The sequence below is a fragment of the Ceratotherium simum genome, chromosome 36, assembly GCF_057802395.1.
Source record: "Ceratotherium simum simum isolate JZ-2026a chromosome 36, ASM5780239v1, whole genome shotgun sequence".
NCBI lineage: Eukaryota > Metazoa > Chordata > Mammalia > Perissodactyla > Rhinocerotidae > Ceratotherium > Ceratotherium simum.
Genome location: NC_141935.1, coordinates 23,813,988 through 23,874,935, shown reverse-complemented (window position 1 = coordinate 23,874,935; position 60,948 = coordinate 23,813,988). Strand labels below are relative to the sequence as shown.

At 51.3% G+C, this 60,948-nt stretch overlaps 1 protein-coding gene and 2 long non-coding RNA genes across 3 annotated transcripts in view; all 3 read right to left on the bottom strand.

The window, feature by feature from the left end:
* Window positions 1-2,837: 2,837 nt before the first annotated feature.
* LOC147912367 (uncharacterized) lies at window positions 2,838-11,444 on the bottom strand. Its single transcript, XR_015550026.1, has 6 exons — window positions 11,292-11,444; window positions 10,994-11,117; window positions 10,541-10,712; window positions 9,431-9,590; window positions 8,722-8,895; window positions 2,838-8,312 (listed from the first exon to the last, which is right to left on the bottom strand). It is a non-coding gene; the product is annotated as an uncharacterized LOC147912367 (long non-coding RNA).
* Window positions 11,445-18,917: 7,473 nt separating this feature from the next.
* LOC147912366 (uncharacterized) lies at window positions 18,918-21,293 on the bottom strand. The gene is made up of 2 exons (XR_015550025.1): window positions 21,150-21,293; window positions 18,918-20,861 (listed from the first exon to the last, which is right to left on the bottom strand). It is a non-coding gene; the product is annotated as an uncharacterized LOC147912366 (long non-coding RNA).
* A 34,320-nt stretch (window positions 21,294-55,613) lies between these two features.
* Window positions 55,614-60,948, bottom strand: part of H3-3A (H3.3 histone A) — an 8,361-nt gene continuing 3,026 nt past the window's right edge. The window contains exons 3-4 of the mRNA XM_004439555.3: window positions 60,769-60,922; window positions 55,614-56,270 (exon numbers count right to left, since the gene is read on the bottom strand). Of these exons, the coding sequence (XP_004439612.1) occupies window positions 56,142-56,270; window positions 60,769-60,922 (283 nt within the window). The 3' untranslated portion in view covers window positions 55,614-56,141. The remainder of the gene's footprint in view (window positions 56,271-60,768; window positions 60,923-60,948) is intronic.

The following is a 60,948-nucleotide window of genomic DNA, read 5'->3' as shown; positions in this document are numbered from 1 at the left end:
CCTCTTTTCATTTGTTTGCCAGTTTCTTATTGGCTTTTATGGAACAGTTTTCTTCTGTGATCCACGTGTTTTATTAAAACTGGGTCTCATGGAGCCACTCTACTAACAAAGTGGGGACGAGACCGCTGCTTCCAGAAAGGAAGGTTTGCGGGACGAGGGGAAAAACAGAACCCTCGAGTCTGTCTGTACACTTAGGCTGGCAAGTGCTGCTGGAGAGGAAGTCCCCGCTCTCTCCCGGGGGTACTGGCCAGGTCATGTGGCCATAGGCTACTCGGCGTCCTTCTGCAGCCTTGCACGCCCCTCGCTGCCCTACAGCTGCCATCACAGGCCTGTCTCTTGTCCCCAGCTCCCACAAGTGAGAAGGCCCTTACCTCCACCCTGCATCCTGCTCCCCTCGGCTGGCCTTGCGTCCCCCACTCCCATCCCACCCCCTGTCCCTAAGTCGTCCACACATCATTTAGGTCCTCTTCCCGGCCTGGTCCTCTGCCTTCAGCGTGTGAGCATGCTCAAGCTTCATCTTAAAAGGGAGAAGCTGGGCCGGCCCCGTGGCTTGGCGGTTAAGTGTGCCTGCTCTGCTACTGGCGGCCTGGGTTCGGATCCCGGGCGCGCACCGATGCACCGCTTCTCCGGCCATGCTGAGGCCTCGTCCCACATACAGCAACTAGAAGGATGTGCAACTATGACATACAACTATCTACTGGGGCTTTGGGGAAACAAATAAATAAAAGGGGAGAAGCTCCTGTCTCCTGAGCCCGGCCTCCGTTAGCTTTTGCCCCATCTCCTTTCCATTACACACGCCAGCTGCTCAGCAAGAAGTCCTAGGCTGCTTGTCTCTACTGTCCCAACACTAGGCTGGCTCCTCTTCCCTCCAAAGGTCGCCAGCAATCTCTGGTTGACACCTTTGCATCCTGGGCTGCTTTGCAATATTTGACACTGCTATTTCCTTCTTGAAATTCTTTACTCCACTGGCCTCCAGCGCCCTCTCCTGATTTCCTGCTGCACCTCTGGGCACTCCTCCACCCTCTCTGTCTGCTTCCTAAAGGCCGGTGTTCCTAGGATTCTCCCCACACCCCCGGTGCCAGGGAGGCATGCATGCTGGTTGACGGGCTTCCTCTTGCAGTCCAGGAAACGGGAGACCCTCCCCCGCCCGGGGCACTCTTAGGGGGTGAACAAGGTCTTGTGTGTAGAACGCCTTCAGCAACCAGTGATGGCAAACGGTGCGGGCAGTTTAGAGCATCCAGGGGAGGGGGAGGCTCCTGGCTTGGTCTTTGGAGCCCGTGGACAGGCTATGGTGGCACAGGGACCCCCTGCAAACGTGTATGCGAGATTGAGACACACGGGCCTTTTGCTCAGCTTTCAGCCCCTTCTCAGAGGACTGACGGAGGAAGTGAGTGCTCGCTGCTCTGCTCCGGATGACCTCACCCCTCCTCCAGCTCCTGTCTTCACCGCCCGCCCAGCTCCAGACTGCAGTCAGGAGTGCGTGCTTCCCTAAAAGGAGCGTCGTGTCCCCGGAGCAGGAAGCGGAGTGGACTTCAGCCCTGGGGGAGGAGAGAGGGGCTGGAGAAAGGCTGGCCCTAGGGTGGACTGACCCGGCCACCGACTGCGGGAGCAGATTGGCGGTGTGTGCACAGGGGTCAGTGTCGGGAGCCAGTCCATCGCCGAGGGTGACACGGGGTCATCTCTCTCCCCCTCAGCCTGACGCTTGTCACTAGGTGCTATCTTCAGGGACGGGTGTCACCAGACGCCTGGGTCAGGAAGCAGCTTGAGCCAGGGGCTCTACAGCCCTCAGCGCACCTGCTCTCCCAGTGCCCGGCGCTGGTGGTCGTGGGACATCGAGGCCAGTAGGGCCCTGCTGTCTGTCAGGCCAAGTAAACAAGGGAAAGAAATGTCAGGTAATGAAGGAGCCATGAAGAAAGTCAAAGAAGGTGATGCAGTACTGCGCTGGGGCCACTAACTTAGCTTGAGAGCCCCAGAGAGCTGCTCAGAGCGGATGTTGTGTCTGCGGCCTGAATGACCTTAGCCCCGTGCAGATCTGGGGGCAGAGCCTTCCAGGGAGGGAACAGCAAGTGCAAAGGCCCTGCCGTAGGAGCAGATTTTGTGTGTGTGAAGAAAGATGGCCAGTGCAGCGGGAAGTGCGAGTCAGGGAGAGTGGTGGGCATGTGGGCATGAGATCAGAGAAGGCAGGGACAAATGTCATAGGGCTTTGTGGGCCGGGCAATGGTTTAGGTTCTATTCCAGGTGCAGTGGGGAGTCATGGCCCAGAGGGTGTTAACGGGGGAGAGGGACACGACCTGGTTTATCCTTTTGAAGAGATTTCTCTGGTTGCATCGACAGTGGGGGAGAAGAGCAGAAGCAGACCAGTTAGGAGGCCCAGCCGTGGTCCAGGTGAGGCCGTGGGGCTTGAACTAGGGTGAGGGTTGTGCAGTGAAGATGGGGATTGAACTCAGGATCAGTTTTGGAGAGAGCGCTGACAGGAGACGGGACCTGTCCTGAGTGCCCGTTTGCAGAGGACTGCTGGGCCACAGTTCACACCGAGGGTCACCCCACCTGACGTGGCGGGGCCCTGAGCGGTGTGAGTCCTTTGGGGTTCTCCACTGGAGACCATGGCGCCCACGCCAACCAGCATCACCTTTTAAACTGAGTATGTTCAGGGGGTCTTAGTCACATGGGAGGAGACACCCATGGGAGCAGGAGGGGAAGGTAAGTCGCCCCACCGATGTTGGGGAAGAGGGTTGAGTGATGTACTTACTGACATAATGGGGCTGCCGCTCCTGCTCACAGTGGTCGAGAGAAGCCCCAGCCACACGTCCTATCCTGGTACCTACTGGATTCTGCTGTGGAGTCCCCCTGGCACCTCCATGGCGTGTCCAAAACTTCCCCAAACCTGCCCACCTGAATCCCGCCCGTCAGTGAATGGCGTCCCCTTGAGACTCTCCTCATCGGCCCTCAAGTCCTGTCGACCCTCACCTCCCAGCTATCTCCCACAGCGGCTGCTCTCCCTCCGCCAGGCCATCACCAGTTCTCCATCGCCAGTTCTCTGCTGCCCGGCCTCCCACCATCCATCCATTCTCTGCAGCGTAGCCAGGGAGCTTTGCGAAAGGCAGATCTAATCGTGTCCCTCCTCGGCTTAAAACCCTTTGGATCCTCAGAGGATTCAAGACAAAAGGCACAATGTGAAAGCAGGGCTAATTACAAAGCTCACCAACATCCTCCCCACTCTCTCTCACTGCTCCCCACTTGCCTCCAGAATTCCTCAGAGTTACCCTCAGGGCCCTTCATCCGGGGAACGCCTCTACTTCCCCCGGCTAACTCTTCTTGACCTTCAGGACTCTGTCCTCCCTCCACGAAGGTTCTGGGAACCCCTCTGCTGCCCCTGTCCCTCCATGGCCTCCTACCGTAGCCCAGACATTGGAACCAAATTGGGTCTTACCTGTGCCTGTCCACCGCAGACTGGACCCAAGAATCCAGTGAGGCCTGGGGCGCAGGGCTGTCTACATGTGCGTGTCTCTGCAGTTTATGTCACAGCATGGGGAGATTCACAATGGGACGAGGGCTGTCCCCTTCCCAGGAAGGGAGGCGGCAGAAGGCCAAGAAGAGAAGAGAGCCAGTCTTTTCAGAAGACTTGGCAGACGCTTGGGAAGCCGTGAGGGGTCTGCTGGATGGTCTGGCTGAGGGGCAGTAGCGCCCGACGGGAGCCGCGCTCCCCGCCGCCTGCACACCAGTGCACACACCTGGGTGGGCCTCAGCCTGTGCCCACGGAGCTGCTGTATGAGCATGAATTTGGGGAGGCGACGGGGAAGAAAGGGCAGAGGTGGTTCCTCTGTCCCCTCAAGTCAGTATCCCATGCAGGTCCCGGCCTGCCCTGTTCTTGGTCTTCATTTCCACCCAGAGGCCTCTGGGGTCAGCCGGGGTGGCCACCTGGGGGGTGAGGCAAGAAGACCCAGGGGTCGCTCTGCGCTCACCCATATCTGCTCTGGAAGGTGGCCTTGTGAGTCAGGGCTGGAGCCATGGGTTAGCTTGCTTGAGGCTCTTAGGGGACCCCAGCCCAGGGGGAACGCCCTCTCCGGGCCTGGCTCACTTCCCTGTCCCTCTTCCCCAACCCTGCCCCAGTTTCTCCCCAGCGTCTCCTGGATTTTGTGAGCTTGATTGTGTGAGGGCTGGAGAGTAGGTACAACCCCATGAGAGGCCAAGGGAACCCTGCGGAGTGAGGGAGGGTGGTTATCCAAGCCAGTAAGAGGAGGACGACGATAAGGGAGTCTGTCCGTGAGCGGAAGCCACCACCTTGAGTTCATTTCCACCGGAGAGAAGAAGAAGAATGGCTAATGCTGGGCCTTTATTTACTTTGTACCGACTATGGTGCTAAGTGCTTTAAACAGGCTCTCATTTATTATCCCCACTTTACAGAGGTGAACACAGCCTCAGAGAGGTCAAGCGATTTACCCAGTACAGACAGCAAACGCTTGGCAGGGCGGAGATTCACACTGGCGGCTGGCTGACTCCAGACCCCAAATGTAATTACGATGGTGGTTTCGAAACCTGAGTCAAATCCCGACTCACCACTCACTCTCTGAAAACTTGGGCAAGCTACCCTCTGTACTTTCGTTTCCTCGTCTGTAAAATTGTGAAAATATCAGAACCTGTTTCAGGAGGTGTTCTGGGGAGTGTTTCTGAAGAGCACCTGGCAGAGGGTCTGGCCCATGATAAGCATTCCACAGTGGGGTTATGATTATTCAGTATCGTCATCAGCCCAGAGACCCGGAACTGGCCTGCTCCGGTTCTGCTGGAAGGAGCTGGGCTGCGTGGACACGCCAGCTCGGCCACCCTTGTCCTGATAGAGGGTAAGGCACTGCTAGCCTGCCTTCTTCCTGGAGCCAGAAGATGACACATGCATTCTTTTTCCTATCCGGTCACTTGTGAGGGGCATGAGTGTCACTAGATCTTTAGCCCTGGGACAGCAACCTCCCGCACGCCTGGCGGGCTCCTGTACCTGCACTCAGTTTTACCGAATTTTCCTTTTGCTTCAGGCTCCAGTATGGTTCAGCATGGTACTGTTACTGAGCCTGTCTTTATTTAAAATTTTGATGTTTTTTTCATCATGGATTTTTTTTTTGCATGAATTTTTATTTTTTAAATATTGCATTAAAATATCTAGATGACTGACTCTTGGGGCATTCCCTTAAATTTTGCACAGGAGGCAAATGCTTCACCTCACCCTCATCCTAGCCCTGCTCCATAGGGCTGATTGAGTGTCCTCACAACATGGCTTCTGGCTTCCCCCAGAGCCAGGGACGCAAGAGTGAGTAAGGAAGAAGCTGCAATGTTTCTTATGGCCTCACCTAGAAGACCCTCCATCACTTCTGCAATATCTTATTGGTTACACAGGTCAACCTTGTTCAGTGTGGAAGGGACTATGTAGAGACATGAATACCAAGAGACAAGAATCATGGGGCCATCTTGGACGCTGGTTCCCACACCACGTCTCCTGCGCAGAGCCTCAGTGGTTGGGAGCAGCCTCCACAGATAGAATTAAGAATCTGTGTGGCCTTCCTCCCTCAGACCCTGAGTAGTACTGACCCAGGACTGGGCTACTGGGGCCCATGTAGGCCCCACCCACCTGATCGAAGTTCATTAGTCCAGGGAGAAGCACCTGACCCAGGCAGCCCTCCCCCAGAATTTCTTAATTTGGGAGACAGTGAGTCAATTCTTTGATGGAAGATGTAGCCTGTGGGTGACTGCTTCCAGCTGGCTGGAGAAATTAGCCACCCGAGACAAGAGAACACATTCCAGGCCTCGGCTCCCTCTGTCCTCGAGGCCCGGTAATACCCGTGCTCTGCTTTGTCCACAGCTGGCTTTCAGAACCAATACATTCCCCCTTCCTCCCACGCCCATTTGAGTTGGGTTTCTGTCACTTCATCACCTCGTCCTGCGTAGCTTCTGTGGAAGATGGCACCAGGCAGGTTTTTCTTAGAGTGTGGCCAATGCTGCATGCAGCCAAATCACCAGGGCTCTTGTTGAAAATGTCAGGGCCTGGGCCCATCTCAGACCTATGGAATCAGACTCTCGGGGGTGCGGCCAGGAATCTGCAGTTCTAACACGGAAGTTGGGGTACGACTGGGCTTGGTGTCGCACAGTAAGGCAGACGCCATCTCTATCTTTGCTCAGGCCTGCAGGTCGCAGTGGCTAGCACTGATGTGGACCGAGACACCCAAGATGTGGAGGGCCCGTGGGGGCTGAGGGCTCACAGCTGCGGGACAAAGTGGAGTTAGGAGCATGAGGAGAGCGGTGGCATTCCAGGCTGAGCTGGGGGGACACAGTCTGAGGGAGGAGGCAGGACCCAGGAAGGTGGCTGGAAGGGGAGGACATTCTCACTGTGCCTCATTCTCGATGGGTGGTCTTGGCAAGTCATGTCAACTCACAGACCCTTCCTCCCCTGTTAAAAGAGGAGGAAAAGGCCCGATGATTGCAAAGGTCCCCCCAGCTCGGAAGCCAGGGGCCCTGGGAGGTGAGTGATTTCCTTTCCCAGAAGGCTTGGTCCTGAGGTTGCTCTGGGTTGCTCCTGAGGGGTGGGGCTACGCAGGTGCCCCTCCCTGGCCAAGGGCTGATCTCTGCTCTCTGAGTGTGTTTATTCACTTCGCTCCTCCCCTGGGGCTGAGGTTCCCTCTGGGAAGCAGGTGCCAGGGAGGCTGGGCACTTCTGGGCTCAGCCTTGTTTCCATAGTGCCCAGCCACCTGCCAGGAAGATGTGGTTTCTCCTGATTGTCAGCCAGAGGACCTTGACCCCTCCACTTCCTGCCACGCTGCTGGGTCAGACATAGAATGAAGCACTGGGACACACAATAAATAGGAATCTGCAGGTCCCCAATTCAGCCCCTCATTCAGGCCAGTCCTTCTGGAAGTTTGAGCTCCAATCAGCAGCAGCAATAGCATCTGGGGACTTGTTAGAAGTGCAAATTATTGGACCACACGCTAGACCCACTCATGGGGACTCGGGGGGTCAGGCCCAGCCATCTGTGTTTCAGTAAGTCCCCAGGTGTTCTGATGCACAGTAAAGTTTAAGAACTGCTGCTTTGACTAACTGTCCCCGTGTGCCCAGGACTCTCCCAGTTTTAGAAGTCTTGAGTCCCAGAAACCTTTCGGTCCCAAGCAAGCCCGGGATGGTTGGTCACCCCTAGCTTCAGGTCTTGTGTTTCATTATCTGATGCTGTGAACCACCACCACCCCCAGAATGGAGTGACCTAGAGCAATACTACTTTGTTAATGAATCTGCAATTTGAGTAGGGCCGGCCCATCTCCGCTCCACTCTGCCTTAGGGGGCAGCTCAGTGATGGGGTGGAGAGTCACCAGAAGGTTCGCTCACTGCTAAGTCCAGCACCAGTGCTGAGACGACTCAACCAGCTGAGACTGGCGGCATCTCTAGCTATATGTGTCCCTCCAGCCTGGCAGCTTCAGGCTCGACGGACTTCTACACGTCCCTCAGGGCTCCCAGGGGACATGTCCCAAGTGAGAATGCCAGGCGGGAACTTGATCATCATGGAACATCACTTCCAAAACAGTCACAGGCTCCCTAGATTCCAGGGGAGGAAACGGACCCCACACTCCGTGGAGGGGTGTTGACCTCACACCCCCTGCTGTGGGAGATGCTCACCCACAAGATGGTGCACCCATCTTTGGGAAATCCACTCGGCCACAGCATGTCTCTTGCCCCAGGACAGATAATTAAGGGATGGGAACTTTAATCAGCCAGAGTCCATTCTTCCTCCTTCTTCCTTCCTCCTCCTCCACAAAGTTCATCCAGCACCTATGGTGTGCTGGGAACTTGGGCTGAGGGCTAATGTTTCTCTGCAAATTCATTAATTTAAGAAAGTCAGGCCTGAGCTCCAGTCCTGGGAGCCTGGGACAGCGTCTGAGGGTGGGAGAGGAACAGGCCTGGGCACTGCTTTGAGTGGGTGGCCGTGGTCTCTGAACTTAGGGACAGTGAGGGGTGGGAGAGACAGAGGGAGGGAGGGAGGGAAATTCTGCTTCTGTTGCTTTGACGCTTTCCTGAAGAAATAGTGATAAGGACCACAACCGTCCCTTAGCCGGATGAGGGCCGTTTCAAAGCACCTCACATCACCCAAGTTGATTCCAAATTGACCATCAGTGCCCAGACTGCAGTTTGTCCAGTGTTTATTTCCACTACCTGACGGCGCGCTCCTTTGGGGAGAGGGACCCTCCCAGAGCCATCATGGAGCCTTCAGTGCCCAGCATGGAGAACTCTGGTCCCATCTTCTCTGATCCTGTATTTTCTGCAGGAGCTGGGTTCCTCTGCAGGTCCTGGCAATATGGAGCGCGGGGCTGTCTCGCTATAGTTTTCCCCCCACCCCAGCCTCTGCAAACACTTTCTGAACTTGTGTGATTAGAAGAAAGCCACCCCTCGCCTGGGCTGTCAGGGCCAGTCCCACAGCCTGAATTTCAGCCCCCACCTTGGCCAGAGGCCTTGGCCAGGGCTCAACCTGTAGAACGATTCGTGGTCGCCCCACCCCCACGGCACAGCCTCCCAGGTGTTGAAGTGAGACAGCCGGCGGCCTAGGAGAATCCTCACCAGACCCTGGGACCACGCCCCCTGCAGCAGCGGGGGCTTCGCAGGCCTGGGCCTCATCTTACTGGCTTTGGCGCCATCTAGTGGACACGTCTGGGCCCGCGTGGACCGCAGCCCTTTCTGTGGCCCAGAAGCAAACCTCACCTGGTCATACTCTGTGCCTCTGGACTTGTGAGTCCCAAATCCACAGTCCAGCCGCTCTCCACCGGCTCAGCGTGCGCTGCCCACGGTCTGCCCCACACCAGGTCCACACACCTTCACCTCAGATCAGCAGGGACTCAAACTGAGACTTCCCCTCGCCTGCCGGCCCCTGGACTTCTATTTGTGCACAAAAGTGGGCATCATTATATCAGAGCAGAATGCAACAACCCAAATGTCCATCAGGATGGTGAACACTGATTCTCTGGAATGTGCTGTAACGGATAAAGGAGTGTGCTGGACTGGAAACGTCTCCAACGAGCATATTAAAGAACAATATATACGGCGTGATTCCAGTTACTAAAAGAAACAAACCCAAACCCGACCTATTGTTTACGCTTAAGTGTGAACACGTGGGGGGCTGCTCAGAACACTGCCCCTGGGGAGGGACGGATGGGGAGGGTGAAGGCGAAGCAGGCCTTTTCTCTGACACGCCCTTACCATAAATCTTCTTAAGTGTTTAAGACAAAAGGTGAATTAAACAAACAGCTCCTGTTGCCGGTATCTGAGTCCCGGCCGCACCCCAGATGCCTCACGGAGCGCAGCCCTGGCCTTCTGATCCACCCGCCCCTTCCTGGGCCCCCGGGCTCCCCAGGGGCTCCGCTCCTCTCCGTCCTGACCCTTCTCAGCCCTCTGCAGCGGCTTCCCCGCGTACCTGAAGCTCAGCTCTGGCTGTGGCTGCCGGCCCTCCCCACGGCATCATTCCGGCAGGGGGCCCTTCGGAAGCCCGTGTGGTCCTGCTGCTCCCGTCGAAGGCCCTTCGCGGCTCCCAGCGCTGAAGACTTGATGGGCCGTCCAGCGTCCACACCGCCTTCCTAGCCGGGGGCAATCCCCATCATGTGAGTCCTCACGGGAGGGAGGGCCTTTCCTCCACTTCAGAGGCTAAAGGGGCCAGCTATCTTCCCTCCTTCTGTGGGCAGCTGGGGTGCAGAGCCCCGACGCCGGCTTGGGCCGTGGGAGCGCCCCCTGGAGCAGGTGAGGCAGAGATGCAGGGACATCAGCCCTCCTTCACCGCTGCCGTGTCCGGCGCTCCGGCAACCCCATCGTTACAGCTGAGTGACAGCGCCAGGGGCCACGTCCTGCCAGGGGCCTGGTAGTGGCGGGGACCCTCCAGACTCCTTTGGTCCCTCTTTGTTTTCTGAGCCCTGTTCCTCCGACTCCAGGCAGCTCCTCGAGCTCCCTAGTACCCTTCCAATAACTCCTTCTCTGCTTAAGGTCACCAGGGTTGGTTTGGATTGGGCCCAGTCCCTTCCAAAGGGTCCCTTTCAAGTGTCCCAGGTAAGTAACTGTGTGAGGGACACCTGATCAGTGCAATGACCTGTGGCCCACGTAGCGAGGGGCTGCTGGCAGAGCCAGAAGTCGTATCAGGACCCAGACGTTGAGTCAGGGCATGTGACGTTCTAAAGGTAGCTCCCACAAGCCCGGGAGGCGATTCTGCTGGCTTTTCCAGGTAGGTAGGGACCTAAGAGTCTTGGGGAGCTTCCACTTGAGCCATTCTGGGCCTGGCAGCGCCTCACCTGGAGGCAGACCACAGTCACCACCAGGGAGCACCTGCAGGGGGAGCTGGGAGAAGAGGGCCGCCGGGGCACACATTTTCCGGCCATGTGTTGTTTGCGCTTCCCGCAGTAAACTGTCACCTTTACAAGCTCAAGGGCTCATTTCCCCTGGTCTCCACCCCACCCTCGGAGAGGCCACTTCACAGGGGCCCTCACTACCCCCTGGTGCCCTCGGCCAGCCCTCAGACCCTCCTCCACCTCATCCGCACCTGGCCAACCATCTCTCCAACCGTCACACAGCCTGGAGCCTCCGCTCCACCAGGTGGTTCCTTGCTGCCCAGTAAAGCCCTGGGCTCCTGCCAGGCTCAAAACAATCCCCTCAGATCTTTTCAGTCCTCTCTGCTCAGCCAGAGCCCACACAGCTTCAGTCCCACCTCCATCCTGCAATAGATAGATATTTCTTTACTGAGCACTGACCATGTGCCCGGTTCTGGAGGCCTGGGCGGGGCTCCCTAACCCGCCCCCCAGCTCCCCTTCCTCTGGGGTCTTCCAGCAGCACTGGCTTCCACTCCTGGACGCACCGCCCCCTGTTGCTCCCCGTGTGCGCCGTGTCTGTGCTGCGTCTGCCCCTGGACTGGAAGGCACGGCTCGCGAGTCCTCCCCTCCCCTCCCCTGCCCTCCCCTCCCCTTCCCTGCCTGGCTCGCAGCCCCCCGACCCTCACAGGAGCGCCTGTCTTCTCAGGTCAGCCCCTAGCAGACGGGAATGAATCTCCAGCAGCAGCAGCAGCAAAACATCCTCCCTCGGTGCTGATGTCACAGTCCAGAAAGCGGCGCTCTCACAGGGCTCTGCAAATGAGGGCGATTTTTCAAAACCAGGAGGTGCTGGGGAGTCATCCAGCCAACCGCCTCCCCCGCAGCGACTGAGGCGGCCCTTCCTCGACCTCCGGGCTCAGCCCCCCGGGAGAGGGGCGCGCGGGTGGCCTGGGGGGGTGCACTTGGGCCCGCGGGGCCCCCGCAGACCTGAGTTCGGGTCCCGGCTGTGCTGTGTGACCTGCAGCCAGACACGTCCCTCCTGGTGAGGGTTTTCTTGGCCGAAGGGACGGCCAGTGACAACCGCCCGCGATGTTGAGGCGCGGGAGGCGGCGGGACCGGCCCTGCGGGCGGCGGCGGGCGGCGAGGACCCGGGGCGGGGCTGCGGCGGCGGACAAAGGGGGCCGGGCCGGGGGACTCCTCCTCTCCCTCCCCCGATCGCCGCCCCCCCGGCCCGGCCGGGCGGGGCCCTGGAGCGGAGCGCGCGCCGTAACAATAGTCGCCCTTTCCGGCCGGTGCCGCCCCCGCGCGCCTCCCGCGGGTCCCGGGGCCCCAGGGCGCCTCCCTCTCCTTTTATAGACCAGGTGGCCTGTCGGTTTTGTTGATTTTACAGAAGTTCGGTTTTACCACAAACGTGCTTCCTTTTTGTAGGCAAGGAAACGCGGCCGCGAGGCCCGGATACCCCCGCGCGCGGGGTCCCCGCCGCTGTCGCCCCCGCCCGGCTGCGCCCGGGGACTCCGGGCTCCCGCTCCGCGCGGCGGCCACCAGAGGGCGCCCGGGCCCGGCCCCTCGTCCTCCCGCGCCCGGGCCGCCGGGACCCGCCGGGACCCGCCGGGACCCCGCCAGCGCGGGACCCAGGCCCGGGCGGGGGGACCGAGGGTCCGCGCCCGGCCGGCCACCCCGGCGCAGGAGCAGGGCGGCCGGGAGCTGCGGGCGGAGGCGCGGCCGGGGCGTGTGCGCGCGCGCGTCTTCTCTGCGGGGACGATCGCGCAGTCCCTGTGGCGGGCCCGAACCTCCAGAGGCCACCAGTCAGAAAACCTAGCTAGGTCGCCGTGTGACCTCGGGGCAGGCGCTGGCCCTCCTGGTGCCTCGGTTTCCCGCCTGTGGACGGAGAATGCGCACTGCTTCTCTGTAACCGGGAGGCATCCGAGGCTCCCTGGAGCGCTCGTGAGCACAGACGAGGTCACACAAACGGCCTTGTTATGGCATTTTAAAATCAAAAGTCATCTGAGGGTGGGAGCCAGGTCCTCTAATTCCCAGGTGCACCCACGCCCACCGCTGTGCTGTTGTCTCTCCTGGGTGCAAGGCTGGGCATCGCTGCAGACGGTCCTTCCGCACACTCGGGAGAAGTCGGGCCCCCCCAGAAGACAGGCCGGGGATGATCACCCGCTTGACAAAGGGAGTCCTCCTACAAAATAATCTGCAATGGGATTTCTCTCAATGAGTGACTTGTAGGAAATCCACTCTTGTAACAGGCCAGGGGACTTGGAAATGAATCCTTTTGTAAAATAAATACTTCTCGGACAAATTGGACATAGGGCCGAGGGCAGGGCTGTGCCGGGGGGAGCTGGCTCAGGGCTCACCTGATGGTGCCTTGAACGACCCAAAGGGCCCAGTTCTCTCCCACTCCCTCTGTGTCCTCTCCAGCAAGGAATCAGGATTCTGCCCACCTGCCTGGGGCAGAATTGTAAAGCTGGGCCCCTTCCTGCCTCAGTTTCCCTCCTGCAGCCCCACCTCCTAGAATGGATTCTTTGGCTGCTCCATATGTCTCAGCTGGAAGAGAACTGGAGACCATCCACGGAGCAGCTTCACTGGCCCATCCGCCACCGTGTGTTGGTGAGGGACTCCAACCCAGCCTGGAGTTGGTGTTCCTTGTGGGGACCCCGGCTTGGGGACATCCACCCATTCCCAGCTCCCACCCACAGTTGCCCTGCATCTCAGGCTCCAGGACTGCGTGTAAGTGGCCTGCAGCAAGGAAAGGCTCAGCTGCCCCGCGGGGTGGGGGTTGGGGGGCAGGTCACACAAGCCTTGCTCCTCCCTGCCCTGGCCATTTGGTGCTGGACAGGGACCCTCCCCCTGTTAGCAGATACCTCTGCTTACTCACTGCTTTGAAGTGCCCCGAACTTTCTAAATTTTTCATTAAGTCTGAAGAGCCGGTGGAACACACAGGAGCTCACCCCCGCTGCCTGAGGGGCAGGCAGAAGCCAATGGACGCTGGGGTTTGGCAGGGCCCTCTGCTCTCCCGTTTAGGCTGGAAAGCTCCCCAGCCCCAGCAGCCCTGGGCCTCCCCTGATGGTAATGCTCAGGCCTGCCCTGGCCAGAGGGTGAGGGCCGAAGCCTGGGAAGCCTGTGAGGAAGCGTGTGGGACCTGGGGCCTCAGGTGGGAACCACCGGCTGCCTTCACCACAGCCCCACGCCTCCCCTCCCCCACCTCCCCAGACCCCTGCAACGTGGGAGGGCTTAGAGCCCCTTCAGGAGAGACAGGCTGCGGCACGTGCAGAAGGCACCCAGTACAGCAGGTTTCATTCATCATTTTCTGTTTATTCTTCATTTATTTGTTCTCCCACAATTCTTGACACTTCTTTTGAATCAGGCTCTCCAGTAGAGGTGGGGGTGGGGACATAAAGACATGTTTTTATAGGATTCACTGAGAGTGCTTCTTATAGCCTGATACTGGGTGAATTCTGACTTTACCACTTACCAGCTGTGTGACCTGGGGCAAGTCACTCAACCTCTCTGAGACACAGTTTCCTTATCTATAAAGTGGGACAAAGAGTGCCTTGCCCAGAGACCTCCACTGTGAGGGTTGGCCATCAGGATGTAGGGGTCCCAGTGGCACTTTCTCTGGCCACAGCAGAAAGATAGCCTGAGGCTCTGGGGACTGAGAGGATAGGCCAGACTCTCCTTCCTGAAGCCCCTTGGTCTCTCCTCTATCTTTCTTCGCCCCCCGGGGCTTCTGCAGCCCTTTGGGCTTCCTCACCAGTCTCCCCCCTGTTGTCTGGTGATGTCCAAGGGCATGCTGCCCGTGTGATTGGTAATCGATTGACTGACCATTGAGGGTCACTGAGAACTCCTGTCGGGGACAGGGACCCGTATCCCACGAGGAGAGAAAGAGCTCCCTCAGCCCACCCAAGTCAGAGGCCCCCTTCATGTCCTGGCTCTGCCACTGGCCCAGTGAGCCCTCCTCTCCTGGGCCTCACCCATCCCCTGAGGGCCTGCTCCGGAAGGTTCTAGGAGTCCTCACACCTCCGTGAAGTCAGCACGTGAAGTCAGCACAGACCCTTCATCTCCTCCCTTAGAAATACGCCCCCCACCTAGGATGCCCTTTCACACCTGGAGGGTCTAACTACACCCCCCCTTCCCACCAAAGCAGCCCACCCAGCAGCCAGGCTTCCTGACCTCAAGAACCTGGCCTTTAAGAAAAAGCTGATCCCCTCACCCTTCCTCCCTCTTCCCTTCTGCCTGCTACACGGTGGGCAGCAGCCTAAGGTCAGAGGGTGAGGGACACACAAAGCACCACCCCTCCCCCACAGCAATCCTAATTACTTTGATGAGCCCCAACTAGGCCGCCAGAGGCGAGGAGCTGAGCAGTTTTATGCAGCAGCCTCGCGTGGGGACGGCGCCATGAGAAGATGTATGGTTCCGCTCGCCCACATTCATCATCATTATTCTTCATTGCCTCCCTCTCAGTGTCAGCGGCTTCTCTAATGAACCTTCTAGCCGACGGCTGACGCTACCCCTCATGAAGTGACATCCCCCAGCTGGAACAGATCATCTGATGAGGGAGAACACCCCCAACTTATGACATGGTTCCCCAAATACCAAAAGCCCCTGTGTCATCCAGGGTACAACTGGCATTTGCCCCCCTCCCAAATGGCAAGGGAGGACCCCGCCCCCCAGACACAGGGTCCGGCCTCAGGGGCTACGTGGTGGCAGGAGTCAGAGAGACCCAGCGTGGAGAGATTTCTCAATACCCAGGTTCCTGACCAGCCTGAGCAGAGAGTGAGTGGGGCCTTGGGACACTCTGGAAGGATGAGCCTCAAAGTCGGGAGGGTCGGGACACCATCCTGGTTTGGGCCCAAGACGAGGCCTCAAGCAGCACACAAGGGCCATCAAGAAAGTCAGGCTGAGCTCAATGGTGAGACCCTAGGCAGCTGAGGGTCACGTTCCAATAAGATGGGGCTCCCCAGCCCTGTCTAAGCAGCGACTCAGTGCCACAGCTCTCCACTCCTCGGACCTGGTCAGGGCTTTCCCCTCATTTCAGGGGCCCTCTCAACTGGTCCCCTGGCCGCTACGGCACCTCCGTCTCTCCTGGTTCATTCTCCCCAGTGCACACGCCCCAGTTCAGGACACCTCCTCCCTCCCTCCCGGTCAACTCCTCAAGGCCTGTTGCTGTTTGCTCCTAGCCTCTCCCAAGACTTGGACCCACTCTGGCCCTGCCCTCCTCTGGCCTTGGCTGTGATTGCCATCTGCACCCATCAAACCAGAACCTGAGTCACCTCATGGGGTCTTGTCCTCATGACATGTCCCGATGGGGGCCACCTGAGGGCAAAGACTTTGCTACCCACCCCAGCGCTTCACATCCTGAGAGCTTAGCTCCATGAACTTCCAGGGGGTTGAGCAAAAACACGGGCTTCCAGCTCCTGCAGGTTAACGTTAACAATCTGGATCAGCCCCGTGATGGTTTTAAAATGTGTCCACAGGCCCGGCCCTGTGGCTTAGCGGTTAAGTGCGCGCTCCGCTACTGGCAGCCCGGGTTTGGATCCTGGGCGCGCATGGATGCACCGCTTCTCCGGCCATGCTGAGGCCGCGTCCACATACAGCAACTAGAAGGATGTGCAACTATGACATACAACTAAAAAAAAAAAAAAGAAAAGGAGGATGGTTGGCAATAGATGTTAGGTCAGGGCTGGTCTTCCTCAGCAAAAAGAGAAGGATTAGCATGGATTTTAGCTCAGGGCTGATCTTCCTCTCAAATAAATAAATAAAACTTAAAAAAAAAAAATGTGTCCACGAATTTTTTTGGCGGAAATCCCTTCAAAAGATGGAGCAAAATCCCTCCCCTTGAGTGTGAGCTGGGCTTGATCTAGTGGCTTGCTCATAATGAATAAGATGTGGCAGAAGTGATGTGTGACTTCTGAGACTAGGTCATAAAGGGCATTGCAGCTTGCACCTGGACCCCTCTCTCTCCAATCACTTGCTCTGGGGGCAGCCAAGATGTTATGGGGCCACCCAAGCAGCCTTTGGAGAGGCCCATGTGTGGAGAAGCCGAGACCTCCCACCAACAGCAGCACTAACTTGCCAGCCGTGTAAGTGAGCCACCCTGGAAGTAAGCCGTCCAGCCTCAGTCAAGCCATCAGATGAGTGCAGCCCCGACTAACATCTCCACTATGATCCCATGAGAGATGCTGAGCCAGAATGAAGTCACTCCTGAATTCCTGAATATCCCACACAAAATGTGAGAGATAATAAATGTGCATTGTTTGTAAGCCACTGAGTTTTAGGGTAATTTATTATCCAGCAACAGATAACCAATAAAACCCCTTATACGCGGAGTATCCTTGGGCAATTACTTGAGTTTTCTGAGCCTCAGTTTCCGCATCTGTAAAATAGAGACAATAGGTGTCCCTCACAGAGTTATTGAAAGGATTAGAAACCAGACGCATGACATTATGCAGCAGGCTCCGAATACGTGGGCGCTGAATATTGATCAAATAATGCCGGCCCCCTGTTTGCCCATATCTTCCACAAACATGCACTGGGTCCTCGATGGACAAGACCTCAAATCCTGCTGTGGTCATGGTGGGCCTGCCTCTAGGGCCAGACTGGAGGTGCTCTTGACAGGTGGCCCCCATCATCCTGCCCCCAGGGAAATGTTTGCCATGTAGCTGGGAGCTGAAACCTTCTAGCTGGAACACAGAGCTGACTCTGCCTCCGCAGACAGGAGCAGGGCTGCTGGGCCCGGGAAGGGGGAGAGTTTGTTCCTGAATAACTTTGTGTGCCTTTTGAATTTTCAACTTTGTGAATGTGTCATCTACCCAACAGGCAAATGCGTAAGTAAAATACTTATAAAAAGTGAGGCATACAGGGGCTGGCTTGGTGGCGCAAGCAGTTAAGTGCGTGCGCTCCACTGCAGTGGCCCGGGGTTCACTGGTTCGGATCCTGGGCGCACACCGACACACCGCTTGGCAAGCCGTGCTGTGGCGGCGTCCCATATAAAGTGGAGGAAGATGGGCACGGATGTTAGCCCAGGGCCAGTCTTCCTCAGCAAAAAAAGAGGAGGACTGGCAGATGTTAGCACAGGGTTGATCTTCCTCACCAAAAAAAGAAAAAAAAAATGAGGCATACAAAAACAAAAAATAAATGATTCACAACAGAGTAACATTTTGTTAAAAAAAAAACGCACAAGGCAAGAGACCCAAAATGGAGTCCCTTATGCTAAGCTCCATGTCCAACCGAGACAATTACAGTTTTGGATCTCCCAGAAATGGAATCTTAAACCAGTCAGTCGAGAATCGCCTGATGGGCACTAGGCAGGTCATCAGCCTGACAGACCCCTGCCATCCCCTAAAGGAAGGTAACCTTGCAGGAACCAACTCGCTTTTTTGCCTAGTATAACTTCCTTGTTCCTGCTGCCCTCTGCCTATAAAAGTCCTTCATTTTGTACAGCTCTTCAGAGCTCCTTTCTCTGCTAGCTTGGATGCTGCCCAATTCGAATCAATTTTTGCTAAAATAAACTCTTAAAAATGTTAATATGCCTCAGTTTATCCTTTAACAATACAAATCTTAGAAAATCCCCCAATGAGAGGACCAAAGTGTGATGATCCAGGCGGGGTTCTGTGGTGAGCCAGCGCCGGTGCCACTGGGGTGGAGTTGGGGGGCCACAGAGGGCAGGACGAGCAGGAGTGGGGACAGAGCCGGGGAAGCCGGGGCGCCCCCTCGTCCTTCAGGGCCCAGTGTCCGCCCAGCCTCTCTCCCGCCCCCGCTCACCCTCTGAGCCAGGTCACCCTCCTGCAGTGGAACTGAGGCTGTAGGCTGTGCCTGATGTCCCGACATGGGCATCCTTCTTGGCCGTGGCAACGAGGGACCCAACAATGGTTACCAGTGACCTTGCACTCTGGCCACTGGAGAAGAGAGGAAGGAGGGATAGGCCCTTCTCATCAGTGAGTGGTCTCCCTCTCATCCTCCGTGGTCTGGAAGGCTGCACACACTCAGGAGAGATCAGAGAGGGCCCTCGCTCTCCACACAGCCTCGGCTGAACAGCGTGTCTTGCACGCACGCAGAAGAGACAGGAAACGGCCTGACGGAAAGTAAAACCTGGGTCAGACTTGTAAAACTGCCCGAACTTGGAACCAAGTCCCCTGACCTACACACGGACCCATCAGGAAAGGGTGGAAGCCTTACTGGCTCAAAATGTTTGGGCACAACCTCTGACCCATCGCTGGCTCACCAGGACAACCTCTAGTAACCTGGGCTGGAAAGTCAAGACAAGAGAAAACCAAGCAGAGAGCGCAGCAGCTGTGGGGAGACAGACTCCACAAAATGAGTTTGAGCAAGCCGACAAGCAAACACATCCCAGCAATAACAATGGCAGAGGGAGGCACTGGAATCCTGGGCCGCTACAGTATGTTCTCTAAAACGTCCACTGGCCAATTAAAAAAGTTATGAGATGTGCAAAGAAACAGGACAGCATGACCCGTATGCTGGAAAAAAAGAGGCAACAGAAATTCACTGAGGGGCCCAGATGTCGGGCTTTGTCTCTCTCCTTCCCTCCTTCTCTCCCCACCCCCTCATTGATGCCAGTCTTGGGAGTGTTAAAAAATAAACTGAGGCATATTAAACATTTTGAGTTTATTTGAGCAAAAATCAATTTGAATGGGACGGAACCAAACAGGAAGTGGTTAGGAGCGCTCCTCCAGGAGCCGGGGGAAGACTTGGATAGAAGAAGCGCAAAAGCAAAGAAAGGCAATTATTTGCTTGACTGTGGCTTAAAGCCTGGTTGGCTGTTTGTGATTTCGTAACCTTGAGGCATTCACAGGTTTAGATTTTGGTTTGCTTACGTAGGCCCCCGCGGCATTAGAGCCAGCTCAGTCTAACGGCTTCCTTGTTTAATGATTTGAACAGTAGACACCCCCACAGGTGCCTGCCACCCTTGCCTCCTCTCTGAAAAGGTAAGCAGTGATGCCCCCAGGAGCCCAAAGGCACTCTGGCGTTGTCTGCTAGCTGTTTCTTAGGCAGATGCTTTGCAAACATCCACTCCCCCCGTGGAGGGGCCGTGTGGAGAGTTGGAAGAGGGAGGGACGGTGGGAAGAGGGCTCATCACCCCTAAACATGAAACTTTTCAGTTATCACGTCTCAGAAGTGAGGCCATCATTCTATTTAATATAAATTGCACTCAAAGAACCGGCTGTTGGATCTTCCTTTCCTTCCCTCTATTCCGTCTGGCTCTGTTCCTGCCAATGATGGGGACTGGGCTATCTGTCCCCGGGACATGGGTGGGTGCCCCGACAACACTCAGGGTGGGCCCGGTGTGAAATGCAGCTCCAGGGTTGCAAGGGGAAGACAAAAGAACCGGGAACAAGAAAAATAAAAGGTATTAAAATAGGCTTAGCTACTTTGGGGTTTTCCTTTGTATTTATTTTTAGCAAGGATTGTGTGCCTAACTCTGCATTAAAAGAGCTGATGCTACCAGCCATTGTTCCAGGCCCTTGCACACGGCAGCCTGGCAGGCTTTCTGCAGCCAAAAGTGAAGGCAGCTGGCAGGGCCCGGCCCACCCAAGCCGGGGAGAGGGCGTTTGTCTCACAGATCCCCTCTTCACAGAAACCTCAGCAGCATGAATGCAGACAGAAGGAAGGCGCTTCGGGTATGGCTCAGGGTTGGGAAAGAATGCTCCGAGGAAGCAGCCATGCTTGAGGACTGAAACCTCCAAAATGCCCCCCGTGCTGACAGTAGCCTGCAGAAGGCTGAAATTCTTTCACTGGATCATGGAGCCTGGCATCCCAGGAGACAGACTCCGCAGCCAGCTCTCCCCACGCTCCATTAGGGGCTGTCTTTTGAGTACTTTTCCTAGGAGATGGGGTCAGGGAGGACTTTCTAGTCAGCAAGTCCTACCTTAAAATGCCTGACTCTGTCACCACCACCCCCCCCCAGTGGGACACAAGCTACCTGGGAGAAACACATGCGGCTGGGGAGAGGACCCTGGAAACCAGAGTGAAAACACTCATGAGGCAAACCTTCCCTTTGCCCAAGTGTTTCTGTCTTGGCCCTGGAGTCGGTGACCTCCGTGCAGAGCTGGACAGAGTCCCTGAGCAGAGTGGGGCTGATAATCCTGGAGCAGGACGGTTGCCACAGTATCTACGACTGACTCGGGCATCCTGGAGAAGCGACAGCGTGATGACGTCAATTTTTACCCTTGTAAAAATTGGGACAGTTAGTTAGCATCTGAAGTACCCTTGTCAGGAGCCCACACTCCAGAGGTGGCTATGTTGACCACTTCAAATCTCTTTATCTACATATGCACCTGAGCGGTGTTAAAAATAAAACGATTGGTGTTCCAGATGTGACTGGCTAGAGAGCCCAGGCACTTCTGCGGCGAATGAAGGTGATTACGAAAATCTGCCAAGCTTCGAGGCGCTGCCGGTCTGGAGTCCCACTAGTTCCGTGGTTCCCCTTAGGGGACCATTCTGTTGGCTGATACGTAAATCGGGGACCTCGCTGTCAGGCAGCAGCACTGCGACCTCGAGCGGGCCTTTAACTTCTCTGAGCTCCATCTTCCCCTTCTGTAGATTGGAGATAACGATAACCTTGTAAGGTGGTGGTGAGGAGTATTCTGGCTCTACAAGGTCAAGTCGCTGCTGCAGCGCCTCCCGTCCTGACCCGGTCCCGGCTCTGGGCCTCCCCATCGCCGGCCCCCGCTCGCGGGGACGCTCCTTCCTGGCCGGGATGCCCCCAGCCGCCCTTCCTGCCTCCCCGCCCGCGCCCGCCCATCGCCGACATCGGGTGGCCGAGCGGCCTCTCCGCTCTCTCCGCCGCCCGCCCTCCGGGAAGCCCGGAGCTGGCGCCCTCACCCTCGTCGCAGCCTCGGGGACCGCCTCCCTCTCCGAGGGCACCTGCCCGCTCTCGTGCGCGCCCCCCACGGGGGTCTTGGCAGCTCCTGCCCCCACGGAGGGGGACGTGTCTGGGAGGCGCCGGGGCTGCCCCTGGGCCCCGCCGCCCCAGGCCGGCCGAGGACAGTCGGCCGTGCGCAGCAGCTCCGCCTCCGGCAGCCTTGAACTCCCCCCCCCCACCCCGCTCCCCCAGCACTTAAAGCAGCTGCCAGGAACTGAAATATTAATAGGCACAAACTTCCTGGAAAGATATTCGTCTCCCAGATAGATGACCCCGCCTTCCCCCACCAGAATAAAGAAATAAAGGGCAGCTCCCGGGGCCCGCGGCCGAGGAGCTGGGGAGCCTGGAGAGGCTCGCGGGCCGGCCCTCCCCGCCCGGGCTCGGCGCGGCTCCCCGAGCCGGACGCCCCGGGAGAGGGCCGTCTTTGTGAGCACGGCCCGGGCACGCGCGTCCGGGCACGCGCCCGCCTCTCCCCGCGCCGGCTGCGAGCAGCCCCGGGCTCCGGAGGCCGCGCGCGCAGCTCGGTGCGAAGGCGGCCTCGGCCCGGCCGGGGCGCGCGGGCGGGACGGAGGATGGAGAGGATCCGCGCGCCGCTGTGCGTCCTCGGCCGCCCTCCCCGCCTGGCCGCGCACGGCCCGGCCCGCTGGCCCCTCTCCGCTGACGGCGGGTCGCGGGGGTCCGGGGCGGGGGGGGGGGGGGGCCCAGGCGGCCACGTGACGCGGCCCTTCCGGAGCCCGCAGCTCCTCCTTCCCGGACAAAGCCCGGCCCGCCCTCTGCGTTCACGCGTCGGGGCATTTGTCGTTTAGGATCCTCAAAACAAAGCCCCCCTCCCGCGTTTAAAGGCGCGATTTGCGTTTTCGGAGTTCTTCGACACTCGGATCGCCCGGGATTCCCTGGGCCGGGAGGCGGTTGTGGCGCAGGAGCCAGCCCGCCTCTGCCTCCTCCCAGCCTCGCAGGACGGAGACCGGGAAGCCGCGCTCTCTGGCCGCTTTCCCGGGACGCTGCGGTTCCCGCGCCCGCGCCCATCTCGCAGATTACAAAGTCCCAGTTTGTGGGGGCGGGAGTTCCAGTGCCCACCCCCACCCCGTGGAGCCGCCTGGGCTCCCCAACTCCGGCTGCAGGCCTCTGAAGGTAGCAGCTGCCCCTGGATTTGCTCCAACTTTTCTCCCTGCCCGAAAGTCATTCATTCGTTCCTTTAAAATATTTATTGAACGCCTAATAGGTTCCAGGCACTGTCCTAGGCACTGGGGATAGAGCAGCAAAAACACTCACACACTAAATCCCTGCCCTCCTGGAGCTTGTCTTGTAATGAAAGGGACGGAACAGCCTAAGTATGTTAGACAGTATAAGGGCTAAGGAAAAAAAAAAAGCAGGGAAGGAGGATATGAAATGTGCATGGAGGAGAGGGGCATTTGAGGAAAACCTCACTGAGAAGGCGACAGTGATTTTTGAGTAAAGGGCTGAGGGAGCCGAGGGAGCCAGCCATGCAGATGTCTGCGGCCTCCTGTGACCCAGGAGCGGCCAGGAGGGCGGCGTCACGGCTGGGGCACAGTGGGAGGAGGCACCTAGAAGCTGGGGAGGAGAGATAAGAGGGGAGGGGATCAGAAGCTGCAGGGCCTTGTGAGCCACTGTAAGGCTTCTCTCCTGGGTGACATAGGGAGCCCGGCAGGCTTCTGAGCAGAGGTGGGACATGTCTGACTTCTTTTAAAAGCAGCACTTGGATGGCGAACAAGATTGCAGGAGTCGGGCCAGAAGCAGCCAGACCAGTCAGGAGGCCCTTGCAGAGATCCAAGAAGAGATGATGGGGCGTAGCCAGGGGTGGTGGCCGCGGAGTTGACCAGACGTGGTGGGATTCTGGAAATATTTTGAAGGAAAGACTGATAGGATTTATTGCCAGGCCAGATATGAGATAGGAGAAAGAGAGTCAAGGAGAGTACCAGGGTTTTGGCCTGAGCCACAGAAAGAACCAGTTGCCATTGACTAAGACGGAGAGGACTCACCTGGCTGGTTTGGCGGGTGGGGTGGGCCTCTCAGAGCACGGTTTCGGACAGGTTACCTTTGAGGCACCCTTAGACGTCCAAGTGCAGGGCTGAGTAGACACTGGCTAGCCAGGCCTACAGCTCAGAGGTAGTTGCAGGCTGGAGATAAATCCAAGGCAGTCATCGGCACAGACCTGCTGGAATGTTCTGAGATTAGCTCTGTGCGGTCCCAGGCAGTGGCCCCCCTGACACAGGTGGCTACTGAACACTTGAAATTACTGGAAATCGTGCAGCTGAAGAACTAAATTTTAAATTTTAATTAATTAAAATTTTAAAAACCGATATTGGATTCAGTTATTGGAAAAATTTTAAGTATATTTGGAACGACTTGGGTATGTAAATCTACTTTTTCAACTGTAGAGTTTATGAAATTGAAACCCAGGTTGAGAATTTCCAGTGAAAATTCAGGGTCCACGTTGAGATGTACTGTGTCAAACACACGCTGGATTTCGCAGATTTAGTACAACAAAAGTAAAATATCTCATTTATAATTTTTATATTGATTACATGTTTAAATGATACTATTTTGGCTATATTGGGTTCATAAAATGTTATTAAAATTAATTTTACATGTTTCCTTTTTACTTTCTTTAAAATGGCTACTAGGAAATTTTGAATTACACATGTGGTTCATATGAACCTTCTGTTGGATAGTTAGTTCCGATCCAGGGAGGGACTCTAGACAGAGAAGAGAAGGGGTCCACGGGTTGATTGAGCCCAGGGGCACTCCATTACATAGAAGCCAGTGAGATGGGGAGGAACCTGCAGAAAGCCAGGGAAGGAGCAGAGAGAGGAGGAAAACCAGGCAGGGGTGGTGTCTGGAAGCCCCTAGAAGAGGGTGTTACCAGAAGGAGGGAGCGAGCATCTGTCAAATGTTGCTGCACGGCCAGGTGATGAGGACAGAGCGTGGACACAGAGTCCAGCAACCGGGAGGTCACTGGTGACATTGGCAAGAGCAGTTTTGGAGGAGCAGAGGAGCCAGAGCCTGATTGGAGGGGGTGCAGGAGAGAAGGGGAGGGGAGGGATGGAGAATTCTTAGCAGAGATTTGCTGTAGCGGCAGGTGAGACAGAAAGGGTTCTTTCTGAGCTGGGAGAAAAGGCAGCACGTGTCCCTGCCGATGGGGATGACCCAGCGGAGAGGGGAGAGCGGCTGGAGCAATGTCCTTGAGTGGACAGGGAGAGCAGAGGCCTTTGCTGGCGCTGGGAAGCTTCCATTGGTAGGAGAGGGAAGGAGGAGTTCTTGGGCCCAGAGGCAGGGACGGGAATGCCGTGGTGGTGGGAGCTTGTGAATGTTCTGTTCCCATTGCTGCAATTTGGTCTTCTTGACTCGCCTTTAAGCAGGGATGCCCACTTGCGATGATCTGCTCGCCCATGCCTCTACGAGAACTCTTCTTTTTACTACAAGACTTAAGGAAACAGCACCCGGGGAAGGAATATGCCATCTCCTTTGCTTCCTGCACACCCCAGGACCCCCAGTGCTGGTTCCTCTCCTCCCCACGTCCAGGATCACGTCCTCTTCTTGCTGCCCCCCACAGGGCCTGGCACTCCTCAGGACACAGGTAGACCCCCGCCCCATCCTCCCTCCTATCCATCTGGGGGAGTGTGGGGGGAAGAGGGTGCCTGTTATGGAGTCTTTCTCTCAGTTAAGGCACCTGCATTCTTACTCCTTCTTTCCCACCCTCTTCCTAAAGCTAGGATTTAGCAATCCCTGAGGATTCGACCAACGCTGCTTCCTGACTTTCCCCCAGAGCCCAGCACAGTGCCTGGTGGTCCATGCTGAAATGAAGCTGGGCCTTTGGAAGACGCGGTGCATTAACCCGTGTGTTCGCAGGCGCGGCTCCAGCAGGTGACGCGGAGGGTCCCGTGCGCATGCGCTCCCCCAGGCGTCCTTGACTGTGGGAATTAGGCTCCTGCAAGGCCTGCAGCCCTGAGACCTGTGTAGGCACTTTTCCTAAATGGATTTGACCCGACCCTTTTAAAATCAGGATGCGTATTAACAGCCCCCAAGGCCAGGAATGTACTTGGGAAGATGCGGTCTCTTGGCTCTGGGGAGAAACTCAAGCCGCGGTCAGGTGACCCGCCCTGGATGCACCCAGCTCTCGTGGCTGCTCTGAGCTACCCACTCAGCTTGCAACTACAGTTTCAGGGCTGGGCAGTTACTGGGGGACTGGGGACTTTCCGGTCAGGCCACTCATCCTGGGCTCCTGGCAACAGGGCCTACCTCTGGTGCCGCCTCTGTCCAGGGCACTGGCTCCCCCCTCCAGGGCATGGCGGGGGCGGGGGGGGTGTCACCTCCCCACAACCTCGTGCTGCCGTCACGGCCACCGCTCTAAGAAATGCAAGGTCACAAAACACGTTAGAGGTGGTGCTTACATTGATCTTAAAGATTCTTCTCTTTCCCAGGGCTCTTTGGGACGTCTAAGTGTTGTTTACTAGTTATTACCTAACTCACTGGAGAGTGAAAAATTAGAAAAACTTAAAGCAGGGGCCGGCTAGGTGGCGTAGCGGTTAAGTGCACGAGCCCCGCTGCTGGTGGCCCAGGTTCGGGTCCCCGGCGCGCACTGACGCACCGCTTGTCAGGCCATGCTGTGGCGGCGTCCCATATAAAGTGGAAGAAGATGGGCACAGATGTTAGCTCAGGGCCAGTCTTCCTCAGCAAAAAGAGGAAGATTAGCATGGATGTTAGCTCAGGGTTGATCTTCCTCAAAAAAAAAAAAAAGAAAGAAAAACTTAACACAATACTGCTTAGGCGTCATTGCCAACTGAATACTGAATATTGAAGGCACCTCTCAAATTCATAAAGCAAGTCAGTGGGGAACAGTCACCGGATTTGTGAAAATATGGTTTGCACAGACTATTTTAGGAAAACATCCTTTAGGACCCAGGATCCTCCTCAGTTGGAAGTCAATGAATGACATTTTATTTGACATGCACTTTTTAGAAAGAGACCTTTTATGTGAAACGAAGTCAACTTGAATCCAGTTGTGTGTGTCTGCCTCTTACATAAAAAGTCCAGAGGCAGGAATTGCAGGATTGGATGGCAGCCCCGCGGTCACGGGAACCCAGGCTTTGCCATTGTTAACTCACGGCTTCCATTCTCAAGGTTGCCTTATGGTACAAGATGGCTGCTGATGCCCTAACCCTCACCTCTCAGTTCCAAGAAGGAAGAAGGTGGGAAGGACAAAAGTGGCTAATGGGGTTGAGTCAGCTCCCTTTAGAGAGCTTTTCCAGAAGCCCCACCTAATGACTTCCACTTACATCTCCTCGGCAACCCCTATCTGCAAGAGAAGTTGGGAAATGTAGATTTTTAGCCCCGCCAACTATACAGGGGTCAGTTTCCAAGGAAGAACGGACGAGCAGATATTGGGTAGGAAACCAGCAACCCCTGCCATGGCATGTAAGATGAATTCTCTGTGTGGCTTGTCTTCTCAGGAGCCTGGAGGGGAATGGTCTTAGGTTCAACTTCAGCCCTCAGATGCCCTGTGCCATCCTCACAGCCAGGGGCAGAGCTGGTGGGCCTTGGGCCTGAAGATGGGGGCAGTTCTGGAGGTGAGGCGACTGTTACAAGGAGCAAAAACTGGAATGGCGGTGGGTGATGGGGCTGCAGGAGAGGAGCAGATGAAGATAGTGTGTGGCTGCCTGGGTTAGCTGCCAAGGAACAGAACGGCTGGAGTGGGCACTGCTCAGAGGGGCCGTGAGACACCTGTCGGCCTCAGCCCTGCCTCTGTCACAGGAACGACCATCATCACGTCCTGAGAGCATGGAAGGCAACAGGAAGACGGAAAGACATAGAGATGCTCTTTCCGTGTAAAAGCAGTGACACTCCCTAACAGCCTCACGCAGTGGGCAGATGACTATTATGACCCCATTTTGCAGATGTGAAAACTTGCTCAGCGATACTCCACTCCCAGGAGGCAGCACTAGGCTACTGAGCCGGGATCCTGGGGCCCTTGGTGCAGTGGGGTTGTCACAGGTGTGAGGCAGCGGGCTCCTTGAGGGCCGCCCTGGCCTCGCCTGCCTTTGTGTCTGGTGTCTCTGTGGCCCGTGGAGCCGGGAGGCAGAGCAATCCTTCCCAGCGGTGGGCGAGGGCGGCTGGCTGGGGAACAGGCGGTGTGGTGTGGGACCTCACCGCTCCTCTGCCCGGCCAGCCTGCGCTCTTGCCTTGCTGGAGTGCACCTTTCCAAGTGGACCAGACTCTGCAAAGTGGACGCGAAGAGTCCACGGCAGCACGGCCACCTCCCTCGGGTTACCTGGAGCGAGGGGGGTGGCGAGCGCCTCTCCTGGGTGCCCTCTCCTCCCTCCAGCCCCGGCCCGCGCCCTCTCCTTTCCACAGAGCGGGGCTTTGCTTGCGGGCGGGGTTGCCCTTCTCCTTGTCCGCGTGGTTCTGCTTCCTCAGTTTGGCGTGTGGGGCCACGCGCACCCCCTCCCCTTTCTGGCGCCCCCTGGTGCATTCTTCCAGCTCCTGCTGTTGCCTGTCCCCTGTTAAAATTCTCTAGAGAGAATTCGATAGTCCCAGCTCATCCTTGTACACCAGGCCCCACCTCATAGGCCACTGCCAGGCGACAGATGGCCACTTAGGGCCAGTCAGCTGTGGCTGGGGGAGGGAGTGGGGTCACACGGTCTGCTTGGGGCTGTCCCTTCAGTGGGGGGCTGCAGGCTGGGCAGTTGCACTGGCAGGAGCTGTGGGGGAGAAAGGGACCATCGTAGACGTGTCTGGGACGCAGATGATACGCTGTGGGGAGAGTCCGGAAGCCTTTATGGATGAGGTGATATTTGAGCAAGGCTTGAAGAATGGGTAGGATTCCAGTGCGCAGAGATGGGGCGGAACATTCCAGGAGGAGAAAGGAAATAAAGCAGATGTTCGCAGCGCAGCAGGGAGTCTTGTGTGGCTTGAGAGGGACGCGTGGGGGGTGGGGGTGGGGGGAGAGGAGGGGATGAGGCAGAGCTGGGCTGAGGCCAGGCTGGGGAGGGACTGTATTTGGTAGGAGGGGGAGCCGTGGGGCTGATGTTATCAGCGCTGTGCTCTGGGAATCAGGGAGCAGGTGGAGGGTGGAGGCATCTGGGAAGGAGCCGCACCTTTCCCTGCATCCTTTGTCATCCATCTTTCTCTGTCCAGGCAGGCGCCAGCCTGCTCTCCGAGCTGGCACTCACCGGGCTGGAAAGACACCCACTGCCCACTGAGTGCCTGTGGGCCCTTCCACCTCTCCAGAGTCCTGGCTGATGGGCCGCCCCTGGAAGTGACCTGTGTCGGTCCCGGGTCAGAGTTTTGTATGCCCTCTCTTCCCACATCATGGTGACTGGTGATTGTCCAGCTGGCGGCTCTTCTAGCAGCCTGGGTCCCTGGGATGCTGGGTGGAGCAGAGCCCTGCCCTTCCATCGCCCTTCTCCCACAGCCTTGGGCAGATAACATGACCGAGCAAGAAACCTTTATTGTAAAGCCACTGGAGTTTGGGGGCTGGTTTACTGCAGCCGAACCTCGCCTAACCTGACGGATACACCAGCTGAGGGAGCTCCCCTCTCAGCAGCACGGGCCTCCCACCCCTTACACAGAGGTGGGCTGGGAGTGGGTAGAGCTGGGACGACATCAGGAGTTCAAGCCCTAGGGACAATTTGGCTGGGACCACTCAAAGCACAAGGGCTCACGACCTCTGTGGAGTCACGACCTCCATGGGGCCCCTGCTGGGCTGAGCCTGCATTGCCTGGGCGAGTACACCTCCACGGGGGGCAGGAGGCCCCTGGAGATGATACGGAGAGCCTGCCTGTAGAGGGTCAGCCACAGGCCGGGAAAGAAGGTAGATTGTGTCTAATTCACCAGCAGCTCTGCCCAGCAAGGACCCTGTCCCAGGAAGGAGGGAGGCTGGAGATCAGGGCAACAGCCTCCTCCCCTGGCCCTTACTGGGAACTTCAGGCAAACTTGATCCTATTACTTCCCCACTGAAAAACCCAGCATGAAGGCCACATACTTTAGTGGAGTTTTCAAGGTCATTTGCAACCCCGCGCCATCCGTCCACTTGGCCCCTTCACGACGGCTCTGCGTGGCCGCTCCCCAGGACTCTGTCTTCTCCAAACTGCCCGCAAGGCTCGCACCTCCAGCCTGTGCCCTGTGCCATTTCCCCTGCCTAGAATGCCCCTCATCCTGCCAAAGTCCTCCCACACCCTCTTGAGTGTCGCCCATCCCTCCTCCTCTCCTGGCCCGCTCTCCCTCCCGCCACCCTCCCCCAGCCTCTGCCTGTGGCCTGCACTGACCTGGGCTCCCTAGCCAGCCAGTCTCTGCTGGAGGCAGGGCCAGCTCGTTGTGGCCTGGAGGTCACCTCTCTGAGGTGCAGATGGGGATGGTTCCCTCCACAAACTCTGCCAGGCACGGTGCTGGGAGCTGGTTCAGTATGGAGCAAAATGGACACCGTCCTTGCCCTCCTGCGCTGACTGTCTTGGGGCTGGATGGATGTTAAACAGATAATCAAACAAATCAACCTATCAATCTTGCTGGAAGGAAAAAACCAGGTGGGAGGGATCTATTCTGGATGTGGGTGGGGGGTTTCCAGGGGAGGTCTCTTGGAGGAGGTGGTTTTTATACTGAGGCTGGGGGGTGAGGAGACCCTGCCAGGCAGGGAGTGGGGAGGGCGGGGCCGCAGAGGGAGACTGTGTTCCGGACCCTGAGCGCTGGTGGCACAGAGTGGAATTAGGACCCTAGACTGCAGAACCCTGCAAACCCCAAGGCATTCTCGTCTCCCCTGGCATCTCCCTCTCTTGCTTTTCTCTCTCTTCCTCTTGCTGTTCTCCCACCAGCCCCATCTCCCCTGATCTAACTTCAACAGGTACCAGGGATGCCCCAGGCACCGTGCCCCGCCTGTACACATTCATCCTCCAACAACCCTGGGAGACAGGTACAGTTGTGCCCATTTTACAGATACAGTAACTGAGGCTCAGAGCTGTTAAGAGACTTGCCCAAGGTCACTGGCCAGCCAATGCTGAAGCACATATTCAAATCCAGCCCTGGCATATGGGCTGCCCTCTCTGCCCCACAGGGTTCCAGACCTGGACCTGTGCCCCACAGCCCTGCCTGGGCACGAGGTGGAATCCCCTCCTGCCCCTTCTCCTCCTTGCCAGGCTGGAGGGCACAGGAGTGGAGGAAGCCATGGCTCCAGGGCCAGGCCGTCCCCTCCCCGGGCCCTGCACCCATCATTGGTAACGGAAGGCTGTGAAGGTGCTAGCTGTGAATGGCTCAATGGTTAGAGCCCCAGCCACTCGATGGCCATTGTTTTTGCTGCCAGCTCCAAATGCATCTGCCAGTATCTCAAAGAAAGGAAGTGTCACAATAAATCAAGGGGGCATGCCATCACTGAGGCCTGATGACTTGCTGACAACGTAATTTCTGGGATTAAAATGGAGTCCAGGTAAATATACAGCAGCCGGGACGAATTGCAGCCCAGCAGGTGCCAGGAAGGAGACGAGGGTAGGAACCTGCCTCTGCTGGGCCCCCCGTTCCTGGTGCAGCCACACCCACGACATTCCGTTCCTCCACAGCAGCCTCTGGAGAGGAGGGGTGACTGACTCTGTTTCCACGGCTGAGTGAACTGTGGCTCCTGGCATGAATGCTCAAGGTCACACTGGGCCCCGACCCCAAGGCCCACATTTCTTTCCAGCAGGCCTGGCCGGGTGGGGAGCGGGGGCCGTGGCCTCACATGGCGGTCTGGGAAGGCAGAGCCCAGCTGTTCCTGGGAGCCCAGTCCAAGCCCCTCGCTGGAAAGCTTTCTAGAAGTGTCTTTCTGGGGTTGTGGTCATATATGTTTGTCAGTGTCTGAGCATCTTGGCTGCCGAGGGGCACTCTGCCAATAGCTAGGTCTCGAGGCTTGTGACCTCCAGAGGATGAGGAGGGGCGTGGACAAGTGTAGGGTTTGGCTGAATGGAAGACTCTTGGGGATAGAACTGGTTTTCCCAGAGCTGAAATCAGCCTCGTTTCTTTATATTTCTGTGACGTTTTACTGGCTCCAGGACAGATCTGGGAAACTGTGGGTCCCTGGCCTCTCGTTTCTGTGTGCGATGCTGGCGGTGAGTGGAAGGGTGGGAGGTTTTCCAGTCTCCTGATGTCCCGTTGGTCTCCTCTCTGTAGATAGGGTCCCTCTCCTGCTGGCTCCCGAAGGAGCCTGCACAGCTGAACCGACTAGAGTAGTTTCTAGAAGCACTGCTTCCTCTAGGTACCCTCCAGGGAAGTCCTGTAGCAGGAGGTAAGAAAAGAGAACACTCCCCCTTCTGGGAGTAGACGGAGCAGCTTTATGGGTTTAGGAACCTAAGCCACAAGCAGATCTGAGAAGAGTCGCCATTTAAGCATCTGCCACGTTGAGAAACTGTTCTAGACATTTTACATCTATTTTTTCAATAACTTTATTGAATCGTATTTTACGTGTTATATAATTCACTCATTTCCAGTATACAATTCAATGAATTTTTAGTAAATTTATTTATTTACTTATTTATTTTGTGAGGAAGATCAGCCCTGAGCTAACATCCATGCTAATCCTCCTCTTTTTGCTGAGGAAGACCGGCTCTGAGCTAACATCCATTGCCAATCCTCCTTTTTTTTTTTTTTTCCCCAAAGCCCCAGTAGATAGTTGTATGTCATAGTTGCACATCCCTCTAGTTGCTGTATGGGGGATGCGGCCTCAGCATGGCCGGAGAAGCAGTGCGTCGGTGTGCGCCCGGGATCCGAACCCAGGCTGCCAGCAGCGGAGTGCATGCACTTAACCACTAAGCCATGGGGCCGGCCCGAATTTTTAGTAAATTGACCAAACTGTGCAACCATCATCATAAATCAGTTTTAGGACATTTCCACGACCCCAATAAGATCCCTCATGCCCATTTACTGTTAATTCCTGTTCTCTCCCTGCCCCAGGCAACCACAAATCTATTTTTTGTCTCCATGTAGATTTCTCTTTTCTGGACATTTCATGTAAATGGAATTATACAATATGCAGTCTGTTGTGTCTGTTTCCTTTCACTTTGCAGAATGTTTTCAAGGCTCGTCCATGGCATAGCATGGATCCATACTTCATTCCTTTTTATTGCTGAATAGTATTCCATCATATGGATGTACCACATTTTGTCTATCCATTTTCACCAGCTGATGGACATTTAGGTTGTTTCCAGTTTTTGCTATTATGAATAATGCCGCTAATAACATATGTGTATAGATGCTTTAAATCTGTTATTTCTAATCCTCATAATCCAGTGAGGTGGGTATTATTATCTTCGATTTATAGATGAAAACACTGAGCATGATAGAGATTAAGTAACTCATCCAAGGGCACACAGATATCATATTTCATCAGTTCTAGAAAGAGCTTTTAAAAATATTTTCATATTTCTGAAACCAGTATGCATTTTATAATCAATGGCTTAGCTTATTAGCTTATTAGCAGCATTTTCCCCTTTCTCAAAGGTACGTAAAATATTAGTATATTTTATAATCAAGAACATCTTAAATTTGATGAGATATGGTATTAGGTGGCTGACCCTAGCACCCTCCCTTATAGTTCACCCTTCTGTTTTCAGGACTCTTGGTTGCAAGTGACAGAAATCCAACTCAAAGGGGAATTTACTGGCTCACTAGTTGGGAAGGATCCTGGGAATAGCTCATTGGATTGGGGGAAGAGTTGCAGGGATCCTGAAAGTGGGACTCAACACGTTAGGTCTCTGTCCATCTTTCATCTCTGCTCATCTTTGCCTGGATGGACTGGACAACTCCAGTTTAGTAGACCTGGGAGTAAAATAACCCCCAAAACTCTCAGGGAAGAACTCTGATTGGCCCTGCGTGGGTCACATGTCCATTTCTCGTCCAATCACTGTGGCCTGGGGATGGGGTACTGCAGTGGTCCAGGCTTGGCTGACATGCCCTTCCTTGTGGCTAGAAAGTCTGTTACCAGAAAAAGGGGGGTAGGAGTAAGTGAGCTGCGCACGACCGCCATTGCTCCCTTGGGCCACTATTGCACTGTGTCACTCAGTGTCACTGCAGACATTACAGACTAAGGGGTCTTTAGGAAGAATATCTGAAATTTATGGTTTATTCATTCTGTTGTGAGAAAATGTTCTAAAGAGGTTAATTATACCTCCAAGAACTATGTTGTTAGAAGGATTTAATAAAGCAATGAAATATGCATGTAATATACTAGATGTAATTATGTTTAAACTTCTCATCAAGTAAAGATTTGTTTGCAGACAGTTCCCTAATAGAAACATGGAGAAATCTTCTAGGATACTAAACTTGTGATTTTGCTATGTTGAATTTAAGCCCCAAAGTATTGGCTTATATTTAGCTCTGACTTTAAACTGTGTACTATCTCTTCTGCATCCCCCCAAAAGATCTGGCACTTTCCTTCCTCCAACCTTTGGCTCTGAACTGCCCATACCTCATTCCCATTTGTCCAAACCCTACCTTCAGTTTAATGCCACTGTCTCTGCAGGAGTCTTGCCAATTAGCTCCATCTGAAAGCAATTCCTCTACCTTCCAGATTCCCATAGCTCCCTTGCTAGGACCAGTTATATGGCGCTCATCAGAGAAGACCTTATAGCAAGGTAATTTCCTGATCATTGGTTGGGTTTTTCTTCCCTGTGTTTTCATTTTCACATTTTAAGGAAGTAGCCAAGCTCTTCCGTGCCCTTGCCTCAGGGAGGGCTAAGTCACAGCCTTGAGACACTTACTGCTAGTATTATTTGGGGAGAGGCTAAGCTGCTATAACAAAAAGACCCCCAAATACAAGCAAGATAGAAGTTTATTTCTCTCTCATGGACCAGTGCAGAGGAGGGCAGCCGTGGTTCAAGATGGATAAGCTGCTCTGCTCCACATGGCTATTCAGGGACCCAGGTTTCTTCTCTGCTGTTGTCCCTCCATCTCCTAGAATGTTCTCCTCACCTGCATGGTTGCAGCTGGGACATCATCCCATCTGTGTTCCAGCCCATGAAAAGGGGAGAGAGAGTTCAGAAAAGCACATGCCCAGTGTTTTATGGCCGAGGCCTGGAAGTAGCACACATCACTTCCACTCACATTCCACTGTCTGGAATTAAATCAAGTGGACACAGCTAGCTGCAAGGAACGCTGGGAAATGTGCTCCCCATCTGGAGCAACATGTGCTAATCTAAAACGCAATTGCTGTAGAGGAAGAGGAGAAGATATTTTGAGGCACAACTAGCAGCTTACCACATTCTTCTGTCTGGCTTTAGTTTTCCCAAAGCTGGTGTCACTGATGAGATTATGCTGGGTGCTCCAGGGGGTGGGGAGGGGTGAGAAGCAGTAAAACCCAGAGGAGAGGGTCCGGGGAGGGAAGAGAGGTCCTGTTCCAGTTATCTGTTGCTGCAGAATAAAACACCCCAGAACTTAGTGTTAAACAGTGACACCATTTATTTTGCTCACAAATCTGCTATTTGGGTGGTATTTGGTGGGGACAGCTCGTCTCCACTCTGCTTGGCATTAGCTTGGGCTTGGAATCAAAGGCTTGGACCAGAATCACCAAGGGCTCGCTCATATGTCTGGCTGATGCTGGTTGTTGGCTGGGACCTCAGCTGGACCTGTGGCCAAAACATCTACACATGGCCTTTCTATGTGGCCGCTTGGCTTTCTCACAGCGTGGGGCTTGGGTTCCATCCAAGAGCAAGCATCCCGAGAGAGAGAGCCAAGCAGAAACTTATTGCCTTTTCTAATCGAGGCTCGAAAGTCACGCAGCATCACTCCTGCCACATTCTATTCACTAGAAGTGAGTTGCCAAGGATGGCTCATGTTCAAGGGGAGGGGAATTAGACTCCACTTTTTGATGGAAGGAGTGTCAAAGAATTTGTGGCCATGTTTCAAAACCACCACAGGTCCTGTGGGGCCTGCTTGCTGTCAATGCCTGGGAAGGGGGCAATATTTCAGAGGGCTGGTTGCCTGTAACACCGAGGAAGACAGATCCCAGAGAGGGGGGCCCCAGCCTCACCCAAGAACCCCAACTTTATAAGTGGCGTGGAAACAGCAGAGCTTCCAGGCCTGTAAGGACCATGTGGGCTGGGGTCCTAGCTGACGCCACCACAGACCCATGACCAAAGATTGGAGACCTCACGATGCCTGGGCGCTGCATACGACCCTGCGATCCCGGGAGGCGTATTTGCTAGGATGCTTTCTGTTTCGAGTAACAGCAAGTCCAATTTAAACTGAGTTAAAAAACAAAGGGTCCCACTCCTAGGTATTTATCCTAGAGAAATGAAAACTTTTATTCACACAAAAACCTGTACACAAATGTTTATGGCAACTTTAATAAGTCATCAAAAACTAGAAACATTGTTCTTCAATGAGTGAATGGATAAACAGACGAGTTCATGCAGACCGTGGAACACTGCTCAGCAAAAGGAACCAACTGGGATGCATTCAAGACCGTGGATCTCAAAGGCGTGTGCTGAGCGAAAGAAGCCAGTGTCCGAGGTTGCATACTGCTTGAGCCCATTTATATGGCGTCGTGGAAAAGGCAAAATTGGAGGGATGGAGAACAGATCAGTGGTTGTGGGGTGAGAGGTTGGGAAGAGAGTTCAACCTCCAAGGGGGGCATGAGGGAATCTGGGGGGTGATGGGACTGCTCTGTGTCCTGATTGTGGTGATAGTTACATGCATCTACACATATGTTAAAGGCTCAGAAGTGTACACACACACTTCGGGAAAAGAGGTCCATTTTTACCGTATGTGAATTCAAAAAATAAAATAAAATTGTGCTTTCCAACAAATGGTCCTGGAACAACTGGACATCCACATGCAAAAAAGTGAATATAGACACCCTTCACCGAAATTAACTCTAAATGGATCATAGACCTAAATGTAAAATGTAAAACTATAAAAATCCTAGAAGATAACACAGGAAAAAATGTAGGTGACCTTGGGGATGACAATGACAATGTTTTAGATACAACCTCAAAGGTATGACCCATGAAAGAAATAATTGATAAGCTGGACTTCATTAAAATTAAAAACTCCTGCTCTGCCAAAGACACTGTGGGGGCTGCCCTCCTGGTGTGGAGATTAAGTTCGGTGCGCTCTGCTTCTGTGGCCTAGGTTTGTGGGTTTAGATCCCGGGTGTGGACCTACACCACTCGTCAGCCATGCTGTGGCAGTGACCCGCATACAAAATAGAAGAAGACTGGCAACAGATGTTAGCTCAGGGCAAATCTTCCTCACCAAAAAAAAAAAAAAAGACACTGTCAAGTGAATGAGAAGATGAGCCACAGACTGAGAGAAAATATTTGCAAAAGACATAAGTGATAAAGGATTGCTATCCAAAATATACAAAGAACTCTTAAAACTCACCAATAAGAAAAAATACCACCATGGGGCCAGCCCTGTGGCGTAGTGATTAAAGTGCACACGCTCCGCTGCTCGCGGCCCGGGGTTTGGATCTCGGACGTGCACTGAATCACCACTTGTGAGGCCATGCTGTGGCGGCCTCCCATATAAAGTGGAGGAAGATGGGCATAGATGTTATCCCAGGGCCAGTCTTCCTCAGCAAAAAGAGGAGGATTGGCATAGATGTTAGCTCAGGGCTGATCTTCCTCACAAAAAAAAAAAAAAAAGAAAGAGAAAGAAAAAATACCACCCGTTTAGAAAACATGCAAAAGATCTGAACAGATACCTCACCAAAGTAGATATACAGATGGCAAAGAGGCACATGAAAAAATGCTCAGCATCATCTAGCATTAGGGATTTGCAAATTAAAACAACCATGAGATACCACTGTTCACCTCTTAGAATGACCAAAATCCAGAACACTGACAACACCAAATGTTGGCAAGAATGTGGAGCAACGGGAACTCTCATTCATCGCTGGTGCGAATGCAAAATGGTGCAGCCACTTTGGAAGACAGTTTGGCGGTTTCTCACAAAATTAAACATACTCTTACCATAAGAGCAGGCACAATCCTTGGTATTTACCCAGAGGAGTCGAAAACTTATGTCCACACAAAAACCTGCACATGGATGTTTATAGCAGCAATTGCCAAACTTGGAAGCAACCAAGATGTCCTTCAGTAGGTGAATGGATAAACTGTGGTACATCCAGACAATGGAATATTATTCAGTGCTAAAATAAAATGAGCTATCAAGCCATGAAAAGACGTGGAAGAACCTTAAATGCATACTACTTAGCGAAAGAAGTCAATCTGAAAAGTCTACATACTGTTTGGTTCCAATTATATGACATTCTAGAAAAGGCAAAACTATGGAGACAGAAAAAAGATCAGTGGTTGCCAGGGTTGAGGGAAGGGAAGGATAGTTGGAACACAGAGGTTTTAGGGCAGTGAAAATACTCTATACGATACTATGATGGTGGATGCATGTCATACGTTTGTCAAAACCCATGGAATGTACAACACCAAGCATGTACCCTAATGTAAACTATGGACTTTGAGTGATAATGATGTGTCACTGTAGGTTCATTGACTGTAACAAATGTACCTCTCTGATTAAGGATGTTGACAGCGGGCTGGACTATCAAATGACAGAGGCTGTGCATTTGTAGGCACAGGGGATATATGGGAACCCTTTGTTCCTTTTGCTCAATTTTGCTGTGAATCTAACAGTGCTCTAAAAAAATTCTACAGGGCCGGCCCCGTGGCTTAGTGGTTAAGTGCGCATGCTCCGCTGCTGGTGGCCCGGGTTCGGATCCCGGGCGCGCACCGACGCACCACTTCTCTGGCCATGCTGAGGCCACGTCCCACATACAGCAACTAGAAGGATGTGCAACTATGACATACAACTATCTACCGGGGCTTTGGGGGGAAAAATTCTACAAAAAAACCCTCTAAAAACTAAGTAAATAAAATTATAGCAATTTATTGACTTAATAACTGAACAGTGCAGAAGTGGAGAGGGCTTCCAGAGGTTTCTGATGTCATCAGGGCTCCACCCACTTTCCTCAGCCATTCTCTTGGCTCTTCCCACTTTTTTTTTTTTTTTGGTGAGGAAGATTGGCCCTGAGCTAACATCTGTGACAATTTTCCTCTATTTTGTTTGTATGTGGGACGCTGCCACCGCATGACTTGATGAGCGGTGTGTAGGTCTGCGCCTGGGATCCAAACCTGCGAACCCTGGGCCACCGAAGCAGAGCACATGAACTTAACCACTATGCCACCAGGCCGGCCCTTCCCACTTCTCTATGTCAGTTGTGTCCCCGCACTGACTTCCCTCTCACAAAAATGGCTGCCACAGTTCAGGGCTTACATCAATGCCATCCTGATGCAGAAAGAATGTTTTTATCCTAACACTTGAAGCAAAAGTCCTGACATTCTTTTCTTATTGGACCTGCTTAGCTGAAATGCCTACTCCTGAACCATTCCTGTGGTTAAGAGAAGAGAAGTGCCCATTGGCTTAGCCTGGGGTCACGCAGAGAGGCCTTCAAGGTTGGTTTGATTTAGTGGCTCAACTCTCACATCTGAGTCCTGGTATTTTTTGTTTTTTTTCCTGCCTCTAATCTGATTCCCACAGGCTTAGCTTTCACCTTCAGGTTGGCTCCTTCTCATGGTCACAAAGTGGTCAGAAAGCCCCTCAAGGCTTCATACTTCTTCAGCCATGGGGATAGGGTGCGTGCGTACATACATGGGGGCGCTTCCAGCAGCTGTCTCAGAAGAGGGAATAATCTTGATTTTTTTCTTAAAATCCCCCATCAAATGTCTTCTCCACTACCATTGGCTCCAAACGAGTCATATGTGCCCTGCCCCAAGCCAATGACTGTCCAGGTGAAGGAAGGGTGTGGGCAACGTTGGTCCAACGCCTCACTGTCCACCTGGAGAGCCTGGAGAGAAGCCAGCTTTCCCAAAGCACGTGGGCTGCCTGGGGAGGAGGGGTACCCAGATAAAAGCTGGGGCAGATGCTCTGGGAAGGAAGGATGATTGCTGAGGAAGTAACCACAACATCACCTAAAGAAGGCCACCAGTAGGAGTGTGTAGCGAACCATCCCAAACTTGGTAGCACAAAACAAGCATTTTTCTTTAATGCTCCCAGCTTCTGTGGGTCAGGGGTTTTGAAAAGAAACAGTGAGGGCAGTTTGTTCCTACTCCAGGAGGTCTGGGGCTTCAGCAGGGAAGACTTGAAGGCTGGGGTGACTTGGCAGCCGGGGGCTGGAATCATTTGAAGCGTCTGTTACTCGCATGCCTGGTACCTGGGCTGGGAAAAGGGGAAGCCCAAGGCTGTTGGTGGAGTGCCTACACATGGCCTCTCTTTGCAGCTTCCGCCAGCACGGAAGCCTCTGGGTTGTCAGGTTTCCTAACTGGTACCTCTGGGCTCCAGCTCACAGGTGGAAGCTATGTTGCTTTCTATGGCGTAGAGTCACTTCTGCTGCATTCTGCTAGTTACAAGAGAGTCAGGACCATCCAGATTCAAGGGGAGGGTAACTAGATCCCCCTCTTGATGGGGGAGTGGCATGGTTCTAGAAGAGCAGGTGGGATGGCAGACCTACCACAATACCCTAATAACAGCTGAAAGTAAATTTTCTCCCAGCTCAGTGGTCAAAGGCTCAGAGTCAGATTTAAATTGATTTCAAGAAAAAGAAATGTAAAGTGATATCATATAGTATACTGCAGACCTAGCTGTGCCCATTCTGGTTTCTTCTCTCCTGGAGACTGTTTCACAAAGGCTGGGCTGGGGGCCACTAGTAGTACTCAGGACACTTAGTCAGCGTTTGGATGCAAACTTTTCATTTTAAATCTTAAGTATTTATTTTACTGATATATAAGAAAAAATACAATCAGCCCATCACAGATACCATTGCTTAGGATGAGGTTGAATTTATTTAGGTAAAAAATAGTGAGTCAATTTAAAGAAATATATTAAGCAAATAATGTTGAGTGGGGACCAGAGCAAGAGAAGGCTCTGTGGCAAGTCCAGGCGCAGAGCAAGCTGCTCCTGCATTTGGACCTTATGATCCAGCAGACCCAACAATGTTCAAAGTGTCTGTGGCGAACGGGGATGCTGCATGCAGTCTCTGGCAAGCACCAGTAGAAGAATCACAGCACAGATTTCTAGGGGTTTGGAGCAAATCTATGCCCTGTTCTGCAGATAACTGTTTTTCTGGCTTGCTACTCGTCCCTGGTAGAAACTAAAAGCCTCACCAGGGGTCATCAGGTGGCCATGCACGGACTGCGTGTTAACTTACTCACCAGGGGGCCGGCCCCATGGCATAGCGGTTAAGTGTGCGTGCTCCACTGCTGGCGGCCCTGGTTCGGATCCCGGGCGCGCACCGAGGCACCGCTTGTCAGGCCATGCTGTGGCAGCGTCCCATATAAAGTGGAGGAAGATGGGCACAGATGTTAGCCCAGGGCCAGTCTTCCTCAGCACAAAAAGAGGAGGATTGGCATGGATGTTAGCTCAGGGCTGATCTTCCTCACAAAACAAAAACAAAAACAAACTTACTCACCAGGCCATAGGGTTGGGCATATGAGAGACTGGGCTCCAGTGGGTTCTGAAGGCACAGGTAAGTTGTGTGAGCAGGTGGCTCAGATGCCTTCAACAGAGACTCTTGCTTCATTGCCTCTTTTCCCTTAATCCTAGGACCTCACAGAAAGTTCCTTGTGACCAGTTGACTGAGAAGGGAAAAATGCAGGTCCGATTTACAGATGGTTCTGCACGATATGCTGGCATTGACAGAAAGTGGACAGCTGCAGGCCTACAGTCCCACCCCAGCATGGCCCTGAAGGACAGTGGTAAAAGGAAATCTTCCCAGTGGGCAGAACTTGAAGAGGCACACTTGCTCACTTTGTCTGGCCTGAGAGATGGCCAGAAGTATGGCTCTATGTGGATTCACTGGCAGGGAGGTGGTAGGAATACGATTGGAAGACTGGTGACAAGGAAGTCTGGGGAAGGAGGACCATACAGATGGATCTCTCCAAATGGGCACAGAATGTGAGGATATCCGTGTCCCAGGTGACTGCTCACTAACGGGTGTCCACTGCAACGGAGGCTCTCGTCAACCAGGTGAACAAAATATGTTCGATGCATGTCAATCAGCCTCTTTTCCCAGGCACCCCAGTGCCCGCTCAATGGGCCGGGTAACCAAGTGGCCATGGTGGCAGGGTTTGAGGCTATGCATGGACTTCCCCTCACTGATGCTGACTTGTCCATCTACTCTCTAATCTGCCAGCAGCAGAGACCAACACTGAGCCCCCACGATGGGCCATGAGGGGCCCAGCCAACCGCCAAGTGGCAGGCTGATTACACTGGACCCTTTCCCTGATGGAAGGGGCCGAGATTTGTCCCCAGTGGATTGTACACATATTCTCGACATGGACGTGCCTTTCCTGCTCATGTTTCTGCAAGCACCACCATGCACGGATATGCAGAATGCCTTACTCACTGTCCTAACATTCCACACAACACTGCTTCCGATCAAGGAAGTCACCTCACATCAAAAGGAGAGCAGCAAAGGGCTGAGGCCCACGGAATGAACTGGTTTAACCACATTCCTGATCACTCAGAAGCAGCTGACCTCACAGAGAGGTGGAACGGCCTGCTGATGACCCAGTGATGGGGCCTGTTGGGAGTCACCACTGCAAAGGGAGGGGGTTCTCTCTCGCAGTGAGATGCTTTGTCATCCACTGTCATAGGGTGCCGTCTCTCCCACAGCCACGATACATGGGCCTTGATTCCCAAATCAGGGGTGAGAGGGGCTCCTCTCACTATTATCACACCTGACACCCCACTCGTGGTCCCAATTTCTGTACCAGTCAAGGGCCATTCAGGAGACGGAAACTACACCAGTTGTTTTTTTTTTTTTTTAAAGATTTTATTTATTTATTTTTCCCCCCAAAGCCCCAGTAGATAGTTGTATGTCATAGCTGCACATCCTTCTAGTTGCTGTATGTGGGACTCGGCCTCAGGATGGACGGAGAAGTGGTGCCTCGGTGCGCGCCCGGGATCCGAACCCGGGCCACCAGCATCAGAGCGCGCGCACTTAACCACCAAGCCACGGGGCCGGCCCTACACCAGTTGTTTTAACAGAGAAAATTTAATATAAAGAATTAAGTAGGTAAAAACATGTTAACTAGTATCTGAAAGAGTAAGAAAACTGGAAGGCATCACACAGGTAGCAACTGCAGAAAGTAGCTATCACTCTAGGTCCGGGAGAATTAAAGTCGTGGGAAAAAGAAAACCTAGAAACTTAGAGAGGCTCTGGAGGGAACACACAGACCACTGAGAGGGGGACCCTGCTCAGCTGTTGCTAGTGGCTCTGAGCTGGGAAGAGGGGCCCCGGGGGTCTGGGACCCAAGCTTCTGAAGAGGAGGCATCGTCCAACAGTGCTAGTGTCTCTGGTGGGGTGGGGGATGCGTGATGAGGAAGTAGGAGAAACCGCGAATCGGATGTAGCCGCTGCTGCAGGAAAGAAATGATGCTGCTGGGTTGAAAAACTGAGACTGGGGTGCTGCTCCCAGCAACTGGGAACAGACAGAAAGCCCACAGGAAGCCGACAGAAAGGAGCAAGTCCCCTTTGCCTCCTCCAGCCTTGCAGGCTCTGGTACGGCTCTCCCGGTGGAGCCTACTGGGGAGCCAGCTGGCACGCAGAGCTGCCCCGCATCACAAAGCAGAACCCCCACAGGACAATTGACAGATGGGACAAAGACCACGATGCGGCAGGACTCCATCTTTCCAGTCTGGAAAACACTGCTTACTAAACCTGAGGGTGGGTACGTTTGTCCTTATATGCCTCACAAAACCTAACAGATATTTCATACATTTCCTAATTATCTACATTCGTTCTTCTACCAAGATTGAAGTCAAAACCCGTCTTATATCCTGCCCATGCCCCTTTAACAGCTGTGCAATTGGGGCCTGTCATTTTCCTCGCTCCGAGCTTCAGTGTATTCAGTTCCTGTATTCCTACGATAGGGGACACAATACTCATTCCTCAGGGTCGCTGCCATGATCTGAGAATGAAGGCTGAGCACAGCGCTTGGCATATGGTGGGGAAGATATTCAAGAACATCTGCTCACCCTGGATGCGAAGCCAACATCCCCCTTTAAGCTGTTTGTCAACCCTTTTCAACATTAAGTTCCAGGGTCCCTGGAAATCCAGGGCTAAGCCATTGTTCTTTATTTCCCAAGAGTGGGACCAGTGGGAGACTTCCATGGCGCCCCCATCGGGCACCCAGCACAGCGGGAGAAGGGAGGCTCAGGGGAGATCCCAGAGCACCTGCCTGACATCCCCAAGAGTGGAGGTCGCATCCTCTCTCTGCAGGTGGCTTTCCCTGGGGAAAATATTCCCTGCTCTACTGAGGACTATTTTAACCCCCTCTTTCTCTTGGACTCACTGCCAAGTGCTCCATTCTGTGAGGTGGGGGAAAAGGTCTCAGATTTTTTCCATGGTCGTGTTAACACCTCTAGGCAAGGGCTGTGGTGGTACAGAGGATGCCTTGAAGGTGGTATTTGTGCCAGGGTCCCCTCCCCAGGCCTTCCAGGCCCTTTCCCCAGCCAATGGGAGAAGCTCCCACCCCAGGTCGGCTGAGGTCATCTAAAAACCCTTCCACCTCTGGTGTCCCCACGACCTGGATCCTCTAGGACTTGGGGTTCCCTCTTCCCCAGGGGCAGCTCCTCAGGTCTTGCGGTGACCTCATAATTGACCACTTTGTGACAACCCCACATGACTGGTTCCTGAGTAAAATCCGATCCTGAAACCTCGGCCAGGGCCTCTGGTGCTGATCCTGCTCATCCTCGAGGCCATCGGGAGTGCTCACCGGACCCCCGCCCCTGCGCCCGCCCCTTTCCTCAGCGCTGGCCCTCTTCCCCTGAGTGCCCCCTAAGGACGCGCCTCTTCGGCATCGGGGACCGCCTGGTCATCCTTCCTCCCAGCTCCTAGCTGGGCGGCTGAGTCAAAGACCGAAGCCCCGGGGAATCACAAGCTTAACCGGGAGGACAGGGAATGGGTGGATCAGGGGCGAGCCGGGGTCGCAGGGACGGTCCCTCGGGGGCCTGCGGCGTCCTGCAGTTTTCTCCGAGAGCTCTGCTTCGCGCCCAGTTCCAGCCAGGTCCAGGGGGGTGAGAGGCCGCAGCCCACCGTCGCGGGGCCGAAGGGACGCGGCTGCGGGAGACGAGCGCGGGCGCGGCGGGAATTAACGCAGTATTTACAAGCTAATGGTTTCTCCCTTCATAAATATTACATTTTCATCCGCCTCCTCGGGAGGCAGCTGAGCACTAACCAGCTTTGTTTTCCAAAAGGCCACGTGCAGCCCCTCGGCGGGATGTGCGGCATCTTCAGGGCCGCAGCTGCAGCTCGCGGGCCTCCACGCGGCCACGCGGCCCGGCCGGGGACGAGGGGGTCCAACCCCCGGAGAAGGGGTCCAACCCCGAGGGCGGGGACGAGCTGTGGGGACAGCGAGCCCGGGTCCTGCCCCGGCGGGGCTGAAGTCTCGGGAGCGGGCCCCACTGCGGGCGCGTGCGGCCCGGGCGGGGACGGCAGGGGCGTCCAGGGTCGTGGGCGCGTCCCCGCTGCGGCCGCCGGCGGGGGGCGCGCTGCAAAGCCGGGAAACGTGGCGAGAGCGCGACGTCGGGAACTCCCGGAGCGCCGGGAGCGGAGGGGCGTGGCCTGGGCGTGGCGGGGCCCTTAGGGGGCGTGGCGGGACGCTGAGGGGCGTGGTCTTGGGCTTGACGGAATGTGTGGGGCGTGGTTTGGGCGGGGCTGGGATCCCGAGGGGCGTGGTCTGGGTGCGGCCGGCTGTGATGCAGGCGGCGGAGGAAGGCGGTGGGCTTGCGGGAGTACAAGGCGTTAGGCGGTCGGTGGCTGGAAGGATCGGTTTATCGTTTGAGAAGGGTCTCTGGCACCTGAGGGTGGGGAGGGAGAGACCGCAGGGAGAGCCCAGGTCAGGAGGCGATTTAGAAACGCGTGGGAAAGGAAAAGCCCTCCCTAGACGACAGTAGTGGACACGGAGGGAAGGGGCTGGGCTCGAGAGACGCTGAGGACCGGCCTCCCCGGTCTGAGGGCAACCGCTCAGTCCTCGAGGCCGCGACAGTGACCTCCCTCAGGCTGCTCCCGAGGACCGGTTGGCAGGCGCAGCCTGCAATATATACCTCTGTAAAATGTGCACTCCTAAGCCTCATGCAATCACCTCGTGTTCCACCAGGGGTCCCTGTTCTTTAGTCTGGTAAACTGAGGCTCCCGGAGGTTGTGTGCTGCCCACGGTTACGGCATAGGTGGAGCTAGTTCCCTACTGAGCTCCTGAAACTGCCTCACACCAGACATTGGTGACCACAAAAGGATGCCATGTGGAGGGGTCCAGACGGGATGATTCCCGCAAAGCAGAACCGCAAACGCAGAGATGTGTCCAAGCCTCGGGGGCTGGGCAGGGATGGGAAGGTAGGGACGCTCAGCCTCGGTTCTCCCTTCTCTGAAATGGAGATGACAAAATCTACCTCGTAAGGTCCTTGTGAGAACTAAAAGAGATAAAGCAGAGTGTTTAGCACAGAGCTTGGCTTGGCACACAGCAAGCACTCAATAAATGCTTACTGTTATAGAAAATTGGGTAGTGGAGCTCTGAGGCCGTGCCTGCGAGTGAGTGGCTTCTCTGCCAGAATATTCCACAAACGCTGCTCTTTCTTAGGCTACCACTGTTACCAGTTTGGTGCTTATCTTTCCAGACCCTTCCTATGCAGGTGCACATAGTATCTGTGTATCTGTGATATGTAGTTAGACACGTGTACTCACAAATGATTTGGGTGGTTGTTACTGTTTTTGTTGTTCAACTCAGAAAGAAAAATGCTACACTGATTCCACAGCTTGCTTTTTTTTTTATTTAACAGTATAGCTTGGAAATCTTTCCACATCAGCATATATAGGTCTCTCTGCCTCATTCCTTTTAATGGCTACATGGTATTTCTTAATATCACTCCATAAAATTTTATTTAGCCATTTCTCTACTGATGGACATTTAGGTGGTTCAAATTTTTCAATTTTACAAACAGCGCTGCAATATATATGTTTATCCTTGCGTGTCTTTGCGTTTCTAGGGAACAGGTTTATAGAAATGGAACTTCTGAATGTATTAAAACATTTTCTAATATTTCCTTTCAGTTCTATTCTTCTGGTCTCTTTTCTAATATTTTCTTTCAGTTCTCTATTAATTTTGATTTTGGTGTTTAGCCTTTTAATCAATCTGAAATTCAATTTTGGGGTGTGAAATAGTAATATAACTGCTGTCCCATGAATAGTGCAATTATCTTACTTTTTTGTGTGTGTGTGAGGAAGACCAGCCCTGAGCTAACATCAGATGCCAATCCTCCTCTTTTTTTTTTTTTGCTGAGGAAGACTGGCCCTGGGCTAACATCCGTGCCCATCTTCCTCTACTTTATATGGGACGCTGCCACAGCATGGCTTGACAAGGGGTGCGTCTGTGCGCGCCTGGGATCCGAACTGGTGAACCCCGGGCCGCCACAGCGGAGCTTGGGCACAATTAACCGCTTGTCCCACCGGGCCGGCCCTACAATTATCTTACTTTTTAAAAATTGAATGGCTCACCCTTATCCAATGGTTTTTAACACTATCTTTACCATATTTTGGATTCCCATATATCCTTAGTTCTGTTTCCTGACTGTGGTCATGGATCGCTTAATAATGGGGATCTGTTCTAAGAAATGCGTCACTAGTTGGTTTCGTTGTTGTGCAGATATCATAGAGTGTACTTACACAAACCTAGGTGGTGTAGCCTACTACACACCTAGGCTGTATGTTATAGTCTATTGCTCCTAGGCTACAAACCTGTACAGCATGTTACTGTGCTGAATACTACAGGCAATTGTAATACAATGCTAAGTATTTGTGTATCTAAACATAGAAAAGGTACAGTAAAAATACGGTATAAAAGATAAAAAATGGTACACCTGTATAGGGCACTTACCACGAATGGGGCTTGCAGGGCTGGAAGTTGCTCTGTGTGAGTGATGAGTGAGTGTGAGGGCCTAGAACATTGCTGTCACTACTGTAGACTTTATAACACTATATACACAGGCTACACTAAATTTATAAAAAAAAATATTCTTTCTTCAATAATAAATTAACCTTAGCTTACTGTAACTTTTTTTTTTTTTTATGAGGAAGATTAGCCCTGAGCTAACATCCGTGCCAATCCTCCTCTTTTTGCTGAGGAAAAGTGGCCCTGGGCTAACATTCATGCCCATCTTCCTCCACTTTGTGTGGGACGCTGCCACAGCATGGCCTGACAAGCGGTGCATCAGTGCGCGCCCGGGATCAGAACCCAGGCCGCCAGCAGCGGAGCGCATGCGCTTAACCACTACGCCACAGGGCCGGCCCCCTGTGACTTTTTTATATTATAAATATTCTAACGTTTAAAAACTTTATGACTCTTTTGTAATAACAATTAGCTTAAAACATGTTTTACAGCTGTACAAAAGTATTCTCTTTCTTTATATCCTTATTCTATAAGCTTTTTTCTATTTTTAAAATTTTTATTTTTATTTTTTTACTTTTCAAAATTTTTGTTAAAAACTAAGACACAAGCACACACATTAGCCTAGGCCTACAAGGCTCAGGATCATAAATATCATTGTCTTTCATGTCCACAGCTTGTCCCACTGGAAGGTCTTCAGGGGCAGTGACTTGTACGGAGCTGTCATCGCCTATGATAACAATGCCGCCTTCTGGAATGCCTCCTGAAGGACCTGCCCGAGGCTCTTCTTGAGGAAATGTCACTCTCTTCAGAAATATGTCCATGGCACTTTGCTTAGTTTCTTTTTTCATCATAGATTTGCTTGTAAGCAGATAATGCACCATGAACATTTCTCTTTATTAATGAAAACCTTTCGGTGTTGGGGGTCCATGTTTTCAAACTTTTTAAGGAGCTTGTTGAAGTCTGCAAAAGCTTCTACTAAACTCTCCACTGTGAATTTTCTGCTAAACCCTTCACTGTGAATTTTCTTGAGGGTTCTTCTTCTTTTTCTTCTCCTGCAGTTTCCTTCTCTCTTGCCTCTTCTTCAGCTATGTTCCAGTTCCAACAACTCCTCATTAGTCAGTTCCTCGGGAACCACCTCTAGGAGCTCCTCAATGTCATCCTCATCCACACCCAGGTTAAAGTTGTTTGCTATCTCAACCACAGTCTTGTTGATTTTTGCAACCTCTTCATTCTTGGTGGATTCTTTGAAGTCACAGATGAACCTCTTGAGTGTCTTCTTCCAGATGCCATTCATACACTCCTTGGTGACATCACCCCAAGCCCAAGCAAGGTTCTCCATGCAGTCATAGATGTTGTAATCCTTCCAGAATTGCATCAGTGTCTTCCTCAGTTGCAGCAATAACCTGGGTAAAGGTCCTCCTCAGGTAGTAGGCCTTAAAAGCTGCTGTAACTCCTTGGTCCATTGGTTGGATCCATTGGTTGGATTCATTGGTGTTTGGAGAGAGAAACACCGCTTTGATATTGGGATGAAGATCACCAATAGAAGGAAGATGTCCAGAGCATTATCAACAATAAGCAAAATCTTGAAAGGTATGTTATTCTCCAAACAGTACTTCTCCATTTCTCTGACACAGCAATTCGGGAGGGCATCCTGGAAGAGGAGCTGGGTCATCCGTGACTTTTCATGGCTCCTGTAGTACACTGGCAGTGTGTGCTTATTGATATGCTTAAAGGCCTGGGGTTCTCACTGTGCCAGATCACAAAGGGTTTCAATTTGTTTTTGTTTTTTTTTTTTATAATTTTATTTATTTATTTTTTCCCACAAAGCCCCAGTAGATAGTTGTATGTCATAGCTGCACATCCTTCCAGTTGCTGTATGTGGGACTCGGCCTCAGCATGGCTGGAGAAGCGGTGTGTTGGTGCACGCCCGGGATCCGAACCCAGGCCGCCAGCAGCAGAGCGTGTGCGCTTTACCGCCAAGCCACGGGGCCGGCCCTTTTTGTTTTAAAGAGTGTGACTTTTTTTTTTTTAATTTTATTTATTTTTTCCCCCAAAGCCCCAGTAGATAGTTGTACGTCATAGCTGCACATCCTTCTAGTTGCTGCATGTGGGACGCGGCCTCAGCTTGGCCGGAGAAGCGGTGCGTCGGTGCGCGCCCGGGATCCGAACCCGGGCCACCAGCAGCGGAGCGCGCGCACTTAACCACTAAGCCACGGGGCCGGCCCAGGGTTTCAATTTGTAGCCTGCAACATTGACCCCGTGCAAGACTGTTATCCTGTCCTTAAAAGCCTCGAAATCTGGCATTGACTTGGCCTCCTCATGGACGGAAATCCTTTCAGGCATCCACTTCCAGAATAGGGAGGTTTCATCCATTGAATATTTGCTCTGGCAAGTAATTTTCCTCCACAATCAGCTTACTTAGAGTTTCCAAAAATTCTTCAGCTGCCTTCACATCAACACTCCCAGAATCACCACTCACTTTCACATTATGTAATGAATAACGATTCTTGAATTGTTTAAACCACCCAGAGCTAGCAGTAAATTCAACACTGTAGTGGGGTCCAGCCTTTTCTTTCAACATCGCAAACAAAGTTTTTACTTTGGCCGTGATCGTCATGGTGCTGAGAGGGATACAATTCTGTGTCTGGTCTTCAATCCAGGTCATTAGAAGTTTCTCCATGTCTGATATAGGCCTTTCTTGGATTTTGTTAGTCTTGTTGCCTTCAATGAAACAAAACCTTTAACAGCTTCCATCACTTCCTTCTTGTTCTTCAAGATGGTAGCTATGGTGGAATGGGACACGCCTGACTGGCGAGCAATAACCATCACTGATCCACGCTGCCAAATCCACTGGTCAATTCTCAGACCTCACTCTGCTTGACAGATCAGTAGTATTGGACACAGGAGACCGCTTCCTCTGTTCCTTGAAGCACGTTCTTCTTCTGGCATCCAGACACCCCGTATGTCTGGCTTTGTTCCTCTCTGCCCACTCCTTGTCAGTCTCCTATGTTGTTCCCCGCACTCCCTAAACTCTAGGTGTTGAGCGCCTCGGTCTTGGACCTCCTCTCTAATTTCTAGCTACACCTACTCCCTTGGGGATCTCATTTAGCTTCTTGGCTTTAAGACCATGTATTTGCTGATGACTTCTAAACTTCTATCTCCAGCCCAAACCTCTTTCCTGGCCCCCAGGCTGATATCCAACAATCTACTTGAAATTGCCACAAAAGTCTAATAAGCATCTCAATCTTAACATGTCCCTAACTAAGCTCCTCACATTCCCCTCAATCCTGCTCCCCCGGTCTTCCCTATCTCAAGCAACAGCAACTTCATTCCTGCACCGTGACACCATTAGCCCCTCTCTTGCTCATGCCCACATCCATCACCAAGTCCTGCCCATCCTACTTTTTAAAAATATCCAGAATGCCACTTCTCACCACCTCCACTGCCAAAACCCAAGTCCAAGCCACTAAAGCATGTCATATTTAGGTGACTGCAATAGTTTCCTAGCTGTTTTTCCTAACTGCTCTACCCTTTTTCTTCTTATTCTCCACACAGCCATTGGAGTGGTTTTGTGAAAACACGTCAGACCATTTTATCCTTCTGCTCAAAACTGCAGAGGCTTCCCCTCTCACTCAGCGTCCTTACGAGGCCCTATAAAGCCCCGCGTGATCTGGCTCCCGTTCCGTCTCGGATTTCCCTCCTCCTTCTCTGCTCACTTGCTTGGCTGCAGCCACGCCCGCCTCCTTGTTGTTTCTGAACGCACCAGGCTTGCCCCCCAGTAGGGCCTGGAATACTCTCCTCTCACATCTGTGTGGCTTGCTCTCATTTTCTTTAGGTCTTTACTCAAAGGACATCTCAGTGATACCTTCCCTGGCCTAACTCCCGACACCCACCCCCTGCTTGTGTCACAGCATTTCTTATCCACGTTATTTTTTCTCTTTAGCACCTACCCCTAGCTAATAAACTATTTACTTTACTTCTTTATCTTTATTGTCTGTTTCCCTCACTAGAACGTAGCTCCATGAGGACAGGGAACTTTGTCTTGTTCACTTCTGTGTTCTCACAGCAGTGCCTGGCACATACACAGTGCTCCATAAATACTAAATGAAGGAATGAACCAGGCATGGGGATTGGGGGATTTGCCCAAAGTCACACAGCTACGAGTGGCAGTTTAGCTCCAGAGCTGAACTCTTAACTGTGAAGCTATACTGCAAATAATTATTTCCTTTTTAAAAAATACATTTTCTCATTGACTAGAACTTTCCAAAGAATGTTTAATGACAGTGATGAAAAAAGTATTCATAATGAATTTAAGAGAACGTCTCTTACCTAGGGTTTCACCACTAGTTGTTACTGATTCAGCTCACTTTATCATGATAAAGGTGTGCCCACTTAATCCCGTTTCACTTAGAGACCAATGCTTAATAGCGTAAGAAGGTAACTATTTGGGTGGAATCTACAATATATATATTTTTTATTTTTTTGCCGAGGAAGATTGGCCCTGGGCTAACATCCGTGTCCCCCTTCCTTTACTTTCTGTGGGATGCCACCACAGCATGGCTTGAAGTGTAGGTCCACACCCAAGATCTGAACCTGTGAACCCTGGGCCGCTGAAGCAGAGTGCGCGAACTTACCCACTACACCATGGGGCCGGCCCCACAGGAGGAATCGAATAGAAAATGCCTCCTTGGAAAGATCAGAAGTTGGAAGCCAGGTTTTTCTCTACAACTTTGCAAGGAACAATATGTATGCTGGTTTGCTTTATCAGAATTTTAAATTCTAGTCCAGCATTTATTGAATATTATGTGCCAGACCTGTGTTTTCACATCTACTTTCACTTAATCCTCAAAATAACAAATCAGTTACCACATATTAAGATTATAGAAGCTTAATGTTAAAATCTGAAGGCAAGCAGGAACACTCATTCATTCTAGCATGAATTCAACAGATTTGTGTTCAGGTTTACTATGTACCAGCACTGGGGCCATAATGGAAAACAGCGAACTGATGGCACATTCTAGTGGGGGTCGAGTCAATAAAAAAGTAAACAAATTAACAATGTAATTTCAGATGTTGATAAATACTAAGGAAATAAAGCCAAGGGATGTGACAGAGTGTGTGGGCAGAGGGTTTGGCTGCAGCTTAGTAAGCAAGTGGTGGAAAGAGAAAAGATTGGCAAGGCCAGATCACACACGGCCTCATGAGCCAATAAGTTTAGATGTTACTCAGTGTGCAATGGGAAGCCATTAGATATTTCTAAGTGGGGAAATGACCTGAAACGATTTATGTTCAAGAAGCATTTCTCTGGCGGCTATGTGAAGAGACCAGAAGGAATAAGAGAGGATGGGTGCAGACTGATTTAAGTGATCACAATAGTCCAGGTGAGAGACCGTAGCAGCTTGGACTCGGATGGTACAAGTGGTGAGTGGATGCACTTTTGGAGGAAGAGTCAACAGGGCTCAGTGGAGGTGAAGGGGAGGGAGGAATTAAAGGGGGACGCTCAAGACCAGGCAGCTGGTGAGCAGCATGTTTTCAAATGCACAGAGGGTTTTGTGATTTCTAAAATCTGACCCCCTCGTTCCCAATTTTGTCTGTTTTCCCATTGGTTTCTACTGTCAAGACTTTGCTTAACTTCTAGCACGCCAGCAAAATTAACGGCTCTAATTTATTTATTTATTTTTATTTATTTATTTTTTTCCCCCAAAGCCCCAGTAGATAGTTGTATGTTGAAGTTGCACAGGCTTCTAGTTGCTGTATGTGGGATGTGGCCTCAGCATGGCCGGAGAAGCGGTGCGTCGGTGCGTGCCCGGGATCCGAACCCGGGCCGCCAGCAGCCGAGCGTGCACACTTAACCGCCAAGCCACGGGGCCGGCCTCTAATTTATTTTTATATATCACACTTATGGCATGGGAATTCAGGAGCAAGGCCTTGGATTTAGTCTACCGGGGAACAAATTCCATCTCCTCAAGTGACTGTGTGACCTTGGGCAAGTTTCCTCACCTGTTTTTACTGTTATATTTTTATATAACAGTAGCCACCTCATAGGGTCGTTGAGAATTAAGTTCAAGTTGGAGCATCTTTATGCCTTTACATCCTTGGCATCTAGCAAATCCTTGACAACTTCAAGTTTGCAAATATGAGTTTATTTCCTCTCAGATTCTAGACTTTCAAGATCAGGAGGGCAAGAGCTTGGGCATTGTTGGAGCACTCATTCACCTAACTGTATCAGCCAAGTGAGATTCCCTCAGCTTGAGAATCCCCCCATCTGCTTAAGAGAATGATGCTTCCAAATTCCTTCCTTGAGTTCTCCCAGTTATGGTATTCCCAATTTCCCCAAGATCTACTTACCTAAAATTTTCATCTTACCACGTGATTTTATAGGGTTTTTCATCTGTAATGTTGATTTTTTTAGGAATATTTTTCTGGAATTTTAAGAGGTGTTAATTGGCTATTTTCATAAGTTACTTTAATATTCAGAAGCTGGTTCTTGTTGAAGATGCTAAAACTGACCTTAACCAAGAGTGGCCCCAACTCCAGCTCACCATAGACTTTTCCTGGGTAGGGTTGTCATGTAGCAACTCCAAAGCATAGTAGGGAAGAGACTATCAGCCTGTTATTGAGCATTAACCCAGGGATCAATGGAGTGGAAGACCACACATATCTGAGCGTCAAAGGATAGCCCTGAGCTCAAAACTACTATGCATACTGTTCAGCCCCTAGTCAATTAAGAATAATCCTCCCAGAGCCAGCCCTGATGGCCTAGTGGTTCAAGTTCAGCGCTCTCACCACTTTGGCAGCCTGGGGTTCGGTTCCAGGGTGCACAACCACATCACTCGTCTGTCACTAGCCATGCCATGGTGGTGGCGGCTCACAGAGAAGAACTAGGACTTACAACTAGAATATACAACTATGCACTGGGGCTTTGGGGAGGGAAAGAAAAAAAAGAGGAAGATTGGCAACAGATATAGGTCATGGCCACTTTCCCAGCAAAAAATAAAAAATAATTATCCTCCCAAATGTCATTGCCTCATTTCTACGTAGGGATGAGTCCTCTACCTCGTAGGAATATGAGAATACACGTCACATACTAACAGACCATGATATATTGTGACAAGCTCAGTACCCTGACCAGACATCTGTGTGTACCAAGTGCCAAGTTCACCTATTTTGTGCCATTTTTTCCCTAACTGCCCCACTTTGTAATATACAACTTATTGTATATTAGTACCTGGACAGCGAGCACACAGTTAAGTACTCAAAACTTGTTTCACAAAATGAATTAACTAACATAACCATTTCATGGGGAAAGAAAAAAATAGAACACACTTTTCTGGTTCACTAAAACTTTTAGAGCAAAACTTAAGACTAATTCTAAGAACTCAAAGGATGGCATCTCCTATTTGTAAATGATTGGTCCACAACAGATTACAGCAGGTAACAACTTTTCCTACCCTGTTGGAGACACCCATTTCCCCTACCAGTTATTTCACAAATAGGCCTATCATTTAAATGTTTCTTTGCACTGCAGAAATTGGACTAAACCGGGGACATTCAGCAACCACTGGCTTTTAGTAGCTTGTATTGCAATGACTAAAATAGATGGTCTTGCCATACTCCAAGCAATACTAGCGCCTGCCTGTAGAATATGCAAAGAATTACACTGAAAACTAGGGATCTCATGTTAACAAATTAGACACAGGCTCTAAAAACAATTTCCTAATTCCCTCATTAAACGATTTTATGACCTATAATCTAAAAATGAAGTTACCGCTAAAAAGGAGCTTACCAATAAGAACAAGCCCAATGTTATACCTTATTGACATGAGTCTGTTCTTAGCCCACTGATTAGTTAATATTTCACATCAATTCCAGAGCAGCCTCAAACACTGAAATGTTACAACTAACGTCAGTACATTAGGGATGTGTTATAGGTCTTAAATGGTTCATTATTCTCTTTTCACATTAATCATTCCAATGCTAAATAAAACACAGCGCTAAGAATTAACTATTGGTGCTTGATTAATAACTTCAGGGTTAATACACAGCATCGTAAAACAGCCAGATTGCAAACACACTAAGTTTTGAGCTAAAGACTTACTGTTAATATTTCCATTTAAATTATCCTTATACATTTAAAGTTTAACAGTACAGTACGTTTATAAATACACTTTCACTACTTACACAGACTTAACTATTTCCTTATCATCCTGTTGGCCAGCTAGGTTGGGGAATTACTGGTTTAGAATACAACATATCCAAAGAGTTAAGATCTGTTTTTGGCAAATATATTTACTATCTGCAAATTTAAAAAAAATTAGGAGGAAGCCAGTAGCTTGTTTTCCTTCCCACATCAAGCTTATACTTTCCCCATCTTTCAACAGTCTTATGCTTCAGATATAAGGTGACAAAACACTTGATACTGAAGTTAATAGAATATGGAAATTACGAGTGAATTAACTGTATGGGTAAGTTGATAATAAAGACCAAAAGCAGATATAGTTTAATGTATTTTAATAGCAAACTTACAGGAACAGCACAGAAGACAGACAACATTAAAAACATGTACTTGCATGTAGGACAACTCAGTTAGAAAAGTATAGTGAATGGATGGAATCTACTGTATGATAAAAATGCTACAAACACCATTTAGTTGCCGTCAATAAGAAATTTACTTGTTTTAAAAAAATCCAAATGCTGGCATTGTCCAGAAAAATTTAACAGGTTTATTTATAATTGTTATAAAGTTGAACTGCTGAAACTCGTTCGCTGAAACATTTTGACTTGCATTAATGCTTTATGTCCCCGCATTTATATTAAAAATTCACACACAAATGAAAATGGAAAAACAGCCAATACCTGATTTCTGTCCCCTATTTTTCCACTTGCAATCATATACTTAGGTACCTTTTGACCCCATGGAAAAAAAATATCTAACATTCAGAACTACCAATAACAGGAAGAAGAGAAATTTTTTTTTTTTTTTTTTTTTAAAGAATGAAATGTTTCCCATCATAGTGGATTCTTAAGCACGTTCTCCACGTATGCGGCGTGCTAGCTGGATGTCTTTTGGCATAATTGTTACACGTTTGGCATGGATAGCACACAGGTTGGTGTCTTCAAAAAGGCCAACCAGATAGGCCTCACTTGCCTCCTACAACAGGAATAAAGAAAAAAAATATTAATGGTATTATGACCAGCAGTTAAGATACATCTACATCAGTTAAAACAATGAGGTTTTCAAACCCTTTAAAAACCTCCTTCAGACGCTATTTTACCAACTGCTTACATTTTAAAACCCTTTACTAAGAAAGTTCAATTTTTCTAATGTTATTACATGATTTTTAATTAACTGAAATGTGTCTTGAGTAAAGCAAGAAATCCAATTTAAACATTCTCATCCTTACAAGATAAATGGAACCAAGTATCCAATCCAAAGTATCCCTACCGTCCGAGCCCCCACGTCCTCCTTATTCTGAATCCTACTCCCAATCCTACATATCTGTTGGAACCTTTGCCTTGCCAAATAACGCAATATAGTTGAAACTGGTTTCCATCATACGGTCCTCATCTACCTTTCCTTCTACACTTCAGTTTTATCACAAGAGTCCCACAGGTCCCAGAACACACCAGATCAGTCTTATTTACATACTTTGACCTATTTTGCCTAGGAAATATGCCCCCCACATCCACTAAGTGTACCTTCCTCTGTGTACCCCAATCTGCACCAGCATTTGTTACCCTCTAGTATTAATACTGATCCCTCTGGTTGTTCCCACTACACTCTAAGATTCTTTGAAGGCATCTTATCTCCACTATTACTCAAAAACTGCTGGCTGTATGACTTATTCATTGACACTTGGCATGTAAAGAGGAAAAAGGGGAGCTTCTATTTATAATTAACTCAAATCGTTAGTACATCTTACAGTTGTTGAAAAAGTTGAAGAATCCTTTAGTGTAAGTTAAAACATCTGCTTACTCATTTTGAAATGAAGAAAACTACTGTTTTGTTTTACTAGTCCAGTCACTAACCCGACTGTTTTAGTGGATCAGAAGCATTAAATAAGACAGCTTATCTGACCTTTTCTCCTTCTCTATAAGGAAGTTATTCCTCTATTAAAGATATATTTAGAAAAGACAGATTTTTATAGTTGCTATTTCTGTCTTAATAAAAAAATTATTTCCCTTTTGGAATCTTTAGGTAATGATAAAACTAAAAAAGAAACACAACATATTCAAGCCCCATACTACTATAACATACAGAAGATATATAGATGGGAATAGCCAGATTTGCTTTTTACAAACATTTTGACTTCGTAATAAAACCACCGAAAGCCTGCTTTGAAAAGCATTAACAGCCACAATTAACTCAAATGGTTTACATTATTTCATCTTATGAAAAAATCATTTGCTTCACTTTTATACCTTTTCTCTCTTCTATAAAAATTTGTTTCATTCAAATTTTACTCTCCCCACGTCTTTCTGCAGCATTTGTTATCAAGGGCTGAGTCGTGCTCACCTTCCCTTTAAGGCCTCGCTCCAGACTATTCCATGAAGGAGAAAGCAAGTACTCCTCTTGTCTTTGGTTCCCAGGTACAGGGAACCTTGAACTCCTAATTCCCTGGCACTCTCACATTGGCCTTGTAAACCAGCCATCTTTTAATGCTCAATTCCTTAACAGAGATCTCATTTTATACTCACAATGCCTTGCCCTCAAGTAGATGTTCAATAAACATTTGCTGGTTTGTTTTTATATCTAACCCTAATTTAAATCTGCAGTTTTCCTATGCAATTAGTCCCTCATATCTTACCTACCCCAAAGAATGTATTAAAAGCAAAAGTCCTTAATATTCAGGGAATCATTCTTGGGATAGTCTAGAAATGGGTGAAGTTTGGAATACATACATGGCATACCGTAGCCTACTCTTAGGGGTTCACAATGCACATCAGACACTAGGACTGAAGTTCCTCAGAAAGGAAACTAGTTTAATTTTCTCAGGATTACGTAAACCTAGAATGCTTTTGCAAAATGCAGCCCTATGAGTGGCTATACGGACAAGCCAACAGGCCCTGTGATTCTGAGACCATTTAAGAGTGGTATGATCTACAGGCTCCCCTGGTACAGTCATGCGTCACTTAATGACAGAGGTACTTGCTGAGAAATGCACCATTAGGCAATTTTGTCACTCACAGAACGTATTTACACAAACTTAGATTGTATAGCTTACTACACACCTAGGCTACATGGTACCAATCTTACGGGACCACGGCCGGTATACGCAGCATTTATGTGGTTACATGATGCACGACCGTTACGTGGCATGTGGCAGCCGGGGCTCCCACTGCTGCCTTAGGACCTGGCGATTGGTTTTACAGGGTTGGTCTGGTCACCTCTGGGAGAAGATTCAATACTCTTAGGGGCTTTGACCATGACCCATATATTTCCAACTCTATTACCAATGTCCCAAAGTCTCCTAAGCGTTAAGGCTATAATGAGAATTAAAGACTGCTGTGTTAATTTATAGCCCAATGAATATAATTAATTTTGAGATAATGGCAAAAGAAAAAAAATCTTACAAGTAGAAGGCAATGTTAATTTACAACATTCTGAGTACATTCAGTGTCTGACTCTTCTACCATTTTAAAACACCAATGTCCATTGTTAACACAGAATACCTTAGCTCAAAGTCTCAGACATTCAAGGCAAACGCTAAATTTTAAGTTAGTCAATTCTCGATATCTACGGCAAACCTAGACTAACTTCTCTACCGCCCTCACCTGACCACCTCCCCTCCTCATTTAGCTGTACTTGAAAAGTTCTACGCCGTGTAATTCTAAAGCCAAAAATAAAGTGACTTTTGGAATTCTACTTCAACTGCTCTCTTCTATTACCCTATTTCCATTAGCAAACTCTCCATCTCTATATCTTTAAGAGAACTGAAGTGTATGAATAAAAAAAGGAAACATAAAACAAAAAAACTTATAACAAAGATTACTCCTTCCAATAAGAGGTCTTCAATGCTAGAGTACTAGAGGCAGCAGAGGTGAACATTTTGTTCAAAACCAATACAACCACTTACTGACAAATACAGAACACACACCTCAATAAGAGCAACAATGGAAGTTTACACATGAATTAAAAAAGAGACAATAGTCTGTTACACACATTGTTTAGTAATCTCAATTTACAAGGCTCTATCACTGACACTTAAGCTAAAAAATGTCAGACTTGCAAGTGTAATGTGTTCTTCAAGCACAGTTCTGCTAACTGCAACTAGAAAACAATTAGCAGCTTTGTATCAATGCTTGAGAATCTTAGTAATATTTCTGTATTTAAAACATAGGGGAGAGAATGTGGTTTCCAATTGTAATAATAAATGAATTGAGATCCAAAAATAATCAGCAATTAAAACAGAAAATAAAGTTTTAAGTAACAGCACGGGAAGATTTTAGTAGTTTGAAATTTCAGTAATTTCAATTCATTGCCAATTTAATGGATGCCTACTCCTGGAATTCACCAATCAAATGAAGTTGGACTAACCATAGAAACAGCTCGACCAATTACACGTCAGTGTAGAATCCACCTATCAAATCTTCCTTACACATAAAGCAAAAGCTTGGCACAGCAACAGCAGCCTTAAAAATCCTCCAATAGAATGTATGTAGTTTCTGGACCCTCCTAGAAAAGGGATTCTGATTCAGGTCTGTGGTGGTGCCTAGCAATTTGCATTTTTAATCACCTCTAACCCCTCTGATGGAGGTGGTAGTCTTACCATACTGTGAGATATAATGATCTAAAAAATGCCAAATACACAATATAAAATGGGTTACTTAAGTGATTAATGTTAATTATACTCACACACCTAATCAAATGTCTTACTTGTGGACATTTCAAATTCTTATCTTGGCATAAACCACAAATATTTCAAATATACACCCACTTCTAAAACAGTATTTCTCAAAGTTCTGACATCCCGGAGCTAAAATTAAATCCAATGTCTCCCATTTATGTGGAAATCCATAATCCCCCTTTAGCAGACTACACGTCTCCAAATCCCTGTCCCTTCACATGCCAGGATCATCTTTAGGCACACCTTTTCCCTCCATCATCCATCCAATCCTGACTACCACTCAGGGCTTCTTTTGCCTCAGTGCACATTTCTTTAACGCTGCCTACTCCCATCCTCCGTATTACGCTCTCTCCACTTGCCTCTGCCTCTTGGGGTCCAGGAGGACAATTATTATAACATTCCTTTCATACCAGCCACTGTTTGAAATATTACCAACACAGACCTCTAGCCCCATGTCTTCTTAATGTCCCGCAGTACCCATAAGCCAAACCAGAGGGTTCTTTTTCCTTTAAACATTGTTTTTAGTGCAATGTTTAAAACCTTAAAACGGTATAATGGAATGCACACTAGACTTTCAAATGGGTTCCAATTAGGATTCTGTGACCCCAATGGGTTCGAATTACATTTTCTGTGTGTATAACCTTGAGCAACTTAACCTTAACACCTCAACAATGAAACAGACATCCCTTACTCACAGGCTTGTGATGATTAAATTATATATGCACATGCAAATATTTAAAATTGTTCTTGGTACACAGCAGGACCACCAACTCAGAGAGCCTTTCCCACTCACCATCTTACCTGCAAAGCACCAATAGCTGCGCTCTGGAAGCGCAGATCTGTTTTGAAGTCCTGAGCAATTTCTCGCACCAGACGCTGGAAGGGAAGTTTGCGGATCAGAAGCTCAGTGGACTTCTGGTAACGTCTAATTTCGCGGAGTGCCACAGTACCAGGCCTTCAAAAAAGTCAACACGAAAGAAA